Source organism: Phoca vitulina, unplaced genomic scaffold (genome assembly GCF_004348235.1).
Source record: "Phoca vitulina isolate PV1807 unplaced genomic scaffold, GSC_HSeal_1.0 scaffold52, whole genome shotgun sequence".
NCBI lineage: Eukaryota > Metazoa > Chordata > Mammalia > Carnivora > Phocidae > Phoca > Phoca vitulina.
The window spans coordinates 11420614-11489112 of NW_022589755.1; the positions used below are offsets into that span (position 1 = coordinate 11420614).

The 68499-nt window shown below is 56.6% G+C and overlaps 4 protein-coding genes across 6 annotated transcripts in view; 1 reads left to right on the plus strand and 3 right to left on the minus strand.

Annotated features, from left to right (window-relative positions):
• Positions 1 to 22480: 22480 nt before the first annotated feature.
• DEDD2 (death effector domain containing 2) lies at positions 22481 to 39303 on the minus strand. Its single transcript, XM_032388520.1, has 5 exons — positions 39168 to 39303; positions 38187 to 38554; positions 36564 to 36686; positions 33184 to 33324; positions 22481 to 24887 (listed from the first exon to the last, which is right to left on the minus strand). Exons 2-5 carry the CDS (start codon positions 38512 to 38514, stop codon positions 24496 to 24498), a joined length of 984 nt encoding a protein of 327 aa, XP_032244411.1. The 5' UTR covers positions 38515 to 38554; positions 39168 to 39303; the 3' UTR covers positions 22481 to 24495.
• Positions 39304 to 40961: 1658 nt separating this feature from the next.
• Positions 40962 to 47909, plus strand: ZNF526 (zinc finger protein 526). 2 transcript variants are annotated; one of them, XM_032388419.1, is made up of 3 exons: positions 40962 to 41046; positions 42932 to 43031; positions 43127 to 47909. In XM_032388419.1, exon 3 carries the CDS (start codon positions 43144 to 43146, stop codon positions 45154 to 45156), a length of 2013 nt encoding a protein of 670 aa, XP_032244310.1. In that variant the 5' UTR covers positions 40962 to 41046; positions 42932 to 43031; positions 43127 to 43143; the 3' UTR covers positions 45157 to 47909. The 2 variants fall into 2 exon arrangements, with proteins under 2 accessions (XP_032244310.1, XP_032244311.1); XM_032388420.1 differs by lacking the exon at positions 42932 to 43031 and having other exon boundaries at positions 40976 to 41046.
• A 102-nt stretch (positions 47910 to 48011) lies between these two features.
• GSK3A (glycogen synthase kinase 3 alpha) lies at positions 48012 to 57564 on the minus strand. Its single transcript, XM_032388421.1, has 11 exons — positions 57163 to 57564; positions 55119 to 55306; positions 53636 to 53719; positions 53368 to 53478; positions 51656 to 51786; positions 51452 to 51558; positions 50391 to 50488; positions 50208 to 50303; positions 49671 to 49857; positions 49255 to 49347; positions 48012 to 48704 (listed from the first exon to the last, which is right to left on the minus strand). Exons 1-11 carry the CDS (start codon positions 57443 to 57445, stop codon positions 48631 to 48633), a joined length of 1452 nt encoding a protein of 483 aa, XP_032244312.1. The 5' UTR covers positions 57446 to 57564; the 3' UTR covers positions 48012 to 48630.
• Positions 57565 to 62373: 4809 nt separating this feature from the next.
• Positions 62374 to 68499, minus strand: part of ERF (ETS2 repressor factor) — a 6735-nt gene continuing 609 nt past the window's right edge. Inside the window, exons 1-4 of one of the 2 annotated variants that reach the window (XM_032388862.1) lie at positions 66143 to 66372; positions 64321 to 64555; positions 63823 to 63938; positions 62374 to 63715 (exon numbers count right to left, since the gene is read on the minus strand). In XM_032388862.1, the coding sequence (XP_032244753.1) occupies positions 62433 to 63715; positions 63823 to 63938; positions 64321 to 64352 (1431 nt within the window). In that variant the 5' untranslated portion in view covers positions 64353 to 64555; positions 66143 to 66372 and the 3' untranslated portion in view covers positions 62374 to 62432. Of the gene's footprint in view, positions 63716 to 63822; positions 63939 to 64320; positions 64556 to 66142; positions 66373 to 68499 lie in introns of those variants that run through there. The other variant, XM_032388861.1, reaches the window with a different exon arrangement.

Genomic DNA, 68499 nt, shown 5'->3' on the forward strand with positions numbered 1-68499 from the left:
CCCTCACACCCATCCACGCTCATGTGTGCGGTGCGGATGGGGAGGGGGCCGGGGTGTCGGCGAGCTCCTGTGTCACAAGGTTAATTTCTCCGCAGCCAGGCAGGCTGGGCCCTGAGGGGAGTGGTGGGGGAGGGGCTGGTCCCCACAGCCCCTCTGATAAATATGTATTTGGGGCTGCTGTGCTCAAAGGTCATGGGGGGGAGAAGGAGGAGGAGGGGTGGTCCGCACTGTGCCGTGCTGCTGGGTCCCGGCCCAGGCCCAGGGTGGGTTGTGCGTGATCACCTCCAGAGGGATGATGAGATTCAGGGAGATGCCCCCCTCATCCTGATCTGGCCTACCCCACCCACAGCCATGCTCAGTGGGAGATGCTGTTGTGGACACACAGATATTCCAACTCTGGAGCAGGCAAGCACACAAGCCCACGCCCGCCCATACCCAGACAGAGACTCAAGCGGATGCACAAAGACAGCCTCGTGAGCTACCAGATACACAGATAGCTGGGAGCCCAGAGCCAGACCCACAGCCTTTCTTCCTCACCAACCCTTCACCTCAACGCCAAAAAAATACAAGCCCACAAGAGTGCAGAGCATCTCACAATAAGAAAGGTCCCTATGCACTCAACCAACACACGCACACTTGAACACAAAGGCGCACAGGGCCCAACGAGAAAGGTGCCCGGACACTTTGTGGGTGTGCATGTACACACACAAGCAGGTGGACACACAAAGGTGCGCACACAAATGCATACCAAGAGTCCTGAAGACGCGAAGTTCTACGCAGGTAGATGCACACTGACAATCGCAGATAAACGCGCGTGCACACACACACACATCCACAAGCACACACGCACGTGCGCGCACACACACATACAAAGACCCCAAAACCCACACACCAGGCAGGACGCGTGGTGAAGCCAGGCTGGGAAACCCACCCTGCTGCGGCACAGCCCGCACTGGCCCTTTCCCCACTGAGGTGAGAATGGCCGCCTGGTCTCGGGTCTCTGGCCCCCTGGCCAGCTCCAGCCAAATGCGCCGTCATTTGTCCAGCCCCGATCACATCAATTGTCGAGCGTCCCCTCCTCGCTGACCAGCCATCTCGGCCATCAGCGGCCTCGGCCATTAGCCGGCTCCCGCCTCTGGCCTGAATGTGTTGAATCTCCCTTACCTGGCAGACCCGTCCAGACCAATGGAGCCCTTCCAGGGTGGTCTCCCTGACCCTTTCCTCAAGGGAGGCTGAGGTCCCTGTTGTGTGACCCACGGCCCCTGGCTCAGCGCGACCCCCCCCTCGGCACACTGCTCAGGCTGTCATTCTTCAATGACCGCTGGCCACGGTGGTTCTGGTGGATCGGGAGGCTGTGTGTTTGAGTGTGTGTGTGAGAGTCCGCTTGCAGGCATGTGTGTATGGGTGATGGGATGGCTACAGCTGTGCTTTAAGTCAAAAGGAGTGTGTGCGTGCATGCGTGAGTGTGTGAGTGTGTGTGTGTGAGTGTGTGAGTAAGGGGTTAGGATACCAGCAGCTGTGCTTAAAGTCAAAGAGTATCTGAGTGTGGTTGTGCATATGGGGAGTTGGGACGTCAGGGGCCAGGCTTCACATGTGTGTACACGCATGTGTGCACAGGTGTGTGCTTTAATGCAGGGAGTGACTCCGTGGATAGGACTAGCCTTGGCATGGGGGGCCAAGAGGGGCTGTCTTGGGCATGGGGGGCAGCGCAGCACAGGGGTCTGCTTCTCAAGTGCTTGGGAGCAAGTGGAGTATGTCTCTCCCAGACTCCGTTGCCTGTGTTTGTGAAAGTGACAGATGCTGTCTCCCTGGCCTCACTGCGGCGGATTAAGTCTGTGAATGCCACATGAGTCCGCACCCCAGTGGGGGAGGGTCCCCAGCCTGCTCTTCCGCGCAAATGTGTGGCCACAGCCCTGGACAGTATAGGATCCTGGGGAAAAGGGCTAAAGTTGGTTGCTGCAAGGAGACTGTGCCTCCATGGATGCCAGGGCGAAGGGCTCTGCGTGTGTGTGCAGGCGCCTGCGCTCATGCTCACATACTAGTCCACGTTGTCCAAGGCACATTGTCGTGAGGCACACACGTGTGCCCGTGATCGCACTAGTGCTAGCTCTTCACGGCTGGCCAGATCAAGTCCAAACTTCCCAGAGCCTCCAGAGAGGGGCCCTGCAACGCTTGTGTCAACCTCTGGTCCTTGGGCCACACACCCAACCTGGGCTGCGTCCTCCCAGGTCCCTCAGCCAGCGTTCTGTCCTCCCACCTTTCCCACTTCCTTCGTGCCTGAGCATCCCTCAAAGACCCAACTCCCTGTTTAAACCTATGCCTCCCTCCTTGTCCAGATTCCCAGTGACCTGGAAACTCCCTCTGATCTCACAATCCAGGCACCAGAATCTTGTCTGAGGCTGGGATGGGGTCCACTTCGGAGTCTATGGTTGGTGTCCAATAATTGTTTGCAGGGAAGGAATGATGGTGCCACCATCACCTGAATACCCCAGGGAACTGTACTTCATTTTCTCAGTGACTCACACTGCTCAATAAATACCCATCGAATGAGGGGACCTAGTATGTGGGGCCACCACCTCCAGCCTCCTTCGGACTGTGTCAGAGCTGGAAAAGCTGCCTGCTCCAAGCCTCTAATGAAAGTGGGGCTGTGGGCAAGTGAGGGAAGGTGCACCTGCCTTGCAAGGCCACCATGTGCACCGGGAAGGAAACTGTGCAGCCTGGGGCTCACCAGAGGGGGTTCAGGGGGCAGGTAAGCTCATCTGTACCCAGGCCCAGCCCCAAACTGTCACCAAGAGAATGGGCTCTTGACCTCGCTCATTTGCCAACTTTCCCTTCAGGATACAAAGCAAGAGCCAGGTCCTCGACGCCCTCACTGAGCCACGTAAGGCATCTATCCACCTGACAGGTCCTGGGAGACAGGTCTGTGGATGGATGTCTCAGGGGGCAGGGAGTAAGCGGGGGAGGGGCTGAGCCCAAGAAAGGACATGGTGCTGGGACAGCTAAAGGGAGGGGGACAGACCTCTAAAGACAGACCAAGTTTGGTACCAGGAGTCCAAAGGCCTCAGTGCTAGCATTCTTGGTAGCTTACAGACTAGGAGGATGGTATGGACCTCAAACCCTCACCTGTGAAAGGGGCACCACCAAGGCTGCTATAAGAGCTAGGTGGATGTAAGAGGCATATCATCATCATCATCATCATCATCATCATTATTAGATCAGAAGGTGTTGAGCCCAAGGGGAAAATGATGAGTGATATATATATTTAGAAGAAAGAACAGACCCCAGTCTGAGGAGACCCCACACTCACTCTCTCTTTGAATAATTCTCCATACCCGGGTTTCTCAAGCATTTCAATCCTGAAAAGAAATCCTGGAAATTAACCAACACATCAGACACGGAAACTGATCCCTTTCCCCCATCGAGGTCCAAGCAGCCCCTGGCGTGGCCATCTGTCCCCCCAGGCCTGCATCATGCCCCCCACATTAGGATTATAAGCCTGGGCTCTGACAAGCCCTAGCCAGTGGGGAGCTGAATTTGAGGCCCCTAGCTTGGCTGTCACACTAGTAGGAGAAGGGGTTCTGGCCTGTGGCCCCTACGCATAAGGAGCTACTGTGTATGAGCCCGAATGGAGGTGGCCTGGGGTGGCCACTGATGGATCCGCTGGAAAATAAATCTGGCCAGCATGCTGTCTAGGATATATAGGTAACCTCTATGACACACACAGCATGGGTGTGGGCATGCACGCACACCACACACACACACACACACACACACACACTGTGGCCAAGTTCTTTCCCTACCACGGTCCCTGTTGCAGACACCCTCCATTTTCCCTGCAAAGACTGACAGAGGGTAGTGAGGGTAACCAAGGCCCTCAAGAACAGCACTGCAACCAACCAGAGGGTTGCCAGTGGCTCAGGGGAAATGAGGATGGGGATCTGGACCTCTCGATAGGCACAAATGGGCCTCTGTCCAGCATCACCCAGAAATCAGGAAGTAGACACAGAACTGCATTAGCAGCAACTAGAGATGCAGACTGCAGCCCTGATCTGCTTCCCTCCTGGCCTGCCTGCCACCCCCTGACACGGGACGCTTTGTTACCAGGGAAGAGCCAGGGAAGATTTCTGTGGGCTGGCTGACTTCGGGGAGGGGGCATCTTTTCTTGTTTTGTTTTCTTGAACCCAGCTTCAAGGTTGCTGTGCAAGCATGCCAAGCCCACCCATACGCCTGTGACCTCTGCGCGCATCTTTCATCACTGTACCCAGACCCTGCTTCGTAAGCCCACCCTCTCCCTGACCCAGGACCCACAGAGACACCTAACAAAAACAACAGTAATAATAACAACAATAATAACAGCTCTGTCCAGCAACGGTACTTTCACATGTGACTTTATTTAACACAGATCCTCGTGTGCACGCACCACCTTCAGACCTAGTACACACACGCAGAACCTCTACTCCAACCACGCTGCACGTACGCGCTGACGCACCCACTGCCAATGGCAGACTTGGCACACAGAGCTGCACACGCGTGGATGGCTGCCATGCACAGAGCCAGCGAGTGCCTCCCAAGTGCACACTCAGCGAGGGGCCCCTGAATGTCCAGACAAGGGAAGAACTAGGATAAATGCATGTAATGCCCACAATGGGACCCCCGGTACCCAGCCCCCTGCTGAACACACATGTCGTGATTCTACACCTTTGGCTCCTCGCTCTGCGCAGGCTCCCGAGCCCTGCACATAGTCAGTCCATCCTGAACACCTCTTGCAACGCACACGGGCCTTGTACACACACACACACACACAGCCACCATGGTCTGAGTCCATACACACCAGCCCCCCACGCGCAATGACGCTATAGTCTCATGCCCTGGGGGAGGGGGGCAAATTCACCAGACAAGATGGCAAGAGACTAAAATCTATGGAGTTAAGCAGCTCATGGGGTTTTTCTCTAAATCTAAGACTTGCTCCCCAACTCCGCAGGCCCCAGGAGCTAGGGAGAAAGTGGGGAGTGGTCAGCAGGCCAGAGGCTTTCTCTTAGGACCTTTTACTTGGGACTCAGAAGCTCTAAGGACCCTCTCAGATGGACCACCCCCCCTCAATTTTCTCCCCTTTTCACTTCCCACTAGCCATCCGTGTCATTTTCTTCTCTGTCCACACCCTTCTCTCTCAGTGGGGCTGAGTCCACAGCCATGAGCCCTCACTTAAGGTATTCCCCTCCCCCTCCGATGGCCCCAGTGAGCATCCAGTGGGACTTCTCTAGGAAGCCAGAGGAAATAGGGGGTGGCGCTAGAACCCCAGGGCAGACCCAGGCCCCCAGCAGGGAAAAAAGACAGGAGAAATACTTGGGGGGTATGGAATGGGGTTAGACTGTGGTGGGAACGCGGGGGATTGTCTTTGCACAGAGCCCCTCTCCCTGGCACCCTGCTCAAGGCCAATGCTACCAAAGTGATGCATAAATGAAACTGAGGGAGGGGATAGAAAGGACAGGGCAGCAGGGAAAATGAGTGGCAGGGAGGAAGAATGAAAGAAAAGGGGAAAGGGGGAAGGGAAAAAGGAGAGAAAAAGAAAGGAAGGGGTGGAGAGAAAGAAGATAGGGAAAAAAGAAAAACTGAATGGGGAGGAGAAAGCTTTTATTGAGAGAAGGAAGAGACAAACTGGAAAACAGGGAGAAAGAGAACCGGCAAGGGGATGGAGGAAAAGCAGGCAGAGAGAGGACAGGAGAGGAAGAAAAGAGAAGGGGGCACAGAGGCAGGAGGAGGCCGCCAGAGGGGTTCCCCAAGTTACAGACTTTGCCCAGAGAGCTGAGGGGTGCACCCTAGCTCCCCAACATCACTCCCCGGCCCTGGAGCTCCGCTCCCACCTCTCCTCCTACCAGAAATGCCGCCGCCTCTCCGCGCCCCATCCCAGCTGCTCCCTCTCCCATCTTCTACCCTGCCGGCAGTCCAGAGCACCCCGTTTCTTTCTCTTGCCCCTCATTTACACCCCCAGCCCGTTCTGGTCCCCCATGCCCTCTTACCTCTCCCCCCCATGCACCCTGCTTGCTTCGGAGCTTCAGACAGCATCAGCAACCAATATCCTCACCATCATCACACTAAACCGGCCCCCACACCCCCAGGAAAGGAAAAAAAAAAAAAAAGAAAAGAAAAAAAAAGCAGGCGGCACCACCACCAGCCCTGACCCCCTCTCGCCTCATTTTCTCCACAGTCGCCCCTTCCCCAAATGCAGGGTCAAAAATGGGGATCCCGCCCAGCCCGGGGAGCCTCTCCAAAGCGCCCAAGCCAGCCGGGAGCGGATGCCACCTCGCCTCTCTTCTCTGCACTCGCTCCTTTTTGTATACGATGGCCCCAGCTGCGATGTGTTTTATTTTCATCGGCTTTTTATTGGTATTAGTGTTTTTCTCTTTTTCTTTATTTTTTGCCTGGAGGGGGCAGCGACGAAGCGCCCACCGCCTGGTCTCCGTCGCCAGCTCCCGGCCGTCGGCTCTTTCTCTCTCTCGGCGCTGCTCTCGCCTCCCTCCTTTCTCTTCTCTATCTCCGCTCGCTCCTCCGTCCTCTCGGCTCCGTCCTCAGTCACTGGGCTCTCTCCTCTCTACGGCCTCCCGCCCCACGCCTCTCCTTTCCCCATCCTTCTTGCCCCTTCTCCCCATTTTCTCTCCCTCTTCACCTCCTCTCCGTCCCCATTTCTTCCCATCCCTCCCCCCCACCACCAACCACGCACATCTCCTTTGGATCCCTCGCCGCCACCGACAGCAAGCCACCCCCCTCGCCCCCAAATAATAAAAATATCCAGCCGGGGGCAAAGCCCCGACGCCGGGCGCCCGGAGGGAGGCGAGAGGGCCGGGGCCGCAGCGGCGGCGGGCAGCCCGAGCGCGGTGCGGAGCGAGCGGCGCCCGCCCGGCTCCCGCCCGGAGAGCTCTCTGCAATAGGCCGAGCCGGCTGCATTAAGCTTCTTGCAATCAATAAAGCGCGGGTCAGATTATGCAAAGCGCAGATATTAATATGCAAAGTTTTAAAGATTTTTAAATGGAAGGGCGAGCGCGGCGCGGGCGGGCGGGCAGGGGCTGCGAGGGGAGAGGGAGGAAGGGAGGGCGGGCGGGCGGGCGCGCAGGCGAGCTGGGGAGAGGAGGAGGCTGCCCGCCGCCCGCCCGCCCGCCCGCCCGCCCGCCCGGCTGCGCCGCGCCGTCTTGCCTTACCGCTGCTCCCATCGGTAGGCGCCGCTGTCTTCGCCATGCGCGTCAGCTGCACGGCTCCGAGGGGATGGCCGAGGAGGAGCCGCCGCCGCCAACGCTACCCCCGCTCCCGCTCCCGCTCCCGCGCCCGCTCGCTGCCTGCTGCTGGCGCTGCTCTGGCCGCTGCTCCTCGCCTGAGCTGCCGGCGCGAGCCCAGGCGCGCGCCATCCCCGGCTCCCACCTTGTCCCCATGGCAACCCCGGGCCCAAGGATGCTCAGAGAGAGAGCGCGAGCGAGAGAGCGAGGGGGGAGAGAGGGAGAGGGAGAGGGCGGGGAGCGCAGGGGACACGGAGGCAGGGAGAGGCCCGAGACCCGCAGAGACACAGAGACACGCAGAGACGGAGCGACTCAGAGATACGCAGAGATGGGCTGAGACAGACAGAGACGCAGCGACAGAGAGAGGGGAGACGGGCGGGGAGTAGAGGGGGACACCGAGACAAGGAGAAGCCCAGAGACGCACAGAGATACACAGAGACACAAAGAGACACAGAGACACAGAAAGAGACAGAGTGGAAAGGGAGAAGGCGGGGAGCAGAGGGGGACTCAAAGGCAGAGAGAGACCCTGAGGCACAGAGATACCCACGGATAGAGAGACATCCAGAGACAGAGAGAAAAGGGAGAGGGGAGAGGGCCAGGAGCACAGAGGACACAGAGGTAGGGAAAGACTCATAGAGACAAAGAGATGCCCAGAGACAGAGACACAGAGATACACAGAGACACACAGAAACATATAGACCCAGGGACAGAGAGAGAGGGGTGCGGAACAGAGAGAGACTCAAAGGCAGGGAGAGACCTCAAAGAGACCCCAAAGAGACACAGGAGACACAGAGACAGGGAGGAAAGCGAGAGGGGAGAGACAGTGGTACAGGAGACACGGAGGCAGGGAGAGACTAACAGAGGCAGAGAGATGTCAGAGACACACGGAAACATAAACACAGGCTCGGTGCAGGGGGTGAGAAAGAGAGGTGGGGAGCAGCAAATGGGGGCACAAAAGCAGAGAGGCACCAAGAATTACAGAGACACTCAGAGACAAAGAGATAAGGAGAAGAGGTCCATGCAGAGAGAAAAGAGATGAAGGACCAGAAAGACAGCCACAGAGAAGCAGACACACAGACAGGTGATAGAGTTATATATCTATATCTACAGATACAGACATATAAAGAAAGAGAGAGTCAAAGAGATAGATGCAGGAATAAGAGACATAGACATGCAAGAATCAGAGATAGGAGAAAGAGCTACATTCAGAGTTGGAGAGATACAGAGACAGGAAGACAGAGACAGAGAGACAGGCACAGAGAGATAGACATGGAGATAAGAGAGACATGCAGAATCAGGGAGTATGAAAAAAGAGCCGTTGGGGGGGGGGAGCAAAGCCAGAAAGACATGGGCAGAGACCAAAAGATACGGGGATAGAGGCAGGGAAGAAGGCACAGAGAGAGAGAGAGAGCGAGAGACAGAGAGACAGAGGCAGACAAGGAGATATATTAGTGAGAGGTAGACAGAAACACAGAGAAATAGGGATTTTGAAAGAGAAACTAAGAAACAGAAAGAAAGAAGGAAATGTGCAAAAAGAGACACAGAGAGACACAGAGGCCAAGACAGAAAAAGAGACAGAGACAGTGAGAGACAGAAAGCAAAGACAGAGATTTTGAGAGTCAAAGCGCTGAGCAGAGAAACACAGAGACAGGGACAGAGACTGCAGGAGACAGGGAAGGAGACACCAAAGGAGACAGAGAAATGGTGAGACGGAGACAGACAGACACCAGAAGAGGCTCTCTGGTGGACAGAGATCCATGGGGAGATACAAGACAGAGACAGCAAGAGACAAATGAAGAATCAGAAATTGAAACTAAGACTTGTAAGAGGAGGGGGGACAAAGAGACAGAGCCTAGGGAAGGCAGAACGGGGCAGACTGGGGGCAGAGCAGACCAGGAGAGTGACAACTGGGTCTAGGGGAGCACCCACAGGGAGAGAGCAGGTGAGGGGGAAAAAAAACCCACGAGAACACCAGGGATAAGGAGGGGAGGGGAGGAAGAAGGGGAGTATCCGCTCAGTGAGCACCAGCCCTGTGCCAGGCACAGTAAGGCCCAGAGGGAGAGGAAGGAAAGCGGGACTGAGGGGGAAGGAACCCTGGGCAAGGGAAGGTCAGCTCCGGGTCTGGGGAGGGCACGTGGCTCCCGCCCCAAGTCAGAGGGGGGCGCTGCGCTGCGGGGAGGAGGATGGGGCTGCAAGTGGTACCCAGACCTGACGGGGCTTGGGGGAGGGAGGAGGAGGAGCATCGCGGAGTCTCGGCTCCGCGGCCGCAGCTGCCCGACGCCGCTTTGTTACCCACCCCGCTGCTGCCCCGCAAGGACTGCGGGGGCACGCGGGACCCTGGTGACATGTGTGTGAGAGAAACACGAGAATCACCGACTGCCCACGTGTACAGAGAAGGCTCCAGGGACCTACACTGCAAGCGCGGAACAGAAATAAATACAGGAAACACCTACCCCGCGGGCGTACAAAGTAAGTACACGGGACATGTGCGGCGCAGAACAGACTCGGAACTACCTCCTAATCCCTGTACTCCGCAGCCTCTTGGGACCCACACTGTGTGCACAACACAGGTAAATGCAAGAAATACCTATCCCGTGTGCATACAAAGTAGGTACGGGGATTTAGGCAGCACATGCATGAGCTGTGGAACCACTTAATAATACCCCCATACAGAGCAGGGCCCCAGACTCCACATGCTTGTGCACAACACAAATCAATACAGGAAACGCCTGTCCCGCCTGCACACAAACTAGGCACATAGGACCTATAGGGCATGAACATAAGGGACACGGAACCACATAACAAGCAGCTGCCCGGGACCCACACTATGTGTGCACCATGTAAATAAACGCAGGAAGTACCCTATGGCTCGTGCCTAGAAAGTAGGCGCACACCTAAATATTAGGACCTCCCTGGTGTGAACATGACAGACACCATGAGCAGGTTCTGGAGACCCACAGAGTGCACAGTACACAAATAAATATAACAAATACCCACCCTGTTTGCCTACAAAGGCACAGGGGTCCCAATAATGAGGAGGGAACTCAAAAGGGGTGTGTGTAATGATAACACAGGAGCAGCCCGCCATGGAAGGACCAAGAAGGACCAGTGGAGCCTGCGATGAGTATACCCAACAGAGTCCGGAGCACCCCATTGTGTGTGCACCAACACCCTGAAGCCTGTTAGAAGGGAAGCTCCGGGCCGGGACTAAGGCCAAGAAGATCCCATTCTCTAGCTCACCCCCAGCACCTAAAAGGACCCGAACATGGTGGGAGCTTCTCCCCTCCAAGAATGAGCAAGTAGGAAATAATTATATATATGATGAGTTCACATTAAGCACTCAAGTACTGAGGTTAATGATCCAAAAACGTTGACTGGATACATGCGAAGTCCTTATCAGACGCTGGTGGTCTGCTGCTGATATATGAAAGGCGCCTTTTAATTATCCAGAATACCCCTGTGAAGCAGCGGCTTACGCCGCTGACACAGCACAGGCAGATCCAGAAGGAGTCTCAAGCGAGCCGTGGGGGCAGGTTGCCCTAACTGCTCTCAAGGGCTCCACACGCAGCCCTGAGTCAGGACCCCACAAGGCTTGAGGCAGCCACCAAGCACACACAAAGATGTACACGGTACACTGCACACAACACGGGGAGAACGTGCGTGTTCCCCCTGCTTCTGAAGGAGCCCCAATTCCAGAAGTACTGGATTCCTGTGAGGAGCGTGCAGGCATGCGGATCTAGGTGAGGCCATATCTGGGGATGGGTGTGCAGCAGGTGTACAAATAACAGTACCTGGTGTATACTAAGTGCAATATATTGTAAGCTATCGGGGCGCCTGGGTGGCTCCATCCGTTAAGCGTCTGCCTTTGGCTCAGGTCATGATCGTGGGGTCCTGGGATCGAGACCCACGTTGGGCTCCCTGCTCAGTGGGGAGCTTGCTTCTCCCTCTCCCTCTGCAGCTGTTCCTTCCTTCTCTCACTCTCAAATAAAATCTTAAAAAATATATTGTAAGCTATGGATACTCTTAATCGTGTGTGTACATCTGAATGCACGTCTAGATGGATGCACATGTTCACTCATGCAATGTGTCTGTCCATGCATCTGTGGCCACCTCTCTGTGTGAGTTTGCGTGTGTAGACATCTTTGTGTCTGGGTCCCCAGTCTTGCATCTCCCTTACAACCTGAGGATAAAGGGGGTAAGGTAAGAGAAATTGAGGCACACAGAGGGGGAGGAGCACACTGGGAGAAGGAGGAGGGAAGTGGACAAGAAGAGGGAAAGAAAAAAAGACTCAGCACTGGAATGGGGCCTAGGGAATGAGGAAAGGGGCCCCAAGGATGGAAGCAGTGGGAGAGGGTATGTGAGGAAGGAGGAGAATGGGTTGGGAGGAAGAGGGAGGCTGGCAGGAGAAAGGGAGGCGAGTAGGACCCACTGGAGAAAGAAGAATACGGAGGAAGGTGCCAAGAAAAGGAAGGGGCCCAGGGATGGAGGGAGGGAGGCAAGGGAAGGAAATAAGAGAGAGAGAGAGAGAGAGGTTTTTCTGGTCTGTACAAAATTTAGAGATTCCCCCAAGGGTCTCTCAGGGAAGGTGTCTGAGTGGGGGATGAAGGGGAATGGCAGGAAACAGAGGAGAAAAGGGAAGAGAAACCATAATGTAGCTCCCCAGAATGGGACAGCCAGCTGCCACCAGCATCCTAAAAGGCGCTCAGGAGAGAGGGGCCCCTGAGGCCCAGAGAAAGAGGTACACAGAACACGTCAGGCCGAGGCTTAGAGGCATCTGAAGGGGGTGGGTCCCACAGGAGGTGGGAGGAGAGCTGAGGGACTGGCAGACTCAGGGAGGCCAGGGCTCAATGGTGGGGACTTCCAAAGGCCAGAAGAAAGCTGGGGTGGGCAGGAGAGGGGGACAGAGGACCAGGTGGAGGCACGAAGCAAGGGGCAGAGGAGCAAGGACTTATAGACTAGAAAAGTCCAGGGCAAGTGGAGGAGCAGCTGGAGGGCGACTTGAAGACGTGAAGGCCACGGGCACCTGGCAGATGAGCCCTGCCTTATGCGCATCCAAGGTCCAGAGGCTCTCCTAGGTGGTCTCTCCCAGAACATTCAATTCAGTTCCATTTAAGAAAACATCTACCGAGTGCTAGTGTGTCCTAGTACTTTGCTGTGAGTTGAAGACACAAAGATGACCGAGGCACAACTCTGCCCTCACAGAGACCTGGTCTGGGGGGAGATAGACAACAGAGGCAGCAACACAGATAAATCCCAGAGCAAAGGGAGAGAAGCTGGACACATAAGACTACATACTGTAGGATCCCATTTACAGGAAATTCTACCCAGAGCAAAACTATAGCAACCAAAAAGCAGATCAGTGGTTGGAAATGCTGCGAGTAGGAGGGGACTTGTGGGGTAATGGGCAGTTTTGCGTCATGATTGTGGTGGTGGTTACATGAGTCTGTGTGTCTGTGTGTGTGTGTGTGTGTGTGTGTGTGTGTGTGTGTGTTGGGCGGCGGGGGGGGCGCTCATCATACACTCAGAACTAGTAAATGCTGTATTTAAATTATACCGCAATAAAACTGACCAAAAATAAGTAAATAAATAAGCAATTATAAGCCAGAACATTAAGACTCAAGATAGGGAACACTCAGTACTCTGTAGGAACCAAGAGAAGGTAGAGGGGACAGAGAGAGAGGGCTTCCAGGAGGAGGTGATGCCTGAGATACGACCTGAAGGATAGCAGTGAGTGGCGAGACATTTCCATGGAGGAGGGACTTTCACATGGAAGCAGGTGAGAACTGGAAAAAGTTCAGTATGTCTTTTTTTTTTTTAAGATTTTATTTTTAAGTAATCTCTATACCCGACGTGGGGCTCAAACTCACAACCCGGCGTTCGAGAATCACGCGCTCCACCGACTGAGCCAGCCAGGAGCTCCAAAAGTTCAGTGTGTCTTCAAGCCCAGAATGCAAAGTGGAACTAATGAGAGTAGAGAAAATCGAGGTCCAAAATACAAACCCCACGACTGCTGGGAGTACCTTGTTGAATAAGACCCCTGCAGCCCCAAAGGCCCACAAGAGGGAAACTGCAACACAGGACTGGGGATTGTGAATCTGCCGGTCTACCTCACAAAAAGGACTTCCTTCCTCTGCCCTTCTAGAACTTCTTCCCTACACCCTTCACATCAGGACCTCCCTCCCCCTAGGAAACAGCCTCTGCAATGGGTCAACCCCCTAATCTCTGCCACAGCCCACAACAACCCCACAAGCTGGCTGGTCACAGTAAATCGCTCCAACCGGGATTCCGTGTGGCCACTGCCCCCTGGTGGCTAGAGCCATGCATTACTGAGGATGAAGGGACAGTCCCAAAGCCAGGCCTAGTCTCTGCCCCTCCAGGGCCCATCCAGCCCACTCCCATCCACTGCCTTCACTGTCCCCTTCCCTGACTGCCTCCTTAGTAAATCCAACAGGCGCTTCTCAGTCCTATGTGACTTGCCTTGTCCACAGCACATGGGCACAACCATCTTTTAAAAATCCTCTTTGCATCTAAGAAAGCTCACTCTCTTGGTTCTCCTGCTCTGTCTCAGCTGCTCTCTCAGGGTGAATTTTCCCCTTCCACAAATGCCTTCTCTAAGCTGGTAAACCCAGATATTTCTCCATCTTATCCCTCTCGCCTAAGCTTCAGACCCAGATATCCAGCCACCTCCTGGAGGTCTCAAAGGCACCTCAAAATCAAAATGTCCAACCTGAACACACAGCCTTCCCCACCATGCCCCACCCCCAACCTCATGTGGGTTTCCTCTCCCCATACTTGCACCTCCATCCGATCCAGCAATCAAGTCAGAAAAATGGTCCCCAGCCTTGACAGCCTCTTTGTCACATTCACCTCCAAGTCAGACTCAAAGTCCCATCCAGTTCATTTACCTCCTTAATATTAAGATGAGCCATATAAAAATTGCCAGTAGTCAACACCGGCTTTTTCTTACAAAACAGCAATTTCATAGGTTTCAACGTATTTCTCAAATCTATCCCCTCTTCTCTTCCAGTGACTCCTGCCTTCAGGTCCTCATTCAGGCCTCCACGCCTCCTCCTCAGCCTGATGCACCTGCTTCCCACCTGGCCTCCCAGCCTCCAGTCCTGCCCTTTCTAGTCCATCTTCCACAACTGGCCACTGGGGCGATCTTTCTACAACATGGCTTTGATGAAATCACTCCCTGCTTCAAACTCTTTCAGGGCTCCCTGTTGCCAACAGGATGAAAGCCGAAACCTTCCTTAGCCAGTTTTTCAGGGCTCCCCTCCTGCTCCAGTCAGCACCCACTACGCACTGTATACGCCAACCAAACCAGACCAGCACCACTTCCTTGAATTGGCTTCCTCCAACTTCCTACCCTTTGCACATTCAGTTCTCTATAACTGGAATGTCCTTCCCCCTCTTCTCCCCCTGGCTAACTTCAATTTGACTTCAAGAACCATTTCATAGGGGGCGCCTGGCTGGCTCAGTCGGTAGAGCATGCAACTCTTGATCTCCGAGTTCAAGCCTCACGTTGGGTGTACAGATTACTTAAAAAAAATAAAGCTTTTTTTTTTTTTTTTTTAGAAAGAACCATTTCATAAATCCTAGGCTATCATAAATCTCCCGTTTATACATTCATGCATTTAATATGCACAGCTGGAGTACCAATATAAGTACGACCTCCATGGAAGGTGCTAGGGATGCCAAGAGGGAGAGAATACAGTTCCTGCCCTCAAGAGTTCATGGTCCAGTAGGAGAGACCAAGCACATCAATAAATCAAAACAATGTGGTGTGCTGGGACACAATACCAGCCTGGGAAATTTTTCTTGAGTCTTAAAGGGGAAATAGTTCTCCTGAAGTTGGAGGGGCATTAAAATCAGAGAGGACAGTATGAGCAAAAGCATGCATGTGAGGAAGAGCAGGTGGTATGCAGGCAGGCAGTGGGTTTGCTACCGTATAAACTGTGACAGAAAGATGCTGCTGGAAAGGCTGGATGGGGCCCTATCATTAAGAATCTTTTGATCTCAGAGGCCATGGGGGTTTTCATCAAGGGCAGCTCTGTGTTTTTTGAGAGGGCAAGAGTAGAGGCAAGAAAAACCAGGAAGCTGTTGCAATAACCCAAGCAAGAGGAGCTAAAGGCTGATATTGTGACATTATTATTAGCCATACAGAGCAGGTGACTGGTTTGAAAAACCTTGAGGTAAATCAAGTCAGCAAGGCTTTATGTTTGGATGTGAGGGGGAGGGAGAGGGTGGTGCCAAGCGTGACGGCCGTGTTTCTCCCCTGAAGGACTGGGTGGATGGAGGTGCCATTCATTGAGACAGGAGAAAATACGAGGAGGCACAGAGCTTATTCAAAGAGGTTCTTTTCGGAACCTCTGATGTCTGAGGTGCCCACGGGACATGTGCTGGATCCAGCAGTCTATATTGGCTCTGCGGTCAATATTAGGATATATTCATGTGCAGTATCACGGAGAGGGTCTGGGCTGAAGTTTTGGACATCATCAGCATACTGGTGATAGCCAAAATCATGTGGCTGGATGAGGTCTCTCAGGAAGACCATGCAGAATGAGAAGAGCTATGGGCCAAGAAAGGAGCCTGGGGAAGAGCCACATTTCAAAGATGTGCAGAGGAAGAGGAGTCCCTACATGGACCAGAGAAGAAGCAGTCAGGGAGGAAGAAGAACAATGAATATGCTAGGTCATGGAAGCTGTGGTAGGCAGCCTCTAAGAGGCACCCAGTGACCCCTGCCTCCTGCCTTGTGTTATGCCCTCCCTGTGAGTGAGGCCTGGACTTAGCGACTCACTTCTCATGAACAGACTATAGCAGAAGTGATGGGTTGTAACTTCCAAGATTAGGTTATAAAAAGACCACAACTTCTGTGCATGCTTGCACATCTTTTTTCCCTTCTCTCCTCTCTCTCCTTCCCTTCCCTGATCCCTTTGTTGGATCACCCACGCTGGGGAAACTATGGCATGCTATATCCCCCACACACACAACCCGAGCCTTCAGACAAGATCACAACCCCTCCGCTAAGCCGCTCATGGATTCCGGACTCATAGAAACTATTAGATAATAAATGTCTGTCATTCTGAAACACTAAGTTTTGCAGATCGATTTGTTATGCTGAAGCCAAGGGAGGAAAGATTTTCCAAGAGAGAGGTACTGGTCAATGGAGTCAGATAAAGACTGAAAAATGTCCTTGGATTTGGCAAGAGAAGGTCACCCACAAGCTCAGTGCAAATGGTTTCAGTGAGTTGAGGCTCAGATAGGAGATGAAGGCTGGGCTGGTGAGCAGGAGTGCTCCTCGTCGCAGACATCCATTGTTTCTGCCTGCCCAGCATCCATTTCCCCCTCGTCTATAACAGCTCCCGGATTTTTCTCTGAGTAACCACCCTTGGCCTACCAGATACGATTCCATGAGACTGTCCGTCAGGATGCCCAGCTGTCCACAGGCCAAGAGGAGGCCACGTGACTCAAGCCGCACCAATCAGAGGCTCTCCCTGGAATTTGAATCGTGAGCTTACGTGACCTGCTGCTGGAACCTGGTTGGAGCTGATTCATGCGGCAGCCAGAGCCCTGAGGAAACTGTTATTCCTTCCTGCTGTCTCCATCCCTGCCACTGCCCTGGTTCAAGTCCTTTCAGAAGCGGGGCTCTTCAGTCTCTCCCTCCATCTTGCGTGCCACCCTCATTTCCTTCTAATCAATTTCTTTCTTGCTTAAGCTCACAAGTCAGTCTCTGTTGCTTGCAGCCAAAGAACCCTAACTCATACATATCTTTTCAAGAATTTTGGATGGGATGAGGAGGAGAAAAAGGACAAGCACTAGAGGTAGAAGGAGGTAGAGGCTCTTTGTTAGTTTTTAAGGCAGTAGAAACTTGGACATGTGTATAGGCTAAGAGGGAAGAGAGAGCAGGAAGGACTGTCGAAACAAAGAAGGGAAGGATGACGGAGTGATGCTCTGGGAGTCATGATGGGCTGGGTAATGCACGGGTGGAGAGGCTGCCTGCAACACAGCCTGGAGAAGTGAAGGAAATCTGGGTGTGGATACCTACAGGTTTGAATAGGAAGCTGAAAGAAATCACAACTGATTCGCCTTAACTGTATTTGTTGAGACTGAAAGGGTAGTGTCAGGGGTTACTTGTGGGAGAGTGGTGACAGAGAGAGGCTGGCCAAGAAGTTGGACTACTTTGCCACCATCCTTCTCCGAACAGGTCACAACCACCTGGACTGAGGCTAGGGATATGCTGCTAGATGAGGCAGAAGGCCCCCAGCATAAAGCAATCAAGAGTGTGCTGGTCATTTTCCCTTTGCCCTTCCAGGTCCACTCTCCACCCTTCTCTACCCATATGGACAACATACCCTGGGCTCCCTTGCCCTCTGACATCTAGCTGGGACCTCCACAGAGGCACCAGCAGGATGTTAGAGTGGGAGAAGAAAGCACCGTTCTGGATATTTCTTCTCCTACTCCCAGCTCTGTGTCAGTACCGTGGTTCTGGCCATGGCTGTACCTTTCACTTCAGCGCCTCTCAGGCATGTCCCATGGCTCTTGCTGGGCTCCAGTAGTACCATTTCCTTTCCTCACCCCTGCAGACCTAAGGGTGGTCATAGCTTCCTGTTGCTTTCACCTCCCTTGTTGGTTCCCTCAACCCTGCCCACACTTCTGCAAATAGTTCCTTCATTAAATTATCTTTGAAATCCCAGCTGTGATGCCCTCTGTTTCCTGCTGGGACCCTAACTATTAGAGAGCTAGCGAGAAAGATCAGATAGTCTAATATGAAGCTCTGGCTGGGCAGGGAAGGGAGAGAAGCCAGGAGGGGTCTGGCCAACTGGCCCCAAACAGAGAGATCAGGGGAGTGGAGCTCTCTGTGCGTTAATCTACAGGTGTGATGGCAGTGGGGACCTGGGGGCCTGGAAGGCAGGTGCTGGGATCAGAGCGCAAGATACTGGATTTCAGGCATGGAAATAGTATGGGTTGTGGTTAAAACAAGGGCTTTTTTTGTTTTGTTTTAAAGATTTTATTTGTTTTTAAGTAATCTCCACACCCAACCGTGGGGCTTGAACTTACAACCCCAAGATCAAGAGTCACATGTTCTACCAACTGAGCCAGCCAGGCGCCCCTAAAACCAGGGCTTTTTAATGTGAGACCCAGAGAATCCTGTGTAGCATCCTAGCCCTGCCACTTCACTATGCATCAGCCAGGGAAGTGACGTCACCTTCCTTAGTGTGCATCCTCACCTTTAAAATGAGGCTACTAATACCAACCTTGCAGGTTTCTGTGAGGGTAAACACATGTAAACCATTTGCACTATGCCTGACATGTGGTATGAATGCTCAGCAAATGTTTGCTATGTGTGCTGCACTTCCAAGTAATGACTAAGTCCAAGGTGTGGTCACGGGAATGAATGGCTGGAGTGGGATGAAGGTCAGCAGAGATGAGGTGGAAGGAGACCAAGAGGCTAGATAATTGGAAGATTGAGTCATCAACCTCCCTCCAACCAGGGAGGTTAAGTATTCCAGTAGGACCGTGGCATGGGGTAGAGATACAGTCTGTGAGGAGGTGCTAGAGTCTTCAGGAATGCGGGCAAGTGACCAGAGAGTCAACAGATGTCAATGAGGAAGTGGCATTGAGGGTGGGAGAACCTGAAGACATAAGCCTCAAGGAAGCCCGAGTTCCATGAAGCCAGATTAGAGTCAGTGTGTGCCCCTTCTGAGCTTCCACAGCTCCTTGTATGTCCCTTTGAGATGCCCCCAGTGATCATGTCCCCCACTAAGCCAGAGCCTGTCAAGGGAGGGGTTGGATCTGACCCATCCTGTAGTAGCCAGAACAGACGATGGGCAAATGATTGTTGAATGACTTGGGGGGTCAGGAAAGGAGCACAGTTCTGGGTGACATTTAGTAAAGTGGTAGGGCCAGGATGCTAATGCAGGACTCTCTGGGTCCCAAATCAAAAAGCCCTGGTTTTAACCACAACCCATTACTGTTTTGCGAGCTCAAAATCCAGTATCTTGAGCTCTGATCCCAGCACCTGCCTTCCAGGCCCCCAGGTCCCCACTGCCATCACACCTGTAGATTAACGCACAGAGAGCTCCACTCCCCTGATCTCTCTGTTTGGGGCCAGTTGGCCAGACCCCTCCTGGCTTCTCTCCCTTCCCTGCCCAGCCAGAGCCTCATATTGGACCATCTTATTTAAGTTTGACTTTGTCCCATTTATCTCTCTGCATTCTCTTTTAATAACCTAGTGCCTTAAAAAAGACCTCTTATTCAATTTAAACAAATGTTCCCTGAGGGGCACCTGGGTGGCTCAGTCGGTTGAGCATCCAACTCTTGATTTCGGCTCAGGTCATGATCTCAGGGTCAAGATCGAGCCCCACATCGGGCTCCACACTGGGTGTCTCCCCTCTCCCTTTGCCTCCACCCCTCACTCGCTCTCTCAAAAAAGAAAAGAAAAGAAACAAAAAGAAAAGAAGACAAGGGGTGCCTGGGTGGCTCAGTCATTAAGCGTCTGCCTTCGGCTCAGGTCATGGTCCCAGGGTCCTGGGATTGAGCCCCACATTGGGCTCCCTGCTCAGTGGGGAGTCTGCTTCTCCCTCTCCCACTCCCCCTACTTGTGCTCTCTCTCTCGCTGTGTCTCTCTCTATCAAATAAATAAATAAATAAAATCTTTAAAAAAAAGAAGACAAATGTTCCCTGAGATCTCATACATTCTATTCCACCTATCTGTAATACCCTTGCCCATTCTATCCACCAAAGACTTCCTACTTGTCATTCAAGAATGAGCAGAAATTAATCATCAGGGAGAAGAAAAATAAACCACAATGATACCACACGTTCATTAGATTGGCAAAATTAAAGTATCTGACAATACCAAGTGTTGATGACGATGTGTAAAGAGAGGATGCAAAAAGAATTCTCATTCAGTACTGGTGGGAGAGTAACCTGGTACACTTCAGAAAAATAGTTTGGCAATGTGGCAGTCCGCAAAATGTCCCCCAAAAGGTGTCTACGGCTTAATCCCTGGAATCTGTGAATGTGATCATGGATGGCAAAAAAAACTCTGCAGATGTGATTAAAGTAAGGATTTTGAGATGAGGAGATTATCCTGATTATTCGGGTGGTCCCTAAATGCCATCACAGGCATCCTTATAAGAGGGAGGTCGAGGGAGATGTGACTCAGACAGAAGAGGAGGCAATGTGATCACAGAGGCAGAGATTGGAGGGATGTGGCCGCAAGCCAAGGGATGCTGGCAGCCACCAGAAGTTGGAAGAGGCAAAAAGCAAATTCTTCCCTAGAGCCTCTGGAGGGAGTATGGGTCTGCTGACACCTTGATTCTAGCCCAGTGAACATTTTAGACTTCTGGCCTTCAGAAGTACAGAGAATACGTTTCTTTTGTATTAAGCCATCAGATTTGTGGTAATTTATTACATCAGCCATAGGAAACTAACATAGGCAGTATCTACCTGAACATATGCATGTCCACCAGTTTCATTTCCAGGTATATCCCAACAGAAATGTAGGCATTCATTCACCAAAAACCGTGCACAACAATGTTCGCAGCAGCCTTATTTATAACAGCCCCAAACTGGAAACAACCTAAATGTCCACCAACAGTGCAATGCATGAAGTACTTGGGGGATGTTCATAAAAATGAGTTAACTACTAACAGACACGTGGAGGAACCTGACAAACACACCACCGAGCAAAAGAAAGCAGACACAACAGAAGATATATTGTACGATTCCATTTATATCAAGTGCAAGAAGAGATAAAATGAACTACATCATCGAGGAACATAAAACTAGCAAAAAAAAAAAAAGGGCAAGGAATTATTACTGTGAAAGGTGGGATAGTGTTCCCAGCTAGGGGAAGTGGTGGTGGGGGCGGGGGGGATGTGGTCAAGAGGGAGCACATGACAGCCAGGTGTGGGGTGGTGAGGGGCTTCTGGGGTGTGGTAAGGTATTCCTTTTTTTTTTTAAAGATTTTATTTATTTATTTGACAGAGACAGCGAGAGAGGGAACACAAGCAGGGGGAGTGCGAGAGGGAGAAGCAGGCTTCCCGCTGAGCAGGGAGCCCGATGCGGGGCTGGATTCCAGGACCCCGAGATCACGACCCGAGCCAAAGGCAGACGCTTAACGACTGAGCCACCCAGGCGCCCCTGGGGGTAAGGTATTTCTTAATGTGGGAGGCACAGGTGTTTTACAACGCACTAACACCATCTATCCGTTGTCCGAACTTTTCGGAATGTTCTATTTCGCAGTTGAAACGTATGATGGTGGTGTTGATTCTAAACAGAATGAACAGGGGTCCGATCCACGAGGCCTTCCTGGGGACCTCCACTCATGTCCTCTGGGCTCCCCCAGCCTCTGCTGCTTGTTCAGTCACCGCCCACCCTGGGCTGTGACCCGCGGGGGCCCGGGGGCCTGGCGTGGCTCGCCCGCCGGCACAGGAGCTGCGGAGCCCACGGGGCCCACCTCATCTACCACCTTCTAGCGTAATCGTACTGTCGCTGTCATCGTGGCCAGCCCGAGGGGGCAGATGGCCGCTGTGCCAACGAGGGGGTGGCTGACTCCGCACCGCACTTACCTCTGACTCTGCCTGTCCGTCCGTCTCTCTGCACCCCGTTCGGGCACGTTCCCTAAGGCCTTCCCGGGAGCTGTTCTCTCTGCTGGAAGGCCCCTCTCTGTCACTCTGTTGAACTCCTACTCATCCTTCAAGAGCCAGCTCGGGGCTCCTCTCCTCTGTGAAACCTGCCTTCCTCTGAGCTCCCACAGGCCCCTAGTTCGCCTGGCCGCAGCCTGTCCTCCATGCCCTGCCCCACAGAATCCTTCATCGACTCCTGAAGCTCTTGGATCTCCCTGGCTTGTCCTCATGGCCTGGGTCTGACCCACTTCTGGGCCTCAGGGGTGTGCCGGTCACCCCGGTGTCCGGCGCGGGCTCTGGCAAGTCCAGGCCAGGTCCACAGCGCACGCGCTCAGAAGCTCTGGAGGCGAGAGACATCTCCTCAAGGTTCCCGCCACCGCCGACTCCTGGCACGCACTGCGCCTGCGCGGCCTCCCGCGGCCTCGCGGTTAGGCGTCTCTACTTCCGGCACGCGCGTGCCGGCGAGAGAGGCGGACCCCCGGCTGAAGAGGGCGGGGTGGGCGGGGTGGGCGGGGCCTCGAGAATGGGGGAGGGAGGGAGGGCCATGGGCGGGGCCCATGTCACGGAACTGACGCGTGGACAGGGCCTGAATCTCTCCCCGCAAGGGGGCTGGGCCCCTCATTCATAAGGGGCGGAGAGACAAGCCTCAAAGCTCAATGATGAGGCCGACTCCGCAATTCAGCCCAGCAGAGGCAGGACCAGCAGCAGCTCCCACCCCCAAGTACGGAAAGCCCCAAACCTTGAAGAGAAAACCTACTCCCGCCCAGACCAAGGACAGTCCCCCAACCGGAGAGAAGGGGCGTGGAAACCCCCCACCTGCCTCCCCAACCTGCGTCCACTAGGGGGGAGAGCCTCTGGAGCTCAGTGCTTCTCTATCCCCCAGGCAAGTCACCTCCCCCGCTCTGAAGCCCATTTCCTGTCAAAAATGGAGGTAGAATCCCTACTTCACACAAGCTAAGCATTAAATAGATCTTGAGGAGGTGCCCAGCAGACCTTAGCTCCCTTCCAGAGAGTAAAGGTATAGTCTAAAGTCAAAAGCAACTAGCTAGACCAGGTCTTGACTCCAGGACAGGACTCAACCCCTAGACTTGCCACAGTGTCCCTCTACACCAACACAGGCCGGGGGTCTAGGTTCCCAGATGTGGGCAGGAGCACCTCTTCCCCAGAAAGGCCAGCAGTCCCTGCCCACCCCCTCTCACCCACCCCCATTCCCCAGCCCGGTTCCCTTCCCCCACAGGAAGGAAAACCTTGGTTATTGTGTAAGAAACCTGAGTTCCTAAGCCCTTAAACAAGGGGTGGGGAAAGGGGCCACAACCTCCGGTAGCCACAAGGCAGCAGGAAGCAGTGTTGGGCTCGGGAGGAAGAATGTAGGTCCAGATTTAAGAAGTGACTGTCCAGAAGGCATGAGGAGCCATCTGGGGAGGGATTCCAGGCAGAGAACTGTAGCTCATGACCAGTTTGGTTTCCAAAGCTTTGGGCTAGATAGCTGGCACCTCAGGGAATAAAATAAAAACACTAGTACTCCCAAGAACCTAACGAGCAAAGCATGTGCAAATAGGGTTGGGACAGGTTATGACTCCAAGGCAGTATTTCCTTTGACAGATGAGGAAACTGAGGCCCAGAGAGGAGAGCAGGCCTGTGGTAGCAGCGGCAGATGATGCTCCAGCATCCTGCCCTTCCTCTAGCCAGATACTGGGCCAGGAACCCCAGGACTGGTAATGGGCCCAGGTCCTCATCAGCTCCTTCCTCCAGCCCATAAAGAAAGAGTCCTAGGGAGCCTTGATGCCCACCCTAAGCCCCAATCCAGGGCCGTTTTATTGGCGCCATTTATAAAAGGCCTTTCTCATCAGCCCCAAGCCTTTGCCTTCCCTTTCGGAGAAGGAAGTTGGTTTCTGATCCTGGCCCCATGGGCAACAACACACTTCTGATGCTGCTGCAATGCACGTGTGACACTCCGGGTGCAGGTCCTTGTGCAAGTCTGCGTCCAACTGTGGAGAGCAGGAGAATGTGGAGAGCCAGGTCTGTGTATGGAAGCTGGGCAGAGAGCCCTGGCTGGCTAGAGAGATGTGTGGGCAAGGTGAGCAGGCCCCGTGTGCACCCTAGCCCCAGTGCCCAGCGTGGCTGAGGTCCAGGGTTGGGGGAAGTAAAATCAGAGATCCTGAGAGAGAAGCCCTTAGGCCAAAGACATGTGTGGAGCAGGCCAGGGCAGGAGCCCAGGGGAGATTCCAGAGGGGGCCGTGTGCATGCGTGCACGCAGCCCACAGTCAGGAACACGGTGTGCAGGGGGCCTTTGGTGAATGTGTAGCTATGCCTCCCTCCCGTTCTGATCTGCATGCCTGAGTCCCTGGCCTCCTGAAGCTGAGGGAACACACCAGAGGGTAGGGTTGGGAGGAGGCTGGGAAGGAAACTCAGGTGGAAGTGGTTTGGGCCTCAGAGCCCACATCCTGTGGGAGAGTCTGTCAAGGGGCCAGGCCATCTGTCCCAGTCCTCAGGGCTGCTGGAGTGACAGTCCTCTAGGGGCAGAGATGGATGTCCTCCGGGGGAGAAAGTGGCCTGGAGGCTAGGAGGTGGGTTCAGTCCTGCCAGGTCCAGGATCAGGAGGCCTCAGTCGGGCGCCGTCCTCCCTCCTCCTCCATCAGCAGCAGGCGGCGCCGGCCAGCCTCGTAGTCGGCCTCGTCCACACTGACCAGCAGGCGGACAGCCTCCCGGCCCACGGCCTCGCGAAGGGCCTCAGTCAGGAACACGCCCCGCAGGGCCTGCAGCAGGGCGCCACTCAGGTAGTCGCCCCAGAAGGCGTCCAGGTAGGAGAGCTCGGAGAACTTGATGTCGCACACCACGGAGCCCAGGTCCCGGGAGCGCAGCACCGCCGTGGCCTGCCCAAACACGTCCAGCTGCCGGGCCAGCGCCTGGGGCCGCCGGGAGGCCACACCCTGCTCCAAGGCAGGCCCGTGCTCACAGTACTCTGCTCGCACCCTGAGCCGGATGTCTGCGGAGAAGGAGGGACCGGTCAGGGAGGGGCCAACGCTCCACACTGGCGGCGCAAGGGACCAGCTCAAAGGACCAGGCCCCGCAACCCCTTCCTCCCACCCCGAGCCTCCTCCCACAGGCTCCTCCCACTGCCCCATGGGTTGCACTGCACCTACCCACATCCTTCCCCCTTGTGGTAACCACACCCAAGTACAGTGACACCCTCCCCTGGCTTCTCTCCTGGGGCCTGGCCTCTGTTACCTCCTGACCCGGCGACCTCCTCTCCCCTCACGTGCCGCACTCCAGCCTCAGCACCCTGCTGCACCCCTCCCCACCAGGCAAGTTCTGCTCAGCCCTGCCTCTCCTTCAGCTGGGGATGCTCTGGCCCGCCCCGCAGCACTTGCTCCCTCACTTCCTCCAAATGCCACCTTCCTAATGAGGCCTCCCCTAACCTCCCGATTTAAAACTTCACCACCACCACCCCGGCCCCCGGCACTCCCAGTCCCCCAGACCCTGCTCCCTTTCTTCCTAAGGCACTTACCACCTTCTAATCTCGGTGCTTTCCCTTATACTGTCAGGCTTATCACCTGTCTCCCTGGGTGAGCCCCCTGAAGGGACTGTTTTATTCACTGGTGTAGCCCTGTGGCACGCAGTAGGCGCTCGATATATATTTGTGCAAGAACCCATGCCTGGACTGATGGACTTGCCCGGCAACCAGGCTCACCCCGTCCTGCCCTCAGTGAGACTCCTGTGGGGCCACCACACCCAGCACGCGAGCACCGCCCAGGGGTCTCAAGGCTGGGACCGGGCCAGCTCTGCTGGCAGCAGGCGCCCTCTTCCCTCAGAGGCCGCTAAGATGATGGGCCCTAAGCCCGGAGCTGCTGGGGGCCCTGGGCCCCCAGCAGCGGAGAGCGTGAGGCCTACCCGGGGTCACGACAGAGAGGAAAAAAACGGAGTTCTTCATGCGAGCCCTGGAACTCCCAGATTCTCAGCCAAGATCAATTCCCTTTTTGCTCAGACCAGTCTGAGCTGAGTTTCTGCTACTTACGACCCTGCCCACACTTGCCCAAATGAGGGGGCAGCTCTGTGCAGGGCACAGGACCCAGGACTTCCTAGACTGTCCCTGTAAGTGTGACCTCAGGCGGATCACGTCCGTGTGGGATTACTAAAGCTCCACCCGTGACTCAGGCTCCTAACAGAACCCCCTCTCGACACCACACCGGCTGCGAGGGTCAGCTACAAGCTAGAAAGGACAACAGGCACTACCCACACACGAACTTGTTTAATCCACGACCGCCCCGTCAGACAGGCCCTACTGTCACCCCAATTTACAGGTGAGCAAACGGAGGCAAAGAGAAGGGAAGGGATCTGCCCAAGGTCGTGCGGCCAGGGCGTGGAGGGGCTCCACAGACGTCACTGAGCGTCCTGTGCCCCAGAGGGCAGCTTCGGGCCAGTGGAGACGATTCTAACCCAGGAGCCTTCGGGCACTGCTGTGTGACCTGGCACAAGTCAGCACCTCTCTGAGCCCAGGTTCTTGCTGGAACCTGGGAATTCCACTCTGAAAGGCTGTTGAAAGGATTAAAGCGAGAGCAATGGATGGAAAAGTGGCTAGCACTGCAAACAGTGCCCAACGGGTGCTCCAAGAAGGGCAGCCGCCAACAGCTCCGATGTGCCAAATGCTTCACCCCCGCCATTCAGCCGGACCGGCCCTGCGGGGGCAGGGGCCACAAGCAACCCAGCGGACAGATGAGGAAACAAGCTCGGGAAAGGGAAGTGCCAAGTGCCTGACTTCCTTCGCCTTCCACACACGGTGTCAGCAGCAGAGCACAAGGTGGAAGGCAGGTCCCCACTCCCCCAGATGACTTCTCAGTACCACCCACTTCCTCCTCCCACCCCAAACCCTTCCTCTTTCTGCGAGGGAACCTCACCCTCTCCGCTCGAGGCCCAGGGAACCCAACCTGGCCTTGGTGCCCAGGACTTCCCACGGCACTCAGGCCTGGCTCCCTCCATGTTAGGAACTACACAAGACCTTCAGGCCCACAGCCTAGACTCCCCTGAGTGTCTGACCATGCCCTCAAGTGGTGTAGACCAGGGAGCAGGGGATTGGGAGGGGCAGCACCTGTCCAAGGCCACACGGGGCAGCTCAGTGGCAGAGGCACAGAGCCAGGTGGCGGAGTCCGACAGACCTTGAGGAGAGTCCCGGCTCTGCCACTCTCTAGCTGTGGGGCCTTGGGCATGTGACCTCACCTCTCTGAGCCTCAGTTTCCCCATCTGAAAAACATAAACAGACAAACAAGAGGTCCCTGCTGCATGGTGCAGTCATGAGAATTCAAAAAAGCAACTCATGAAGCACTCGCCAAGTCCTAGGACACAGAAGGCACCCAGAAACAGGAACTGCGATTTAGACAGCCATCTCTCTACCCCATGACCCCTGCCCAGGCCTGACCCTCTCTCACTTGGGCCCCTGAGTCAACCTCCTCCCTCAGTCCCGGCTGCGTTCTCCCCTGCCCTGCCTCCAGTCACAAGGGCAGTGCCCCCAGCACAAGCCTTACTCACACGATGACCTGTCCACCTCTTCTGTCCAGAACAGCCCCACTCACTCACCAAGGCCCAGCTCACAGGACCACACATCCCGAGCGGGTGAAACCCTCCCAGATGGCCTTTCTCCTCAGCACAGGTCGGTACTCAACCTGTGGCAGAAACTGTTCAGAGCCTACCCCCCAACATGGGGGGTGGAAGGACGGAAGGACCAGGACAGACTAGTGTGTGTCCCATCCATTCTTCCATCCAACAGATCTATTGACGAAGTGCCAGGAATGTGGGGTGACATGCATGCCCCACCACCAGTGGGCCTGCAATATATGGAACCCCAGTTGGGGAACACCTCTCATGGGCCAGGCCCTACCCAAGGGCTCTCCCGATCTCCGGCCCTAAATCCCCACAGCACTTTCCTTTTCCCCATTGACAAATGAGGAACACCTTCCCCAGACCACAGTCCAACCTCAGGTCTGGAACACAACAGTGTGGCATACACAGAAAGAGGACAAAGAGACTCCATGAAGGAAGAGAATAAGACCTGTGTTACTTGAAGCCACCCCGCCACCCCTGGCGAGGAATCAGGGGCACCAAGCCCCATCTCTCCTTTAGTCCTCAACAAAATGACCAAAGAACAATAGGTGACATGTATAGAGTGTTTACTGCAGACTGGCAACACGTCACATTTACTGACCCCTTGATTCTCCCTGCAACCTTCTGAGGCAATGCTATTACCTCCTTTCTGCAGATGGGGAAACTGAGGCACAGAGGATGCGTCACCTGCCCAAGGGCACAGAGGCAGGAAATGGCAGAGCTGGAATTCCAACCGGGGTGCCTGGCTCCAGAGCCTGAGCTCGTAACTCCCCCTGTCCTGTTTGCTGCCTCTCACACAATGACACACAGAAACCTATAATTAAAAGACACCCCAAGGGCCACAAGAGAAAATTAGAGAGAGCGAGGTGTAATTTAGATTACAATGATCAGACGGGACCTCTCTAGGAATGACACTGGAAGTAAAATGTGAAGAAGTAGGTCGAGAGAGAAAAACAAGGAGAAGGAAGAGCAGCTTTCCCAGAAAAGAGAACAGCCTGCATCAGCCCAGAAGCAGAAAATGAACTTGAGGCATTCACAGGCTAGGGGCCGGGGTGGCTGGACCACGTGGAGGAGAAGGGCATCAGGGGATGACTGGAGGGACGGGGCCTCACGAGGCAACCACACCCCCCCCCCACACCTCAACGGCCTCCCTCGTAAAACCTCACCCCAGCACCTGCGCTCGCGGGGTCACTCTGGGGATCACACCGCTGGCCGCAAGCGAAGAGCACAGGCCGGTGCCTGGCATATAAGGAGCCCTCCGAGGGCCTCAGGAAGGACGTGAGCTCACGCCGAGATGACTCGGGCTGCGCTGCGGAAGCGGCAAGGCGGCAGGAACAGAGCCAGGGCAGGGGTCAGGGAAGGCTAAGGGGCCAGGACAGATGCAGCAGACATGGAGACAAGTGGACGGACTGGGCCACGTGTGTCCGTGAGGAGCAAGGTGGGAAGAGCGTCTGGCCCCCGTGTGACCTGGGCTGGGGGCTGGCTGAACTGCTTCCTCTGGCCAGGAACACCAAGCATTTAGCAACAGTCCCTCCTCCACTTGGGCAGCTGTGCAGAAAGGCTCCCTGTCCCCAGGACACAGGGTTTGGCGATGCCTTCCCCTAGTAAAGACAGCTGCTCTTGTTCCTGCACGCAGTTCAGCCCCAGCATCCTCTTGTCCCCCAACCCCACACCTCATCCCTCTCTCTTCTAGGGCAGAATGAGATGCAGAGGGAAATGGGCAGGGATTCCCAGTGGGGGGTCAGGGAAGGGACAGGGACAGGCACAAGGGGGAGAGAGGCAGCCAGAGTGCTCTGATGGAAAGACCCCTGCCTCCAGGGCCAGCACCACCCTCCTCTGGACAACAGCGGCACCCATCCCCTGCTTTAGTCTCTTCCCCGGGACGCGGCCAGCGTCGTCATGTCAGATACAAGGTTTGACTGAACTAAAAGATCGAGGCAAAGAGGAGACGCTGCCACCAACGTCAGAGAAAGATAAGCAGCCACTCACTACCTGCTTCCTGATGGAAGGCCACAATACCACCTGGGAAATGAGCTTGAAAAGAAAACATCATACCAGAATCTGATCAAGCCTCTCCAGACCAACCACCGATTTTCAGGAAACACGGACAATAGGGGACCATATCAATCAACTCGACTGCAGGATGCAATTGGCAAAATTCAGTCTTTAGGAAACACTACATGGGGCGCCTGGGTGGCTCAGTTGTTAAGCGTCTGCCTTCGGCTCAGGTCATGATCCTGGAGTCTGGGATCGAGTCTCGCATGGGGCTCCCTGCTCCACGGGAAGCCTGCTTCCCCCTCTCCCACTCCCCCTGCTTGTGTTCCCGCTCTTGCTGTGTCTCCCTCTGTCAAATAAATAAATAAAATCTTAAAAAAAAAAAAAAAACTACAGGACAACTACTTTCAACAAATACAAAGCTAGAAGAATGGGGGGAAAGAGAGCCGACATGGCGGGGGAAATCTCAGAGATCAGGAGACTTACGAGAGCCAGCACTAGGGCGCCTGGGTGGCTCAGTCAGTTAAGCGTCAGACTTCCGCTCAGGTCATGATCCCAGGACCCCGGGATCAAGCCCAGCATTGAGCTCCTTACTCAGCGGAGAGTCTGCTTGTTCCTTTGCCCCTCCCCTGCTCGTGCACTTTCTCTCTCCCTCTCAAATAAATTAAATTTAAAAAGAGAGAGCCAGCGCTTTTTTTTTTAAGTTAACTTCTTTTTTATTCTTTTTAAGATTTTATTTATTTGACACAGAGAGAAAGAGAGAGCGCGCACAAGCAGGAGGAGCGGCAGGCAGAGGGAGAGGGAGAACCAGGCTCCCCAAGGAGCAGAGAGCCTGACCGATCCCAGGACCCAGGGATCATGCCCTGAGCCGAAGGCAGATGCTTAACTGACTGAGCCACCCAGGCGCCCCATAGAGAGTCAGCACTTCTAAGACAATGGGACAACATAAGAGCATTGATTGGACATTTAACAGTACGGAACTTAATGTTTTCGGCGCGGTAATTTTTCCAAGAATTCTGATCTTTTAGAGGTACACAGTGAAAAATCCACAGACGACATAACAGGACCCCTGAAAGTGACTCCAAGACACCGTGGATGGTCCAACAGGATCACCCATGAGCTGCCAAGGGCTGAGGCACAGTAAAGGGGGTACCGGGTCATCACGCTGGTGTGCCTACCTGTCCCTCCTCCAGACAAACAGGGAGAAAAGCAAAGCTCATCCTGTCACTCAAATCCTCTGGCTGCTTTCCGTCATGTAAAGCAGTGAAAGCCCTGGCCCCCCCGGCCTGCAAGACGGGCCCCCCACCTCTCCTGCGCTCACCTCCCAGCAGCCCCCTTGCTCGGCCAGCTTCCTCACCAGCCCTTCATCACCACTGGCTCACTCCTACTTGACTTTGGCAGCTGCTGTCCCCAGATCTAGAACACTCTTCCCCAGCCATCCACACACTCGCTGTCTCTTCCAAGAGAGCTTCTGAGACCACTCTACCTTGAAGATACATCTAAAACTGCATTTTCCATCACTCCCTCCCCCCTTGCCCTGCCTTCTCTTCTCAGCTGCCCTCTGAAGTTTCTGTCCACTTTCTCCTCCCACCAAAACACGTGCTCCATGAGGACAAGCGCCTCCCATCCCTGCTGTGCCTAGAGCATAGTAAGCGCTCTAAGAACACGCGTGGAGTAACAGCATGAAGCAAGCCTGCCACTCTGCACAGTGGGGGCTGTCACCCCTACCTCAGGGCTGTCTTGAAAACTCTGGGCCAGGCGAGTAGCGTGCCCAGCACAGGGCCTGGTGGATGGCCCTAAAAGGGGTGTGGAAACTCAAGAGGCCCTGTGTCCAGACCCGGGATACTCCGGACACCCTTCCCCTTCAGAAACCCAGAGTTTGGTCCAATTCTTCCTCTCTTGGGAGGGCAGTTGACTAGGGGTTAAGCCCCACAGCTATCACACACTAGGGGGCAAGAATGGCAGGTCACTCCGGTCTGAAGGAGCCTCCTTCCACCCCTGGTCTTGGGCCTCATTAAAGGTGAGGCATCCTGGCTTTCAGGGGGAACCACCAGGGCCCTACTGGGGAGAGCCTCCCTCCAGCCCCACCCTGCCTAGTGAGTCAGCAGTCAGACCTGCTTACAGTCCTCCCAGCAAGACCCAGCCACACCCTGCGTAACAACCTCCCTGCCACAGCCCTGCCCTCGGGGAAGAGACCTGAAGCCTCCACAGGCAACAAGACCCCTCCCCAGCCTCAGCTCAGCAGGCTCCCTAGGGAGGCAGGGATTCCGCCCAGCCAGCCCCGTGGCTCTGCTCAGGACTGCCTGCCTCGGGGGAGAGTCACACCGGGCAGCTGAGGGTTGTCAGAGGACATCGGCTGGCTCTATTGGTCTGTTCCTCCCGGCAGCACCGAGCACGGCTATCTGCAGCCTCATCGGTGGAGTGGATGGGACACTCAGAGGAGAGGGAGCCAAAGAGGTGTGGGCTGAGTGAGAGTGCACCCACCCGTGCCCGTCTACGACCCTCAGGGCCACGTGGAATTTCCCGAAGGCAAGGTCAAAGCACGAATCTCTAAAGCAGAGCCCACAACCCACCTGGCCTACCACACACGCAGGCCCAGGCAGCCCTGTTAGTCCCCGCCTTCCCCCCAACAGAACTTTCCCGGGCCAGACCTCCAGCCTCTCCTGCTCAGGCTGTCCAGCCTCTTCACTCTGTTCCCTGCTTCCTTTGTGTTTAATTTAAACACACACCAGGCACGGCACCATATATATATATATATATATATATATATATATATATATACACATACATATATATATATATATACACATAAATATATGTGCCTAGCGCAGTTCTACGTACTTTATAAATCATCATTCGTTAACTAATTTTCCAGATAAAGTCAGAGTTCCATCAAAAACAGGTGTCAGATCAACCTCGCTCCCCTGCTGAAAATCCGAGGTAACACTTGCCGTATGGAATAAAATCCACACTCCCATCCACTCCAAGGTCTGCCAGGCCCAGTAGCTTGGCTCCTGCCGGGCTCCTCCACCCACTCCCCACCCTCTGTTCATGGCACTATCTAAAGCGAGCTTCAGTTTCACTGATCTGTCACCGTACTAGAAGGTCGCCTCCCCAAGGGCAGGGCCCCCACTGCTATTCCCGTCCCAAGCACACTGCACAGTAACAGCAAGAAGATGCACCAACCGGTACGCAGCGCCTAGCACGGGCCCCAGGCCAGGCACTGGGGCAAACACATTATCAGGCTAATTCACTTTCTCTCTCAACAACCCCAGGTGGGAAGCACCCTATCAGCCTCCTTTTACACAGAAGGGTTCAGTCACCTGCCCAAGGTCAGACAACCTATCTAAATGCCAAGGCTAAGGGGTGAATCTGGCAGCCTGCCCCAGGATCCTCAATTTTTACCCACACGTTACTCCACTACAGAATAAGTAAACCTATAAAAACGTTTACTAAAAAAACAGACAAAATTGAGAGCAAGGGGTCATCAGGAAAAGCTTCCTGGAGGAGGTCGCACACATGATCCTTCCACGACGCAGGACGGAGACAAGCAAGAGAGGATGATGAACGGAAGCCGCCGCCTCCCCACTGGGTGTGCCACACTCTGCACGAGTGTCTGCGTGTGCCCCCCTCGGGCTCAGCAGCCGGCCGCGGGCACCATCCAGCATTCGCCGAGGCTCACAGACACCTACCACAGGTCACTTTGCCTTCTGAGGCAGGTCTGGCTGGCTCCTGCGGCTGCTGGGGGGCGGCAGGAGCCCCTCTCCGCCGCCGTCGGGCACCACCACTGGGCCGGCCCCGACTCCGCCGCTGCCGCTTGGTCGGTGGGGAGCCTGAGGAGAGAAAGATGGGACACACTGAGGACCGGGATACCAGGTAGAGCACGGAGGCAGGGGCCTGCAGAAGAGCTCAAGGCTGGTCTCCATGCCATGAGACCCTGGGTGAGCCCCTCTGCTTCCTGGGCCTCAGTGGCCCGGTCCATAGGATGAGCAGTGAGTAGAACCTAGCGTCATCTAGAAGAGCACACCCCACCACCCAGCAGCCCCACTCCCAGGTCTGACCCTGAAGAAAGCCCTGCAAGCCACGCCAGGAAACAAGCGTGACAACAGACCACTGGGGCATTGCTCATAACTGTCTAAATGTGAACACAATGTAAATATCTAGCAAGCAGTACACAGGGTAATTCCCTCCATAGACTGTTCAGTGAAGTAAAAGCAAGGTGCAAAACAAGTGTCTACAATTTGTTACATGTTGCATTAAAAAAAGCAAGAATATATACAAGCTTGCTATTTTTGCAAGACAAAACACTGTGAAGACAAATAGGAAATGAATGAAATTAGTTACCTACTCACTAGGGGTTGGGGACCAGTGGAAATGATTCTTCTAAGAACATCCTTCTTACATATGGTAGTTTTGACTTTTGAGTCATAAAACTGCTTTACATACTCAAAAAATTAGAGACAAAAAAACACACCAACCATAAAATTAAACAGAAAGAAATGAACCTAGCTGTATATAAAATTGGTAACGCGAACTAGAGAAGAATTATTTCAAGTAACTTGGAAGATCATTTTGACTAAATTCTCGGTGGGATATACTCCTAGGACAGGAAGAACCACAAATAAACGGTACGCTTCATTCAGTAGATACAGTCGGCAGCAGTACTGACGTACTTTCAAAGCTACAACTGTCATAACACGAAGCAAATAAATGTGTTATCTCAGAACTTTTAATAAACAAAATTTTTAGTGTACAAGAAGCAAGTCTTTGTATATTAATTTTGAAAACATTAAGACGAATTTTTTTGGGGGGGTGGGAGAGAGCATGTGCGCGCAAGAGCAGGAAGGACAGAGGGAGAAGGAGCGAGAGAATCTCAAGCAAGCTCCACGCCCAGCACAGAGCCCGACACGGGGCTTGATCTGAGATCATGAGATGAGAAAGATGGGGCACAATGAGATTACAACCTAAGCTGAAATCAAGAGTTGGACACTTAACCGACTGAGCCACCCAGGGGCCCCAAAAAACTAATATGAATTTTTTTAAAGCAATTTCTAGCTCTGTTCACTAAAAGAGCCCGGAAACAACACACACACTCAGCACCCAGATCTTGGCCTCTAATGCCAGTGCCTCTAAAAGAAACCAGGCTTCTTCTGGAAATAGCTGATTCCAGGGCTGGGGAAGGAAAAGTACAAGTTGAGTGCAGGACATCTTGCAGTGCCCCAGAGCAGGAAGTCCAAGGAATGATGGAGCCACATCAAAAAGACAGTAGGAGCTAGTCAATTTGAACCTCAGGAAGAGTAACTAATGGATTCTAACACAGTAAATAAATAATTGTACAGAAATCCATAGTGCTGCTCCCCCTCCTCCCAAGAAAAGAGAGAAAAAAGGAAAAGTCTCGAAAGAATGCCAGCTAACAGACATTGGAAAAGAATAAGAAAATCACCATTTTGTGATCACCAGTGTCATCACTGGTTCGGGAAGAGATGACCGATGCCTGCTAGACCCACTGGGGATGCTTGGGGAACAGGATGTGCCAAAGTGTCACCCCACAGATTGACTAACCATTCAAGGGGCAGATGTCCCTTTACGGAGAACAAATATGGCAGACACCACCTTAACCAAGTGTTCAAACTTGCCCACTCACAGCAAGAAAACGAGACCGTCAGCCTCTTGACGCGCTCCAATGCGAAGCACGCAGCATCAACCAAGGAACATTCCTGCCGAAACATGTAACCTGAATCTCATCAAACCTCCTGACCCACTTTTTATTGCACCTTACTTTACTTCACTCAACTCTCAGTCCTGGAAATTACCCTCTACTCTTCTGGCCACACGTTTACAGGGTTTTCGAGTTTCAAGTCATAAATTAGAAACAATGCCCAGTGGCTGCTACCGTGCTTGTCTCCTAGGGTGAGGGTGTGGGGGCTCCCTACTTCACGGGAGATACACCAGTTCCGGGACCCCACGAGGAAATGATCGGACACTTCCAAAACAATCGTGACATTCTACAAAACAAGTGGCCCGACAAAGTCAATAAGTCAACGTCACAGGAAGAAAATAAACAAATCTGGGGCAGGGGAGGAGTTTGGGTTCTCAAGTAAGAGATTAAGGAGACATAATAAATGAACACAGGAATGCCTGAGTGGCTCAGTCGGTTAAGCATCTGCCTTCGGCTCAGGTCATGATCCCAGGATCCTGGGATCGAGTCCCACGTTGGACTCCTTGCTAGGCGGGGAGCCCGCTTCTCCCTCTCCCTCTGCCTGCCACTTTCCCTGCTTGTGCTCTCTCTCTCAAATAAATAAATAAAATCTTTTAAAAAACCAAGATGCAGAGAAACTCAACTATGAGTGGGTCCTGAGAGTGGAGACCATCTTGGGGAGACATGAAAATGAAACATTAGGATATGAGAGGATTAGTATTTATTTTCTTAGGTATGATAATGGTCTGGAGGTGATCTAGGAAAATGTCCTCATTCTCAGGAAATGCCTGCTGATTTAGAAATAAAGTATCCTGATGGGTGTAACTTACTTTCAAAGAGTTCAAACGAAAATCCATTGTTACATATATACACACACGTAACAACCAAAAATCCATCCTTAGGTATATACACAGTAAAGCAAAAGTGGCAAATGTTAAAATTACTGAATCGAGATGGAAAATAGGAGCATGCTCACTGCACTCATCTTTCAACTGCTCTGTATGTTTGAAATTATGCTTGATTAATTTAGGAACTAGGGAAGAGGAAACAGCCTAAATGAACTGGCAGGGCAATTAAAAGAAACAAATTAAAGGTACCTAACGTGAATAAATCTCAGAAATGTGTCCAGCAAAGCCAGCCACGTGAAGACTACCCACCGTGTGATGTCATTCAGATGCCCTATAAAACCACCACAAACAATTGCATTCGTTGCTTCCGGACACATGCTTTTGTAGAATAAACACCACACATAAAGGAACGTGGAGACAGAAGGACCCCTCAGGCCCCTTCCTTGATGGGCCGGGATGGAGAGGGTTCATCAGGGCTCAGGAGGAAGAAAGTGACGCTGCCATCACGCCCACCAGCGAGGCTCACCTGTCTCCCACTGACCCTGCTGGGCGTCTGAAGTACCGCTTGACTGGCGGCGGCGGCGGCGACTGCCTTCAGTCCTTTTGGAAGAAGAGCTGGAGGTGCCGTAGTTGTAGCGTTCCGGAGACACTTCAGAAGGAGAAAAACGAAAGAAGTGTTCCCAGCCTCCAGCCCCTCCCCAGCCCAGCCTCAATTCCCAGCTGGAGATGGCCTCCTGCCCCACTAGGTGCTCGAGTCCCCCAGAGCCCAGATAGCTGCTCCCTCTCAAACGCTTCCTGCCCAGTGGCTGTTGTATGCCTACGGAGACAGGGGAACTCGTGACCTCCTGGGGTTGTCCAAACCATGTCTACAGCAGCTCCAACTGTCAGGGTTGGATTCTGTAAGCCGAGTCATGGTCAGGATCCCTGCAATGTTGCCCGCCCCCCACCCCCGGCCGCCTCGAACTGCCCCCAACGCTCCCTGAGCCCCCAAGGAGTAAGCAGGCTCCCCAAAACCTCTCTTCCATAGCCTAACCTCCACATATATTCTTCCAAAAACACGGTCGGTTCTTCTCTAGTGATGCCCTTCTCCTGGTTATCCAATTCCCAAGGGCTTCCTCTGGGCCAGGGAAGTTCGGAATCCCCCTCCGGAACTAGCCACTGCACCCCTAATGACCGAGCCAAGGCCTCAACAGCTCGAGGCCTTCGCACACAGGACTCCTGTCCCTTAAACCCTTGGGTTCCTCACCTCAGAACTGCTCCTCCAGGAGTACTTCCCTCACAGGACTAGGGGCATCAACTCGGAGCCAAACTTTCTACCTGTGTCATCCGCAAGCCCCTGTGTGAAGTGGCTTATCTCCCTCTCTGCTCTTGCTTTGTCGGTCTCCCCTGCTCCTGCCATGCTGGTCTCAATACCAAACTCATTACCGACTCAGGGCTTGAAAAGCTTGTCTTTCCCTCTGCCTGGCATTTTCTCCTCTGAGATCTACGCACAGCAGGAGTAGAACCTCCATTTAAACATCGCTTTTTCAGAAAGGTTTTGACTGGTTATCCAATCTGGGGGAGGGGGGCTCCCTTCACTATGAAGCACTCCCTACTCTCTGTATTCTCTTAACTTTGCTTTAGTCTTTCTATAACCCTATACACAAATAAACTATCTGCCTTAATGGCTACTTCCCCCCCCCACTAAACATAAGCTTCATGGAATGAACACTCTGTCAGTCCCAACACCTTGTACTTCCTGGGCTCAACACGCAGGATTCAATTCTTATATGTGAGCAAGCTGCTTAACTTCTCTTAACCCTGTTCTTTTCCCTGTAAGACGAGGACACTAACAGGACTTCCTCATGGGATTACTGGCAGGATATAAGGCGAGAGTTCACACGAAGGGCTTACCACTGTGCCTCGCATGAAATAAGCCCTCCATAAACAGTGGCCACAAACATCACCCAAGTGGCCAAATTCCACAAACTCACCTCTCCCAAAGCCATGCCTCCTCCCTGCTGTGTTCCTCATTGATACTGAGAGAAGGGGAGGAGCGAGTTGGGACACAGGCTGATACGGTGCTGTCCGTATCAGGCCACCATGGAGGCCCAGCCAGGACAAGGCCCCGTCCCCACCGGAAGTCTGTCACTGTCCCATTCAACCATACCTGGCCGGCGCCTCTTGCGCGCCAGGTGCGGCAGCAGGTCGTGGCGTGCCAGCACGCGCAGGAGTTGCCCCAGCAGCCGAAGGTTGCTCTCGTCGCACTGCCCGCGGCGCTCCAGCTCCAGCAGCAGCTCCAGGCCGCTTCGCGCGCGAGCCAGACCGCCCGCCGCGCCGGGGGCCTCGTCGAGCAGGAAGGCCAGCAGCTCCAGCTCGCACTCGGTCAGCTGCCCGCCCACCACCTCGAACATACGGTGAAGCGACAGCATCCCGTAGTAGTCCAGGCATTCATCCTCCTCCCAGCTCGGGGCCGGGGTCAACCCGGACAGCGCCATACCCGGGGGAGGGGGGGCGGCACAAGCTCTGAACCAGGGCCTAGAACCCACACAGCGGGGAGGGGGCACTGGTCAGCGACGCGGGCACCCGGACCCCGCCCCCGCCGGTGCGTCTCCCCCGCCCCGTCCTGCCGGGCAGGGCCACCTTCGCACCCGTCTTCTCTGCCGCTCCCCTTCCCTCAGAAAGGAATGGTACCGCCCGAGGTCCCCTAGTAACAGGTCGAGACGCTAGACCCCGCTCGTCCTCCCACCAGTTGGGCCGGCCCAGCCCGAACGCCCCTCCCCAGGTGGTACGCCCCGAACCAGCCTCCGGACCCGACCAAGTGATTCGGTCCAAACCAGCGTGGGGGCCCATCCCGGGGAACCCTGCCAACTGCCCTTTGACTCTGGGCAGCACTGCCCGGACGTGCCCCTTGGCTCCGTCCACTGGTACTGTCCGATCAGCGCCGCGGCTCCACCCAAATGGTAGCGTCCGAAAGTAACCCTCTGCCCCCCACAAGTGGAACCGACCAAAGCAGCCCGTCGCCCCACACAGGTGGTGCTCTCCGATCCCGACCCCCTCGCCCTGTTAGGGCGGTACCGCCCTCCCCCCAACACACAAGTGGTTCCGTCTACCCGCCACTAGCCGCCCTCAGGCCTCTCTGGATCCTCACCGGATTCCGGCGTCCGACGACTCCTGGGCGACGGCCGCAGCCACTTGTTTTGGATCTTTCTGGCACCTTCTCTATTATTACGCCTGCGTCACCTCGCCCCTCCTCCTTCCCCCAACTCGCGCAGGTGCGACCGCCACGCCCCTTAGGCGCAAGCGCAGAGTGAAGCTTCCAAGCCCCACCCCTCCGGGCCCGCCCCCATCCGTAGCGTCTTGCCCGCCAGTGCTGCGCCTGCGCAAAGCGAGAGTGATTTCCGCGTCTGAGTTGGATCTGGTACCTGGTTGCATGCAGGGTTGCTTCTGTCCGCCCGTGACTTAAGCCGGTGGGTCCTTGTTGCCCCACGTCAAGCCCTGTTGGAAATACTCATCTCATGGACTACAGCCCCATCCTAAACATGATTTAGACGCCCACATTACCACTGCTCCCAGCTGCCCAAGGCAAAGGACCACAATAGCAACCGTCCTGGCTTCAAATAGCTCCCAGACCCCTTATGATCTGGACTTGGACGCTCCTCCATCAGCCTGCCCCTTACTCCTAATGGCAACCAGGAACCTACGTCACAACCGTGCCATCTCATGACCCCAAATGGAATCTCCTTTCACCCAACAGAAGCCCCATCTCTAAGTTCCTTCCCCTGATCAAGACCAGGAAGCTCCCCCATTCTCATGTTAGGAACCAATACCTCCTTCCCGATTGCAACAGGCCCCTTCATCCTGACTGTTCACTTCCTGATGGCATCCATCACAGTCCCCTATTACAGACAGCCTCTTCCTGTCTCAAATGCCCCCCACCCACCCAACAACCCTTTCCAATCTCTGCCCTCCAAGGTCAAGGAGCCTCCCAATACCCCCTCTCTAACCTGCACCTACAAGTTGCACTCTTGCGAGGGCAGGTCCCTATCAAGAGAACTGGACTCCAGCCTGCATGTCTGAGCAGCTCCCCTGAGGCGGAGCCTTGGGCATGGTGGCCACCCCCCCAACACACACACACTTAGGTGACTCAAGGTCAGGGCTCGCACATACTTTGAAACAAGTCTCCCCGGAGTGGTTCCCACCCCTGAATTATCTCCCCTTGAAAGGCAGGGTCCTAGGTCCTGCCTGGCACTGCCTCAGCACTGGCTCTGCTTGGGCTGCAGCAGTGACCTTGGAAGAGTCCCTCTCTCTAATGTCAACTGTCACCTATTGAGGCCTACTCCTGGGCCAGACACACAGTAGGCGCCCGATAAGTGACTATTGTTAAATCAAGTGAAGAGTGGGAGGGAAGGGAAAGCAATTTTACAAACTGGGAAGGACTACGTCCATGTTAGATGGGTTATAGTGAGCATCCACAGTGTATCAGTGCTGAGCGCTTTTACGTGTCTGATTTCATTCAATCCCCTCAACAGCCTTTGAGGTGGATGTGATCCAAGCCCATTTTACACTGGAGTGAAAGAGAGGCCCTGAGAGAAGTACCCCAAGTGTGTCTGGCTCCAAAGCTATGCTCTCAGAGATGCTCAGCCTCTTCAGCTACAAAATAACACCTCTGTCAAGGTATCCGGCCACCCAGTTCACTCCTCGCTTTCCAATGATGCCCACTTCTCTCACCACTTAACTGATTTTTGGCAGGGCAGCCCAGAAGAACTGCGCAGGCGCTTGCCTGAGCCGCCCCCCCCCCAAGCTCCGCCCACAGGGAACAGTTGTGTGCGTGGAGAAACTCGCCGAGCCCCGCCTGAACGTCAACACGCAGGCGCAAGGGCGCGTGCCCTTCGCTGACGGCTCTGATTGGCTGCCACGGGTAAGGGCACCTCCCAATGGGAGGCGTGGATAGTGAGGGGTCCCGCACGCCTGGAGCAGAGAGGGTCTGTGTCAAGAGCGGCGGGGGCTGCAGGAGGCGAGAGAGACGGGTGAGGGCGCCGCGGGGCGGGCGGGGGAAGAGTTCGCTGGGCGTAGGGAGAGGGCGGAGGTAGAACGAAGGGGACACCGGGGGACGAAGAGCCTTGGGGCCTGCGCTAGGGCGGGAGCGGCGTGGAGTGGAAGGAGAGCGCTCCTTCCTATGTGCCCTAGAGCATTGATTCCACTCTTGCGGCGTGCAGGACCCTCCCCTGGAGCCCGCCGCCCCCACCCCTGCAGGGCGCTCTCATGCAGCGGAGTTGATAAGTCTGGTCGGTGAAAAGGGACGTGTAGCGGAAAAGTTGAACTTCCAGGCCCCTGGTGGGTTCTTTCCTGGAAGGACTTACTGGTCTACCGTGTAAAAAGCCCCTATCTCCTCCCCACCAATAGTACACAATCCCGCAATTGGGAAAGGAGGAATATAGACAAAAAGTCCAAATTTTAGGTTGCTTGGGCCACCTTCCAGAGGGACATGTACTGGGTGCCTACTTTGTGTGTAAGCCTTACACCAGGCCTTGGGCCTCGCCCGATGGGAGTTCTGTTTGGAGTGCGGCTGTAAACAAGGAAAAACTGAACTCTGGGGATCCGGGCTGACTCCTTCCAGGCAGATCCTTTATTGGGTGGCTGTTGTGTGCAGGGCTGTGGTAATTCAAATATTAGTGAGGGAGTTGGAATAGGTAGTTAGGAAAAAGTAAGTCCTGGGCTTTTAGTGAATCATTTATTCAGGTAGCATGTATTGGGCATCAACTGAAAACAGGGTCATGTGCTCGGCTGTGTTATTGTGGGAGTTCATGGTCCATGGGGAAAGTTGGTCTGTTGGGAGAAGTGGGATGGGCACAGGGAGAGTTAGACTCTCATGGCCTCACTTCCTGGAGGGAGCATTTTTCATTCACAGAATATCTACTGAGTACCTGTTGTGGGCTAATCATTGTTCTTGGTGCTGAAAATATATCAGTGATGAAAAAACTAACTTCCCTGCTCTCTGGGAGCTTAATATGAGCATCTTTGCCTGTCTGGCTGTAAGCTGAGCTCCACCTGCCTCTGGCACTAATAGATGAGTTAAAGAAGAGATGGAGACAGTGGAGGTTGGATTCAGAAACTAGGTTGTAAGGGGCACAGTCATTTGCTCAAGTGGCTCAGAGGCCTGGGTTGTGTTGAGCCCACACATGTAGAAAGGGAGATGGGGGCATGTAGAGGGAAGTTCAGAAGTTAAAGATCCCCGTCCCGGGTCCGTGGTTTTGTTGGTAACATCAGCACCTACAGTGAATCAGACCTGCCATGCCTGCATGCTCAGTCTGAAGAGGAGCACAGACTTCATCCCGGGCTCGTGATATTGGCTTTGCTAGAGGTGGCACAGATTACCACAGGAACCCCAAGGAGGCAGGAGTAGACATCCCCCTGAGGATGTAGAGATGTCAGAAAAGGCTTCACAAAGGAAATGCTGGGCACGGTTTTGCTAGACCAGAAAAGGAGAGAACTTTCTCGGCAGAGGGAATAGCAGCAGGAAAGACTTCAGGTTCCGGAACAACAGTTCTGGAGAACCACAAGTCATGGTTCTGTCTGACCTTTCTCGGGCACCAGGGCCTTTGTGGTCAGCACTACTTTTACCCCCTTTCACAGGTGACAGAACAGCATCAGAGAGAGGAAGTTAATAACGTGCTGGAGCTCAGATTCAAGCCAAGGGCAGTCTGGTCCAGAAGCCTGTGCTCTTGAACTCTTTGCTGCTCTGTATGTGTCCATATGGTAGGAGGAAAGGTGGTGCCCAGTGAGGAAACCATCCAGGCAAAGGACAAGAGGCGTAAAGAGACACGTGTTCTTAGAAAGGGTGCGGGTGGCCCTCCGGGTAAGGAGGGATGGTAGCATCGGGCCAGACGGAAGGGGGCTGTCGCTGTCTTACAGATGTCTGGCACCATGGGGCGTGCATCCGCTTCGGAGTCACATGTTTATTGAAAACTGAGGTACCAGCACTGGATCCAGGCTTGCTGATTGATAGAGGCTGGTGAGTGAGGGGACGAGCGGGGAAGCTCCTGAGCCGCCCCCCCTCAACCGCCCCTGGGTTCCTGATGTCTCACCAGCTCCCCCTGCTTTCTCCAGGCACTGCCCCCCCCACCATGGCAGAGGTGGCAGCTGAGGTGGCTGAGCTGCCCACACAGATGTCGCCAGGGGCGGTGGAGACGTCAACACCGATGTTCGGGGAGATGTCAGCAGAGGTGACCGAGATGACACCTGGGGAGGCGCTGGCCTCGTCCCTTTTCTTCCAGCATCACCAGTTCATGTGCTCTGAGTGTGGCAGTCTCTACAACACGCTGGAGGAGGTCCTCTCGCACCAGGAACAGCATGTGCCCACTGTCACCGAGGACGAGGCACTGGCCGCCCAGGATCCTGGCCTGGAGCCCGAGCTCATGGCAGGGCCTGAGGAAGGGCCCTTCCAGTGCGGGGAGTGCAACCAGCTCATCCTGTCCCCCGGCGAGCTCCTGGCCCACCAGGACGTCCACCTCCGGGAGTCTGCAAGCCAGATCCAGTACCAGTGCGGGGACTGCCAGGAGCTCTTCCCCTCGCCTGAGCTGTGGGTGGCTCATCGCAAGGCCCGGCACCTTTCTGCTGCAGCCACCGAGCCACCAGGGCCGCCCCCGCCGCCCCCCGCTCCACCCGAAGTTAAGATGGAGCCCTACGAGTGTCCCGAGTGCTCTACCCTCTGTGCCACTCCCGAGGAGTTCTTGGAGCATCAGGGCACCCACTTTGACTCCCTAGAGAAAGAAGAGCGCAACGGGCTAGAGGAGGAGGAGGAAGAGGAGGAGGAGGAAGACACAGAGGAAGACACAGAGGAGGAAGAGGAGGTGGCGGCAGAGGTCGGTGAGGATGCTACGGGAGGCGACAGGTCCACAGCCAGCCGGGCCCAGGGCTGTGCGGATTGTCCCCAACCCTGGGCGGCCGCGGAGGCGCGCCGGCGACACCGGCGGGCCTCCCGCGGCCCGGCATCGGCGGCCCACCCCTTCCACTGCACCCAGTGCCAGCGCAGCTTCAGCTCGGCCAACCGGCTGCTGGCGCACGGGCGGGCCCACATCGGGGGCACGCACGAGTGTACCACCTGCTCCAAGGTCTTCAAGAAGGCCGCGTCCCTGGAGCAGCACCTGCGGCTGCACCGCGGCGAAGCGCGCTACCTGTGCGTGGACTGCGGCCGCGGCTTCGGCACCGAGCTCACATTGGTGGCTCACCGGCGGGCTCACACCGCCAACCCGCTGCATCGCTGCCGCTGCGGCAAGACGTTCAGCAACATGACCAAGTTTCTCTACCACCGGCGCACGCACGCCGGCAAGAGCGGGGCGCCCCCCGCGGCGGCGGCGGCGGCGGCCTCCCCGGTGCCCGCCGAGCCCGCGCCCCCGCCGCCGCCGCCGCCCGCCCCGCCCGCCCAGCTGCCCTGCCCGCAGTGCTCCAAGTCCTTCGCCTCGGCCTCCCGGCTCTCGCGGCACCGGCGCGCCGTCCACGGGCCCCCCGAGCGGCGGCACCGCTGCGGCGTGTGCGGCAAGGGCTTCAAGAAGCTGGTCCACGTGCGCAACCACCTGCGGACGCACACGGGCGAGCGGCCCTTCCAGTGCCACTCGTGTGGCAAGACGTTCGCTTCCCTGGCCAACCTCAGCCGCCACCAGCTGACGCACACGGGCGTGCGGCCCTACCAGTGCCTGGACTGCGGCAAGCGCTTCACGCAGAGCTCCAACCTGCAGCAGCACCGGCGGCTGCACCTGCGGCCCGTGGCCTTCGCGCGCGCGCCCCGCCTGCCCGTGCCCGGCCTGTACGGCAAGAGCCCCTACTACTGCGGGACCTGCGGCCGCTGGTTCCACGCCCTGGCCGGCCTGCGGCTGCACCAGCGCGTCCACGCCCGCGCCCGGCCCGGGCCCCCGCCACCGCCAACGCCGCCGCCGCGATCCCCGCCCCCCGCCCCCCCGCCGCCGCCGCCGCCGCCCGAGCCTCAGCAGACTATCATGTGCACCGAGCTCGGGGAGACCATCGCCATCATCGAGACGTCGCAGCCGCTGGCGCTGGAGGACACGCTGCAGCTGTGCCAGGCGGCACTGGGGGCCAGCGAGGCGGGCGGGCTCCTGCAGCTGGACACGGCCTTCGTGTGACGCGGCTGGGGAGCAGCAGTGAGACGGCCGTTGTGGGCCCCTCGGGGGGGCACGAGGGGGGCCCACCCTGGCCTCTTACCCCCGGACTCCTCACAACGGCCCTGCCCTGGTGTCTCTTGCCACTTTTCTCTGCCTGTGGGGAAACTGAAGCTCTGAGGCCTGATGGCGATCCATCCCAGGTCACCCCACTGCGTTGCAAAACAGGGCTCGCCAAGACTCTTGGCTCTGCATCCATCACCCTGGTGCCCGGCAACGTCAGGTAACCTTTCCTGAGCCCTGACCACGCGCCACATCGGTGCTGGGCACCGTCGTATACCTCTTCAGGCTCTCGCTCGTCCCCAAGCCCTCCCCTCCCCTGGACCCCGGGGCACCCGGGACTTGGCTCTGCCTGGTAAAGAAAGGTACTTGAGTTCTCTGGGCTCCCTTAAGCTCCCTTTTGACAATGTCGAAGGAAATCTATAGGTACCCAGGTACTCCACTGCGCGCCGAGCGATGCCGGAGCCCCAGGGATGATGACTCAGAGCCAGGCGCTGCCCCAGGAGGCACACGGCGGGGCAGGAGGAGCACCCAAGTACAGATGGCCTTGCTCTCTTGAGTGTGTCTTGTTGATTCATTCAGCCTGGGAGTCCTCAGGCCCCCCTCGCACATGCTGGGCGATGCTGGGGGCCGGAGAGGAGTCAGGCCTCTGCCCTGCCCCTGGGGAGCAGGCCGATCTCAGCCCCGCCGTCCTCAGGGCTGTGATGGGGATGTGCAGGGACAGTGGGATCCCAGAGCAGGGAGCAACCCCTCCTCCCCCCCGCCCCTCCCCCCGTCCCAAAGGAGGTAGTCCTTGAGGGAACACTAGGAATCTGGTAGCGAAAGAGGAAGAGAACACAGGCAGACAGCACCGCAGAGGAGGGTGAGTTCTTGGTCTGCTTGGAGACCGTCCAGTTATTCACAGCTACAGTAACAGCGAATGCGGCTGCCTAGCCGTGGCAGGCACGCGGTCAGCGCCGTACACGGAGTGTGACCCAGCGGGCCTGTGAGGTGATCTCAGCGTTAGCCCTGTTGTACGGATGAGAAACCAGGGACAGAGACTCACCCAAGGTCTCAGAGTAGGCAGCAGTGTCGCGGAGATTTGAAGCCAGGGGGTCCGTTCAGCCCATGTCTCTAAGCAGTACTGTTGAGTGAGTGTGACCTGAGACTGGGGGGAGGGGGGCGGCGCCCAGAGGAGGGTTTGCTACAGCTGGAGGAAAAGTGAGCTGGTGTCACAGAGCAGTTGGGGTTTGTTGGGGCCCCCGAAAGGTCAAAGGTTTTAGGAACAGGAAGGGATCCCCAACCTTTTCAAAGGTTACCTAAGGTGGCAGTCCTTCCTTCTCTAAACAGCAGCAGATGATTTATGGCAGGTCCCTGGGGCAAGCTCCTGCCGGGCCTCTACAGAGCGAGGTGTTCAGGCAGGGGAGGCTATGGCTGAGAGTTGTCTGGGAGGGAGGCAGGCCCGGACCTGGGAAGGCAGGGAAAGCCTGCCCCAGAAGTTGGGGCAAGGTGGGATAGGGGGGAAGAGAGGGTCAAAAGTGGGGCTTAGGGCTCCCTGGCATGAAGGTGGAGCCAGGGGGAGGCCGAAGATGGTCGAGAAGGGAAAGGATGGGACCAGACTAGGGCAGAAGCCACAGGAGTGGGAGGGAGGGTGAGGGACCACCTCAGTGACCTCGTGGCTGAACAGTTGTGAGCAGCAGGGAGGCAGGGGGACCAGCCCTGCTGCTGTCTCTGGTCTGCTTGCTGTATGTATTCATCTTACAAACAAGGTGGTATCCAGAGGGTATCGAGCAGGGAAGGCCAGGGATTGTTCTGGGCAGTATACAGTTACCCCTGGGGCTGGCCTAAGCAGACTGGAGAGTCCAGGTGCCACAGGAACAGTCCCTGAACTCTTGGGACATGTTCAGAATTCCCCTTTTGGGGCACCTGTCTGACTGTCAGTAGAGCATGCAACTCTTGACCTCGGGGTCGTGAGTTCAAGCTGAGTGCGCCCCCCACCCCCCGCAATGGACGTAGAGCTTACTTAAAACGACGACAAACTCATTCCCTTTTTCTTCACAATTGAAGTCCAGTGGAGGACCTATCAGTTGCTCCTCCCCAGGCCTCCTTCCACTTCCGGGGCCTCCTGCCCTCACATACCATCGGCACCACATGTAAGAGATGCCGTTGCCCTCTGCCCGTGGCCCCACCATCTGGCCCCAGCATGTTTTCAAAGCAAGGGAAGAAGCCAAGTTCTCTGCACCAACCTTCCCAGGCTTGTCGCTTCCCAGCATCCCGAGATGGGGGCCAGGTATGTGCCCTGTTTGAAACAGAAATGAAAGCTTGGACATCTGTTAGGGTTTAAGGACCGCTCCTCTGCCCATGTCTGTGCCCACTACGAGTCTACATCCAGGCTGTTTTGGCCTGAGTGACTACGTGTCATCTGGTGTCGCGCGAAGCAGCAGGTAGCTCGGGCTGTGGGACACAGAGCCCTCTGTTCAAGTCTTGACTCTGCCACTTTCTGTCTATGGCCTTGACCCCTGATCCCCAGTTCTCAACTGTCACCTGGGGAGGACAGTGCCTGCCTCCCTCCTGAGGCAGAAGAGGACGATGGCGGGGTCCATGAGGCCGGCTCCCCCGAGGCCTCTGCAGCGGATGAGCCAGACTCTGTTCATCACATGTGTGAAGGAGAGCGGAGGCCTGGGGAGGCTGGGCACGTGAGCCAGGGCCGGCAGTCAGGCCTCCGGCAGCGCAGCCCGGCGTCACTGTCCACGGTGCCCCTGCCTGAGAGGTCCTGTCCCAGCACAGCCCCTCAGGACACCTCCCTCACCTCCATGGAGACAAGGCAGCCAGACAGGAAGCAGGTTTTCATGCCAATAATTTATTGAACGGAGGTCTGTACACAGGCAAACCTTACTGTGGAGACTAAGACACGGGGAGCTCCCCCACACCCACCCCTCAGCCCTCCAGGGTGGGGAGAGGAGGGAGGAGATCTCAGGGGCCGAGGACAGGAGGGGGGACACAGCTGTAGAAGGGGGACGGGCCAGGTTGGACGGTGTGAATCGACGTTTTCTTTAAGAAAAAAATTATAACAATCTATTTACACCCGAGGGGGGTGGCGGGAAGGGAAGAGGAGCAGACGGGCTGGTCTGGTTCTATTTACAAGGGACACAGGAAGGGAGGAGGGGTTGGAGGAGTATAGGCCCAGGAGGAGGGGAGGGGGCCAAGGGGGTAGGAGGTCCTCATGCCTCCCAACCCCCTGTCCTTCCTTCTCTTCCCTCCCCACAACCAGTTAAAATCCTCTTAAAAAGCCCACCACAGGGTGAGGCTGGTGAGGGAGGGACTGGAGGTAGGGACAGGGACTCATTTACCTCTGCCCTCTAGTCTAGGGGCCCAGCCAGGTCAGGAGCTTGATGGGCTATGGTCCCCCTTCCCAGCCCCACTGGGGGCTCCCAGATGGAAGAGCTGTTGGTGGGGCCCTCAGGAAGAGTTAGTGAGGGGAGCTGTGGCGTCGGGTGACTGCCAGTCCGAGCCGGTCTGAGCCTCACTTAAAGCTGAGGGGGAGGAAAAAGCAGACAGTTACCCTTTGCCTCTCAGACCTCCCCCAAGAGCAGGAACCCGGTGGGGGATGCTACATCAGAAACGGACAGCTGCCGCTCTAGGTCCAGCGCTGCTTACTCGGACGCCAAAGGGCCAGGCTGCTCACTGAGTGACTCACCAGACAGCCGGGCCCCACAGAAGAGAGGGCGGCTAGAACTTGGCCCCAACTCACAGCACTGCCCTGAGGAAAGGCAGGCCCACTGCTGCCCAGTCGGATTTTCTTCCCCAAGAGACATAGGAAATCTGGATTTGTAACATGCAGTGGCCTCAATTTTTAAATGTGGGCAACAAATTTAACATTTTGTTTGTTTATGCAAGCCAGACGTAGGTCTTTGGTTTTCCAGTTGGCACTTAAACACAAATACAGGCAATGAGACCCGATGAAGCTGGCTGTTCACGTGTATGCTATCAGATGTCAACAATTTCCACACCCGTGCGGGGAACTCCGGGGCTGTAGGCACAGGCTGGCCTCCCAGGCTGAGAAGCAGAGGGCCCCCGACCTACCTTGTGAGGATGGAGTGAGGGAGGCAGTGCCCGCTGGGGACCTCAAGTGAGGAGGGATGAGAATGGCGTTGAGAGATGGTTGGATGGAGAGTTCTAGAGACAGGATTGGACATGCCCAGTCAGGAGGCGGGGTGTTGGGAGACGGGGTCGGGGTTAGAAAGGGGCACCAGGTAGCGACCCAGCTCTTGGCAAGGCCAGCTGACACGTGTAGCTACTGAACGCTTTAAATGACAAACCAGAAGGGGCCCAGCACAGGTGACCGCAGAGCACGGGTGCAGCAGCTTCGGGGCTCCAGCATCGGGGGCATCTCCCGAGCGCCCCTCCCTCACCAGCCCGCTCCTCTCTCTAACACCAAGCCCTCCTCCACAACCTTTGCCTGCCCTTCCGGCTCCCTGCATCCCAAGCCGTGCCCTCACCTCCAGGACTGAAATTGAAGAGCGGGGGAAGCGGGCGGTTGTTGGGGAGCTGGGTTCCGTGACATCGCAGTTCATCAAAGAAGCTGTGGGCGCAGGCTTCCAGAGGGGAGAGCCTTGAGGACGGTGTGTACTCCAGCAGGCTCGAGCAGAGTGCGATGGCCTCCGGCGGCGTTCGAGATTTGAACACCTTAGGGGGTGGTCAGGAGGGTGAGCCGCCCAGGCACTGTGGACTCCCGCACCCCCACTTCCCATACGAGGCACAACCACTGAGGGGAAACCACGTTCTTTGGGGTGAGCAGCTCGCGGGGGTCCCGTCATGGGACAGGCCCTGCAGGGAGCCTGTTTCCCCAGCACAGAAATGGCACTCAAACTTACCGTGGACCCTCAACTTCCGGAGGATGGGAGATGCCATAAACTTTGAAACCTGATGAGTTACGGCCCCATTCCCAAGCCCTGACTCTATAGCCAGGTCCCAAGACCAGCTGGCCTCCAAAGGGGACCTCGGCCATGCTGCCTGAGCCCCTAGCCCCGTCCCACCTTTGTCCAGGGGTGAGCTTTAATCTGGGGAAACTTGAACTCCGTGTAGTTGGGGTTCATCTCTCGGATCTGTTCCCGGGTTGGTGTTCCCAGCACCTGGAGAGGAAGGGACGGGTCTAAGCCAAAGCCCCTATCCCTCAGCCCCATCCCTGCCCACCCCTGCCCACCCTGCCGTGCCCTCACCTTGATGATCTCCACCAGCTGGTCTACCCCACTGTCCCCGGGGAAGATGGGCTGGCCCAGGAGGAGCTCGGCCAGTACGCAGCCAGCTGACCACACATCTGAGGGGGAATGCGGGGAGGGTCAGGGCTGCCCCACCCAGCCCCTCGCCAACGCTTCTCTCCCCCCACAGTCATCCTGAGGGTGCCAGGAAGGAGCCCCATTTTCACTCGGCCCCGAGAAGAAGCACCCTGCTCGAGGTCCTGCAGGGTTTAGGGACACGAGAGCCCGCTGTTGAACCTCCAGGTCTGCCTGACAGCGCCGCACTCTGCGATCCAAGTGTTTGCCACCTTCGTTGCCCCTCTCCCGGCAGCGAGCCCAGGAAGCCCCTGCTCTACCTCCGGCCTCCAGACAGCCCGATGTACCTAGCACAGGCCTCTGTGTTCTTGGGCCTCGGGCAGGTCCAGCCTGAAGTCCTGGGCCCAGGCTCTATCCTGCCCACGGGAACGGCTACAGGCTGGTACTCTCGCCCCCTCCCTGCTCTGTACCTTGACCCCCCGAGGCACAAGTTCACCCCTAAGAACCACAGTGTGTTCACACTGCTGATGAGTGTTCTCTCCCAACCCCCTCACGCCCTCTCCTCAAGCCTGGAAGGTAGCACTGTCATCCCCACCAACGGGGACAGCCCCCGGAGGCCTGGTGAGATGAGCATGTCACACCCTTGGGCTGGCAAGGTCACCGGCAGCCCCTCCTCCGGGGCTCAGCCCGTCCCCCCCCAGGCCGAGAGGAGAGGGCAGACTGGGAGGTTCCAGAGCCCGAGTGGACTCTGAAGTCAGGTCAGCTTGCCCAGCCCAGCCCTGCCCAGCCCCAGCGGTGCAAATGCAGGCAGGCGGCCTCCCCGCTCTCCGCCTCAGCCTGCTCGTCTGTGAAGCGAGCAGACGCCAGCGTCGCCCCCCGAAGTTCGGGAGGACTGGATAAAAGAACACAGGTTAGGCTTGTATCACCGAGCGCGGCCCACAGCCCACAGAAAACGCAAGAGCTGCCGCGCCCGCCGCTGCCCACCCCCGCCCTCCCGTAAGTCTGACCAATGGATGAGGTGTAATCAGTGGCTCCAAAGATCAGCTCCGGGGCCCGGTAGTAGCGAGAACAGATGTACGAGACGTTGGGCTCCCCCCGGACCAACTGCTTTGCGCTGTGGGAAGAGAGGGGCAGGAGTGAACAGAAGGCGAGGGTTGGGGTGTCCCCCCCCCGCCCCTTCGGCCAACCCGCGCACTCCAGGTCAGGCCCACCTGCCAAAATCGCAGAGCTTGAGGACAGCAGTGTCGGGGTCCACCAGCAGGTTCTGGGGCTTGATGTCGCGGTGACACACCCCCTGGGAGTGGATGTAGGCCAAGCTCCGGAAGAGCTGGTACATGTACACCTGGGAGGGGCAGGGGACGGCACAGCTGCAGCCCAGCTCTGCCCGCCTGGCCTCCAGGGCCCTCCCGCGCTCCTCTCCCTGGCTCAAAACCTCTCCTGCTGCCCCCGGGACCTCAAGCTTTAGTATGTGCCAGAATCACTGCAAGGGCTTGTTAAAACAGGGACCCCTGGGTCCTGCTCCCAGAGTTTCCGATTCCGTAAGTTCAGGATGGGGCATCTGCAACATCCGGGCCACTGCCGCTCCCCACTTCGAGAATGCTACCTTGGCCACACACCTCAGCAGAAGCCCGACGTCAGGAAGGCCTTGTGGGAGCCAGTCACTCAGCTCCAAAACCACCGGCTATAGGAAGGGCTCAGCCTCCTTCGTCTGCCAGTCAAAACCACCCACGGACTAGCCTCTCTCCGGCTGGATTTTCCTGCCACTCTCCCTCCCACTGATTACAACATAAGTGCCAAGAGAGCAGGGATCTTGGTGTGTTCATCTCCGCCGCCGCATCCCCCAGGGCCTAGACCAGTGCCCAGCACACAGAACTGCTCAGGCCAGCTTCCCGGGCCCCCCTCCTCCTCTGTTTCTGCTGCCCTTGGCTAGAGATGCCGCTTCCTCACCCTGCACCTGATGAGCTCCGGGAAGCCTTCCTTGATCCTTCTTATCCCCCAAAGCAGGCAGGCCTGGGGGCCTGTTTCCAGAATTCCCTGTGCTCCTTCTAATATGGCAGTTGCTAGTCGTTTTATAGTTCTTTGTGACAACAGCTGTCCGCTTGGCTAAACAGAGCTCTCCCGGAACAAAGTCTGGGTCTTAGTCAACTGGGCTTCTGGAATTGCTCGGTGCTGGGTTCAGCACCAGGCAGCCATGGTAGGGATTCACCAAACCAGAGGACTCCCCTCCCGGGAAGCAGGGTCCCCCAACACCAACCACCGGTAGAGCTCTGTGGCCCACCTGGGCCCAGGGTTCTTAAGGCCGGCAGGAGGAGCAACCTTCATCAAACCTGAACCCACCCACTTCCTCCCGATGCTGAAGGCAGCTGCAGCCTCCACTCTCCACATCAGCCCTCGGCTCCCTGATCCATTCACCCATTCATTCAAACACCAGCTAGGAGAGTAACACCCGGGCCACAGCACCAGGCCCTGGGGGATGAGCCTGCACAGATGATGGAGAGGCAGGCTTTCCTCCAGCCCTGCCTCCTTCCCGCCTCCTTCCCACCCCCTTCTGCCAAGGCTCCGAAGGCCAGGACTCGGACCTCAGTGTCTCTCCCTTGGCATTCTCAGGCCCCAGCCCAATTCCGAGCTAACTCCACCAACACCACTGGTGCCACCGGGCTCCCAGGTGGACCCGAGCAGGTCCCTTGCAGTCTCCCCAGACCCCAGTCAGCCTGCCTCCCTGATTCAGTCAGGCCTCAGGGTGCCCTGCCCAGCACTGGGCAAGCTCCGTCTATGGCGGTTATGGAGACAAGGACAGGCAACGCAAAGTCTGCAGACAGCAACATAAATCTGGAGGATGAGGGAACCCACAGAAGACAGGAGGATCCAGGGTCCCTGGCTTTGTAGGCCTGGGTCCCAACAGCCTGCCTGCCTGCCTGCCCACCTTGACATAGATGATAGGGATGGTCAACTTGGCCTTGGTGAAATGGCGGGCCACCCGGTACACTGTCTCGGGCACGTATTCCAGCACCAGATTTAGATAAAGCTCGTCTTTCTGCAGAGTGCAAAGGAGAGGTGTGAGGCACTGTGAGGAACGGGGTGGGGAAGGGGAGGGAAGGCTCGTGGGGGTAACGGGGGAAGGACTGGCAGTCACAGGGAAAAGGCAGGCAGGAACACGGGTGGAGGACTCCCCCGCACACCCAAGGTCTCACCTTCTCCCCACTAGAGTAGAAGAAGTATCTCAGCCTCACGATATTGCAGTGGTCCAGCTTACGCATAATCTGCAGCTCTCGGTTCTTGGAAGCAAAGGGAAAGCGCCTCAGACAACAGCCGACTCTCCCTGCCTCCCCTCCCTCGCCCCTTGCCACAGCCCTGCTCCTCCACTCCTGCCAACGGAGCCAGGCGCTGACTCCTCGCATCCCAGCTCCAGGGCCCCTCTGGGGCAGCCCCTAATTCCTCACCCCAACCCATTCCCCTTACACACAAGCTGGAGGCCTATGGGCTAAACCCAACCTACAGATGGGTTTTTTTTTCAGCCCACCATTCAAAAGTGTCCGATTTATTGCTGACCTTTGAAAATCAAATGTCTTCACATATAAATTCAGTTTTCCAGCTTGTCTTGAATAATCAGATGACATGGCCACACAAGGCCTGAGTGACAAAAGACAAGTACTGGCCACCCAATTCACCCTGGTCCCCACTCCTCTCTATTGCTTCTCCTAGAGGCATCTGGGCCCTTGAACCGTGACTTGGATCCTGAGTCCCAGGCTCCAGACTTCCATCTTCCCATAGGGGGTCCAGCCTCAGCCTCTTCTCCGAGACACGGTCCTGGTCTCTTCCCTATTCTCTGTTCCCCTGAGTTCTGGCCTCGGGAACTCCTGCCCTCAGATCCCTCTCACTTCTGGGACTCAACACTAATCAAATTCTGACCCACACTCTGGAGTTCCTCCTGCCCGAGGGTTCTCACTGCCAAGACCCAGGCCCTGACCTGGTTCCCTCCCAGCTTAGGCTCGGGTCCTTTATATCCAGACTAGCCTACGCTCCAAAACGCCAGTCCTTACGACGCCAAGTAGCCCTCAACCTCCACCTTTTCCATCTTCTCCTTGTTCCCTGGGCTTCCACTAGGTTCCAGGGCACAGCTGTATGAAGGAGGAAAGGGCACCCCTTCCTCAGGGAGATACAGCCCCACACCAAGGCACAATGGTTTGGTGGGCACAGGGCAGGCTGGATTTCACCCTGCACTTGCCAAGCACCTGGGTCAGAGCATGACCTTCACAAACACACTCATCACCTCTACCAGCGTCCTTCCCTCTCTGTGCAGAAGGGTAACTTAGTGGGTAAGGTGGGAGGCTTCGGGATCAGACAAGCCAGAGTCTAGTCTTGCCCTCAAGTTAATTCTCTTATCCGAGTCTCAGTCTTAGCAACACACCAATACCTACCCTCAAAGAATCTTCACGTGAATTAAATATGAACTTGCCTACAAAGCACTTCACACCAACCCAAAGCCCAATAAACATCAGCTCTGGGCTCTCGTGGAACCCGCACCCCCATCTTCCACACAATTCACTCCCTTCTTCTTCCCTTCTCTGGCCCATGTTCAGATCCCTGTGGAAACCCAAGTCCAGCACTCTCACTAGGGCCCTCTCGCCCATCCTGCCTGGTCACACTTCCTTGTCCCCATTTGCCCCAAGCTACCTTGAACCTCTTGTCCTGGAGAACCTTCTTGATGGCCACCAGTTCCCTGGTCTCAGCCAGCCGTGCCTGGTACACGACCCCAAAGGAGCCATTGCCAATCACTTTGATGTCTGTGTAAGCCACCTCCTGGGAGCGCTCCGGGCCTTGGCCTAGAGTGGCTACCACTGTGGTCACCTTCCCGCTGTCACCTGGGGAACAAAGGGGACACACGATCCACTGACCTTCCCCTTCTTGCCGCCACCCGATCACACAGGGCTGTGGGAGGGAGGGAAATCACTACAGGATGCTCACTGGGGGCCTCCTTATCCCTTCCTTGTCTTTGAGCAAAGGTGGGTGTTGGATACCTCCAGGCGCCCTTTCTCCTCTTCCCTTCAGGGAACCCTAAATCCTGCCATTTCTCATGTGGGGGGACAATGACAAATAAACCTCTTGCTGTTCAAGTGTTGATAAGCCGTAATTTCTATCGCTAGTAAGCAGTAAATCACTGGTCCCTCTTGGTTTGAGGGCATCCTCACACTCTATCCACTCTTGAGCTTATTGCCTGCTGGGGCCCCCTCCTGACTGGGGAAAGCCTGACCCAGTCTCTTCCACTTTCCGGAGCAGTAACCCTGAGGTACTTTTGCTTTTTTACTTTTGCTTCTGACAGCTTGGGGGATAGTGACCTCTAAGTCCTACTTGGTAGAGCTGGTAACTGCCACTGGGTTTTGGTGGCAGAAAGGACTCCTCCAGGTGTGAGTGCCCAGTGCCATGGCTCTCACTTTTGGGGGACAGTTAGCCCTTCCCCAAATACTTTGGGGTTCGAAAAGGTGCTGACCTGACCTCATCTGTGTGGTCCAGAGCCCCAGACCCCTTCATGTATTTGGGTGGCCCCCACTGGACAAGTGGTGGGAATGGTGAACCTGACCTCCGTTAACAAGGAGCTATCCAGGCCTCAGGCATTTGAAGGAAAGCTGTAATTCCCAGTTCCATTCTCTAGACAGCAGCAAACCTTTATGGCGTTCTTGGGGAAGAGTGATCCCTTTTCTTTGGGGAACCTTTCATCAGTTCCCCAAAGAAAACGGGTCACTGATAAATCAAATCTGTTTTGAGGGGTCAGTGTCACCGTCTTTTGGAAGAAGATTATCCTATAGCTATTCTTCCAGAGCCAGTGACACCATATCTCCGGATAATGAAGGGGATTTAACCTCAGATCCATCTTCTATGGGGAACTGTGACCCTTCCTGATTCTGTTCCATTTTTGTGGAAAAACACCCACCATGACAAGTTTTTTTGTTTGTTTGTTTGTTTTTTAATAAATTCTACCCCAAACGTGGGGCTCGAACTCATGACCCCAAGATCAAGAGTTGCATACTCTACCGACTGAACCAGCCAGGTGCCCCAAGCCAAAGAAAAGTGACTATGGACTTGATCTGCAGGATGCACTGATTCCTAGTTTGTCCTTATTTCTAAGAAGCAGCAACCATTAATTCCTACCATTGGGGATACAGTTCTGTTATAGATGGGTGCAGGTCTTGCGTTTTAAAAATCACAGATTGCCTGGATACCAGGTTTGGGAAGCCGTGACCCTATCTTTTGGGGACAGAGTAAGCCCAAATCCGTTTCTATGTGATATTCATTCCAAATCCCCATCCTCTAAAGGGAAGCAAATTCAGATCCCCCTCCTTTTGGGGTGATGGTGATCTTATTCTTTTTGGGAACAATAACTCTCTAGCCCCATTTGCAAGCGACGATGACTCCTGATCCTGCTGTCTAATGGATGGCAACATCAGATTCCTGTTTTTGAGGCTCAAGGATCCAAGACCTCGGTACTGGAAGAACAGGAATCTGTGACCTCTGTTTTTTGAGAATTACTAATTCTAATCCTAAACTCCAATTGATGGTAACCCCTCAATCCCTTTCTCTGCGAGGGGGAGAGCTCAGATCCCATCTTTGGGAAGCCCAGTGAGCTGGAGCTCCTATCTGGGCATATGGAAGAACCTGATCGACGTCTGAAGGGCTTCAGGAACCCTGATCTCCACCCCCCACGGACGCCGCTAATACTCACGGCCCAGCTTCACTCCGGGCGGCGGGAAGCTAGTGCCCGCACCGGGGCCGCCGCTGCCGCCTCCGCCGCTGCCGCTGGGTCCGCCCCCGGAACTCGAGGCCCCCACGCCCCCACCCATGGCTCCGACCGACGCCTTCCCACCGCCGCTGCCGCCGGGGCCGGAGGCCGAGCCCCCGGGGCCGCCGCCGCCGCCGCCTCCGCCGCCGCCTGGCTCCGCGAACGAGCTGGTCCGCGCCCGGCCCGAGCCCCCAGGGCCGCCCCCTGAAGGCGCGCCACCGCTCATGGCGCCGAGCGCAGGCCCAGGCCGCGGGGCTCGGGCTGCCCGGGCTGCCCCCGCCGCCGCCGCTGCCGCCGCCTACCCCGGGCTCCGGCCTCTTCCAGGCCGCGCCGCTCGGGCTCCGGCTCCGGCCCAGCGCCCGCCGCGGGGCACGCCGGGAGATGCAGTCCGCCTGCCCTACGCGCCGCCGTCGCCGCCCTCGGTCCGCACAGGGAACCGCGTGGCACGCCGGGAAATGGAGTCTGCAAAGGCTTCAGAGCCCACCGCGGGGGATGACGGGTCGCGCTGCACATCAGGAAATAGAGTCCTGGGCAATAAATCAGGGGAATGTGTCGACGGCGGACTCTGAAGCACTTTAGGAAGTGGAGTCAGAGTCACACACTCACTCCACTGCAGCAACTACAAGCCCTAGGTGTGTTTCAGAAATGTAGTTGCAGCCACTCTTTCGGTGAGCTTTGTAGGCCTGATGCACGCCGGGAAACAGAGTCCAGACGCTCATTTAGTCTATTGGCTGTGTATGCCGATCGGCGCCAAGTGCACTGTGGGAAATTGAGTCGGCGCCGGTGCATCCGCAGACATCGGGCCGTGAGGCAAGCCGGGAAATGGAGTCGTCACCACGCCCTCACCGCATTGCAGGTGTAACGCGACTTCCAAAGCACGCCGGGAAATGGAGTCCCATGTGCTCCCCAAGCCCCAAGTAGAGACTGCAATTACGGAGATAGGCTAGAAAATAGAATAGGTAGGTACGGCGTTCTTCTGCCTTCCTATGCTAGGCCGCAGTCCCTGCCGGGAAATGTAGTCAACACCAAGGCTTCAGAGTAGTTGCTACAGAGAGCCTTTGTGTCTTCTGGGAAATGGAGTTCAAGGCAGCCTCTCCGTTTGAGGGGGAGGGAGCTACCAGGAGCCCGGAGCATGCTGGGTAATAGTCCAGACCGGATCCTGACCCTTTATGAGACGAGGCTGCAGAGGCTTGCTGGGAAGTGAAGTCCAATCGGTACTTTTGGAAAAGCGAGAGCCAAAGGTGAGAAAGACATCAGTCCCTTGCGGGAGACTGCAGAGTGTTCAACGCCTCCTTCCCCTCCCCAGGCCCCAAGAAAGAGCTGAAGTTGGTCAGGGGCTGCAGGAAAATGGGAGTCCAAACATTCCAAATTCCAAGTTTCCACAAATCAGGAAGGAAAAATCCCCCTCAAACAATTTGGGGAACAAAGTTACCGGTGGTCTCTCAGAACAATAGTCTTCAAATACATTTTAGTTTTTTCTACCAACGTGGGTTGCACCAAGAAACTGAGACGAGCATTAAAACATGTGAAAACAGAATTTCTGTTTTCAGCTTTTTGCGTCCTCCCGCTTCCTAAGTTTACAGGATCCAGGAGAGCCCCAAACGAGGAAGCCGGCTATTAGGAGTAGCCTCGGGTTTTGTGCACGGACTAGGTCGCTCTATTTATCGATTAATACCCGGAAAGACACTATCCCCAAAGGACGCTGGGAAACGGAGTTCGTGTGAGCGAGCGTGCGCGCGCGCGCGCGCGCGCGCGTGTGTGTGTGTGTGTGTGTGTGTGTGTGCGCGCGCGGGCGCGTGTGTGTCCCGGAACTACTTGGAACTAGAATGAAATCATCCTCAGCCCCTCCTGCCTCGTAGAATAATGGGAAATGGAGTCTCTAGACTTTCCCTTAATTTGAGTCTATGTTCATACTAACTGTCCTGCCCTTTCTGAAGCCTCAAGAAATCTGACTGCAATTCCCAAACGGACCCACAGACCCCTGGGGCCGGACAGTCTCGCTTAAGCCTTCTCGGACTACAATAACCAAAAGGCAAAGCGCGGACATACTTCCGCTCCCTTTTCAGTGAATGCTGCTGCATTGTGAGCAGTCCATAGCGGGTGTTTCTGGGAGCTGTAGTTTTTCAGCCAAATGGTCGTTGCTGCCCTCTGACGGCAGCTCAGAGATGAAAAGCAAAAATCTGAGTCAATCCCCAAGGCTGGGAAATCCTACACTGGACCAACAAGGCCCAAAAGGGCAGCGGAGCGGGGGCGGTATGGGGGCGGTTACTTAACGGACAGAACTCATGGGACACGCGCCGTGGACGGCTCGTGGGCAACCGCCAAAAGGGGATTGGGGTCCGTGGGAGTCAGAGGGCTACCGTCTGAGGGAATCTTACCAGGATGTTTGCAGGGGTGAGAACGTTTGTTGAGGGGTGCTAGGGCAGATTATAAGTATCTATGAGGGGCCTGTGGGTGTCTGGAGGTGCTCAGGGGAGTCCGTGGAGAGGTAAGGGGTCTTACTGCAGTGGAGAAGGGACTGGGGATTTGGAGCGTTTTTAAAAGGTCTGTGGGATACCAAGAAATTACTGCTGACTGAGGGGATCTCTGAGGGACCCGAAGGGGTGAGCGATGTTTAAGAAGCCTCAGGAAGGAGTTTCGGAGGCCTGGGGGGCTGGGGGAGGGGAGTGCTGGGGGTTATAGGCATGAAGAGAGTCTCTGAAAGGATGAATTAATTGATGAAGTGTTGTGAGCTCTATAAAGGACTTTCTGTTTGGAATCCAAGATCCTGGGATGTAGAAGGGAGCAAGGGTGTGGTCTTGCAGAAACTGAATACGCTTAGGTGAGTCATTAAAGATTAGAAGAGCCGCTGGGGTTTTCAAGACGAGATGCCACCTGTGACACCCCACTGGGTCGGAATTGGGGGCAACAAGTCTGGCTGGGCTGTGGTCTAACCTGGAGAGCAGTTCTGGAGCTGAGCACTTTTTAATCCACATTAGACCTGGTTAGAGGTGCTCTGAAAGCACTGGAATCGGGCTGAGACTCCTAGTCTGGGTCCTCCCTCCTCCCCCCAGTGATAACATCCCCCTTTCTCCATCACACCACCAACTCCGTCGCATCTATGTTGCCAGGAGACATGCCTCATCCCAACTTCCAGAAATAGCCCAGTGGCCCCCACCCCAGGGAGTGACTTACATCACCCAGGAGAGGGAGCAGTTGCCCGCAGCCTGCCAAGGGAGCCTCGGTTTCCTGCCAGTACCCCAGCCCTGGATCCTCTCTTCACTGCCAATCGACATCATCTGGGACCACCCACCCTGGGCTGGCAGGAAATGAGGGTGAAGCCTGAGTAGATAGGAGCTGCCAGTTCCTTCCCCCTCAGAGTTGTGCAGGGTGGAGTTTCTCCGTGAAGCCAGTCCAACAGGCCTGAGTCCTCAATTCCCACTCCATTTCTTCACTGTGTGGCCTTAGGGAAACTCCTTCCTCTCTCTGGGCCTCCGGCACCTCACCTGCACTGAAGGAGTTGGGCTGTCCCTAAGGACCCTTTCGGCTTGAATTCCTCCTCCTGATTCTTTCATCCCTGAATCAAGCTGTCCAACCTGAGCGGCTAGCTTTAGGAGCTCACCTTTCAGAGCCTGTGATCTGGAGACCTTTGTCTAGATCCAACCATCCTGGGCTTAGGAAGAACATGGGCTTTAGAAACAGACCTCATTTCAAGTCCTGCCTGGGCTTAGGGCCTTGGGCAAGTCATTTAACTGAGCCACTTGCCCCCGCCTTGCTGGATGTGGGAGATAAGGCACTGCAGCTAACTAGGTATCACGTACTTGGCACACAGCAAGTCAATCAGTAGCAACTAGGATTAAGCCTGTCCCTTCTCAGTTTGCTGGTGGACGACGTTCCCTCAGTTTGACAGAAAGACGAATAAGGAACGTGGAAGCTCTACATTTCAAGAGACCCTGCAGGCCTGTTGCCAAAGTCCCGCTCCAGGCCACGGGGTCACAGACAGGAATACACAGAAGCAGAAAGCAAAGGCAGTTCAGGTGATCAGAAGAGCAAGGGCAATAGCGCGGTTTCAAGGACCAGCGGATCCCCACAGTATAAGGGAGCGACCGGTCAGAGGGCCAGAGGATGCCTGAGACCTTTATCATCAGGCGCTGGGGGTTATGTGCCTCTGGGGTCAGATCATTTCCCAGGCTTGGATTGGACCCATTCAGATGGGGTTAGACCCTCTGGCCATAGATCCCCTGGAGGGCCAGTCTAGGCTCCTGTCTCTGAATCAAAGGCTGCGACCTCGTGGTGATTGTACCCAGCACCCAGGACAGATCACCGCATCCAAAGGTCCAAAGTTTTATTGTTTTGAATACATTCTCCAGCAGCCCCCCAACTTCCCTCCCCCCCACCCTCCATCCCCAATACAGAATAAGGCTTGACCACAGACCCCCACCCCAGGGGCCCCAGCTAGGAGGCAGAGGGGGCTTCCAGTTTGGTTTCAGGGCACCCCCTTCTCACCCCCCCCACCCGCCTGCCTGTGGGCTAGTCCTAGGAGCAGCTGGGGGTGAAGGGGTTGGACCAGTGCTGGGGTAGGGGGTAGGAGAGGAATAGCAGGCACTTGTAGAGATTTGTGGCCTATGGGCGGCACCCCTCCCCCTCCTCTGCCCCCTACCCCCCAACATGGAATTTTTGGTTCATCATAAAATGTCCCTCCCTCCCCTGCTGCAACTCTGTGGGGTATGAGAAACCCAGGCACTCAGGGCCCCTGGAGGGGCAGGGAAGGCAGGATCGGGGCTGAGGATGGCCGGGAGTGGAGAGGGACAGGGACAGGGACAGGGACAGGGACAGGAGGCAGAGAATAGGGAGGGAGACAAGGCTTTTACTTCCTAAGCGATTGTAATAAAAAACGTTCCTGGGCATTGAGGCCAGCGCCTCAGTTCAAATATAAATTCCCCAGAATGGAGGTGGCCCCCTCAACTCCCCCCCCAACCCCCCACCACCACTTTGCCTGGAGCTTCGAAACCCACAGATAGGGGAAAGCCCCCAGCCCTGGGCACCCACCCACCCTCACCATTAAAAAAAAGAAAATTAAAAGTTTTATACAAAACATGGGGGCAGGAAAGGGGAGGAGGCAGGGAAGACACCAGAGAGCTGTCCTCACCTCCAGGGCTTGGGGGGGGGGGGGGGGTAAGGGCAGCAAAAGAAGCAGGGGGGGGGGGGGGACCAGGGCCCCCTGCCCACAGCCCTCAGGAATCTCGATGCTCCAGAGAGAGCTGGGCTGTAGCGTGCTGGAGGTCAGAGCTCACTCGCCTCGGGGTGAGGGGTCCCCCGGCCTCCCCGGGTCCCTCCCCACGCACCTTCTTGTCCTCACCCTCATCCTCCAGGCCCCCAGCGGGGCCCCCACCCCCCTCCAGGCGACAGTCTTCGCTCCAGCGCCGCTTAAAGCGCAGCTTAAGGGGCATGCACTGTGCCGCCCCGGGTGCCTCGCCGGGCTCGGGCTTGGGGGGCGCAGGGGGGGCACGGGGGGTCTTGAACACCTCCCCGTCTTCCTCATCTTCATCGCTTATGTCAGTCACCTCCACTTCCTCCGACTCGCCTTCCGAGATGGGCTCCACCTTGATCTGCGGTGGCGGCGGGGCCAGCGCCCCCGCCCCGGCGCCCTCGGCCAGCCCGCCCGCGCCGCCGCCGCCGCCCATGCTCTTGTCAGCACCCACCGGAGCCTTCTCCCCGGCCGCCCGCTGCCGCCGTCCCAGCGGGGGCGGCTGGAGCTTGAACTTGAATGGGGAGGAAGAGGAGGAAGAGGAGGACGAGGCCGAGGAGGGGACCGGTGGGGTCTCGGGCGCCAGGGGCGGCAGCGGGCACTTGTCAGGGCGCTGGGGCTGGGGCACCACCAGCCCGGGGTAGTGCAGGAAGGCGCGGGGACTGAGGTGGTAGTTGTAGACGCTTTGGGTGTGGGCCTGCAGGTACCGTTTCATGTCCTCAGGGCTAAAGGAGAAGTGGGAGCCTCCCCCTGAGCCGCTGGGGCCCCCGCCACCACTGGGGTACATAGGGCTCAGCGTGGGGGAGGGAGTGTAGGCCAGGTGAGTGGGTGTCATGGGCAGGGCCGGTGACAGCTGAGGGGGAAGCAGGGAGCCAGGCCCAGCCAGAGGCGACACAGGGAAGGGGCTCAGGGGCTCGGGGCCACCCCGGGGCCGGGGGTAGACGCGGAAGACGCCAGGGTCATGGGGCAGGCGTGCCAGTGGGGGCCCGCGGAAGGCCCCCAGCTCCGGAGGGCCTGGCGGTCGGGCCCGGGGGTCCTCTCCCAGCGGCTCTTCCAGCTCTGACGTGCCATCGCTACAGTCACTGACTGAGCCCCGACCCAGGCGTCGGGCCACCACAGCCGAGAAGAGGGAGGATGAGGAGGAAGAGCAGGCCGGTGGTGAGCGGGGGTCCTCGGTGGGGGACAGCACCTCGGAGGGCGTTGAGGGAGGGAAGCGGAAGTGGCTGCCACCCGACGGCACTGGCGGGGCGCTCTGGGGCACCGCCCCCCCTGCAGGAGAGGGGAGACGTCATTGTCAAGGCCCGCAGCCCAGCCTGGACCCAGAGGCAGATCCCCTCCTCCCTCTGAGGCCCAGCACACCAGCCCTAGTAACTCACCAGCCAACCCCACATCGATGAAAGGGTAATTAACCAGCACCAGTTTGTTGAAGTTGAACTTGTAGGTGAACCGTTTCCCCTTGGTCTTGTGCAGAATGCGTTTGTTGTAATAATAGCTGTGGGCACAGAAACACATCGGATGACCGCTCACACCGGACCCCAGTCTAGACCCCATTCCTTGACCCAAGTCAGGTGCTGCTCACAGAGAGGGACCAAGAAACCTGGGCCACGCAAGAGAAACCAAGGACCCGGAGGAACGGACCTAGCTCTCCCCTCAGGTCTGGGGCCAGACTAGAGGCCACACCCAGGACTGCAGTCTCTCCTCAGGACACCTCTATGGGACAGAGGCGCTCAGAGGGGCCTTAGGACTTGCCCATCCAGGGTCACACAGCTATGATTTGGCAGAGGATCAAACCCAGAGCCTATTCCCGTGGGTTACAGGCTCCCCAACCAGTGGGGGCTACCCACATCTGCCCTGGGGCTTCAGCCCCTCCTCACCGCAGGGCCCGGCTCAGCTTGTCGTAATTCATCTGAGGCTTGCACTTGCGGACGCCCCAGAGCCGAGCCACTTCATCGGGGTCCTTGATGACGAATTCCCCGTAGTCCCCCTGCCAGGCGATGACCCCCTGGTACTCCTCCTTCCTCAGCAGCTCCAGGATAAAGTGCCACAGCTGGATCTGCCTGGAGCCAGGGGACGACTCCGGCTTGTAGGCCCAATCCGGGAAGGCAAACCCTGGGGACAGGAGGCAGGGGAGTGGCCCCGGGTCAGGACGCCAAATCCAAGGCTCCGGGTCCCCTCCCAGGGTCCACCCTCCTACCCCGCCCTCCACATGGGGAAATCCGTCTCCCCTCCGCCAAGTCAGGACCTGAGTTTGAGGGAGACAGTGTGTGTCTGTGTGTGAGGGGGCTAGACAGGAGCTGGGGGGGAAGGGAAGCTGGAGCCTGCTCCAGCGACACCGGGAGAAACAGGAAACCGTCGGCGGCGGGTCCCGGGGCCAGTGCCAGGGGGCCAGGCACCAAGCCAGGCCGGCGGGCAGGGCTGCCAGTGGGGGAGGGGCAGGAAGGGGCACACGTGGCCAGCCGGGTTGGGGCGCACCCCCCCAACCCCCCCAACGCCCATTCAGGGCCAGTTATACCCCTCCCCCAACTCACCCCACAGCTCCAGTCCCCTCCTGGGAACATAACACTGTCTCCCTCCCAAAACCTACCAGAGCCCTACTCCCACCCCAGGACCCGATGATTTTTTTTTTTTTTTTTTTCTTAAAAGGACCAGGAGGGGTGGGGTGGTTGGTTGACGATGAGGTCAGCGCTTGCACACACAGAGGCTTCTGTCTTCCCTGGAGAGTGAAACCCAGACTGTCTGAGAGAGAGCCCCCCCCCCCCCAAGCCCTAGACCCTCTGTGCAGCACTGCCCTCCCCGGACCCAGGCACATGGACACAACCTGGCTGGAAGGCCCCAGCCCAGGCCTGGAGACTGAGAAGGCAAATGCTGCAGCCTGTTCCCCCCTTCCGCCTTCTCATCCTCAGCTTCTTCCCTGCCCACCTGCCTACCCGCCCCCAGCATTAACCTTGGGTAGAGGTTGGTGGTGGGCTGGCTGGTCCCTGGAGGGGGTGGGCAGCCTGTTGGGGGGGGGGGCTGCGGTTGTCATTTCCCAAACCCCGGGGTAATCAGGGGCCATCAATAATTCAGCACTAGGCAGCCGGTAATGGAGGGGTGGGAGGAGGGAAGGGGAGGAAGAGAAGGAGGGGGAGGCAGGGCAGGGGCCCTGGTGCCACCAGAAGGAGAAGGCCAAGGTGGACAGCTAAGGATGGGCGGGGTCCCTAGTCCCAGTCAGGCTGCACGGTGAGCCTCTGGCCCCTGGCCCTGGCTCAAGCCCCAGCTCAAGCAGGTACCAACCAGGCCTGGGGCGATGCTGAGCCTCCCTCAAAGACTCCACCGCAGTCTGGACTCCCAACAGGGGATCCTTCCCCTTGGGGACACGGGTTCAGCAGTTCATACTGCCACAGGGACCACTCCTTCTAAATCCAGAGCTGACTCTGTCCCCTACAGTGACCCAGCTTCCTGAGCCCTGGCCTTGGGTAGAATGGGATGGCCAGCATTCCCCACGTAGTCCCTGCCCAATTCAGAAATCCCAGCCTCAAACCAGCCCCTTAGGGCTCCGAGGATACGACCTCCAGCTGGTCACAGACCCAGAGTCCTACACCAGCAGGCCCTGTTCCATTCAGAAGTGACAGCCCCCAACAATGCCTTTCATAGATCCCAGCATCCGTAGCCCCATCCCTCTCACAGGAATCCAGGTGTTCACCCCATTATCCTCACCCTGCTCGAGAATCCAGGTCCCAGGGTCTTCCTCAGAGCTCAGAGGCCCTTGGGAATCCAAGTTACCAAGTCACTAGCTCCATGTACCCTCTGAACCCTCCAAAAAGCTCCTACCCCCCACTGAGGGCACCAAGCTCTGTGCTTCTCCCACCTAAGCCCCAATTTGGCTTTCAGACCCAGGAGTGTATGTGTTGCAGGGGGGGGGGAGGCGAAGCCCCTGAGACAGCAGTCTGGAGGTGGGGGGGGTATACTGACTTCCATCCTCCCCCCCAAAATTAAAGCCACCCTTCCCAGCCCACCCGCCCCAGCCTCCTTGTCCCGGTAACCAGGCAACGTGTGTGCAGCGACAGTCCTGGGAGCGGGGGAGCAGGAGGCTAAAAATAAACTTTGCAGAAGAGAAGGAGTGAGAGAGACTACATGCAACACAAAGGGAACTCGAAAGGGAGGTGGGGGGCTCTGGAAAGGCCGCACGCCGCATTCCGGGGGCTGTCCCAGGCCACCTTGTTAACCCCCCCTCCCTGAGGAAGCCCCCCTCCAGGCCTACGACCCTGGATCCCACTCCAGGCAGGGACCCTCGCCACTCCCAGGTCCACCCCAATCCAGCTTTCCTCATCGGACATGGCATACATGAGGGCCTGTTCCTGGCTTTGGGGGGAGAAGAAGAGCGGGGGTGACGTCAGGGTGTCTCAATGGGGCTCTGTTCCCCAGGCCTTGGAGCCAGGAGCCAGGCACGGGCAAGGGGAGCATGTGTGAGTGTGTTGTGTATGGGTCCACGTGCTTAAACAGGGAACCACCGGGCCTGCACCAAGAAAGCTTGGGGGAGCAGGACCTCTGGAGCATGGGGGGCCGGTGAAACAGGGAGCAGGCAGCTGACACAGAGGGGTGCTCAGGGCATTTTGAGACAGGGTGGAGAGGTGGCAGCAGACAGGAAGGGTTGGGATGGCAGGGTCCCAGAAGGCACACCTGGGTCCCACAGAGGCGGGGTAGGGATTCTCCCAGACAGACTGGAAATGCGGGGGGGGGGGGGGCAGAACTCCTGGGCACCCCCCAAATTCACATGACTGGCCAAACTTTTTTTAAAGAGACTATGGGGGTCGGAAGGGAGGGGTGGTAGTAGAGGAAGAACACGCCGACCTCCTGGGGGGCCCTACCACCTCCCCCACTCCAGGCAGCCCTCGGTGGCGCCAGAGCCGGGAAGAAAACAGGAAGTGGGAAACAGCCGCGGCAGAGAGGAGAGGGGCCGGGATGGAGGATCGGATGGAGGGGCGTGCGGACGGACAGACGCACCGATGGGCCGATCGGGAAGCCATTCCAGGCCCCCGCCCCTTCCCCCAGCCGGAGAACCTACACGCGGCTCGGGCCCAAGACAGGGTTAGGGGAGCGGCCCAGCCGGTCCCACCAGGCGAAGGCCCGTAGCAGGGAGGGAAGACGAGGCGGGGTTGTCTGAGCGCCTAGGCCCCCTCCCCGGGCGAGGGGAGGCTCCTGCTGCCCCCAAGGCCCAGGGGCCCTGGAGCCTGTGGGAGCCAGAGAGTATGTGGGACGCACGTGACTGACCCTACAGCACTCCGCACCCCTGCCCCACCCCCCTGCCCCCCTCCTCGGCCCCAATCCCCAGGCGCCGGAGCACGGCTCCCAGCCCTTTAAGAGCCGCCCCCACCCGCCGAGCGGGGGGGGGCGGGGTGGGTGGGCCGGTCGGGGCACACACCCGCACACAGGAGCCCTAGCCGCGGCCGCCGCCGGGGGAAGGAAACAAGTTTGAACAGCGGCGCCCGGCCCCCTTCCCCCTCCCCCGTCCCCGCCCCGGGCCGGATTCCGACGGGGTAGACGGGCAGGGGGCGGCTGGGACCCCTCCCCCCAGCGCGCTCGGGCGCAAAGTCCAGCCCGCGCGAGCCCGGGGGCGGCGGGGGAGGGGTGGGGGGGAAAGTCCGAGTGGGAGGGGGGTTAATCCCGCTGCCCCCCGCCCGCCGACGGATGGGGGGAGGGGAACCTTGGCCCCTTAAGGAGGAGCAAGTTGGCGGGGAAGAGGGGGGCGGAGGGAAAAGACGGCCGGTTGAAAGAGAAGCGCTGGATGAGGGAGGGGGGGTGAAGGGGGAGCCTCCGCGTCCCCCCCACCTTCCCCACCCTCCTCAACCCCGGGGCCCCGGCGGCGCGGGAGAAGGGTACCCAGGTCTCCCCGGAGCCACCTTAAAGCCGCGCGTTCTAAGGTCGGAAACAAAAAGTTCCTTTTTCGAACGTTCGGGCTGCGCTTTGGAACTTTGCGACTCGGCGCGGGCGGGGGAGCGAGGAGCCGGCGGAGACGGGCGGGGGAGGGGCGGCGCAGCCCGGACCCCGAGTCTTGGGCTCCCCAATCACGCCCT

Coding starts and splice junctions, on each gene's coding strand:
- ZNF526 (XM_032388419.1), top strand. CDS start 43,144: ATGGCAGAGGTGGCAGCTGAGGTGGCTGAGCTGCCCACACAGATGTCG.
- GSK3A (XM_032388421.1), bottom strand. CDS start 57,445: ATGAGCGGTGGCGCGCCTTCAGGGGGCGGCCCTGGGGGCTCGGGCCGG. Junction 53,720..55,118: donor TCCAGGACAAGAGGTTCAAG/GTAGCTTGGGGC, acceptor TTTGCTTCCAAG/AACCGAGAGCTGCAGATTAT. Junction 50,304..50,390: donor AGCTGGTGGAGATCATCAAG/GTGAGGGCACGG, acceptor CTTCCTCTCCAG/GTGCTGGGAACACCAACCCG.
- DEDD2 (XM_032388520.1), bottom strand. CDS start 38,514: ATGGCGCTGTCCGGGTTGACCCCGGCCCCGAGCTGGGAGGAGGATGAA. Junction 36,687..38,186: donor GCGCAAGAGGCGCCGGCCAG/GTATGGTTGAAT, acceptor CTCCTTCTGAAG/TGTCTCCGGAACGCTACAAC. Junction 33,325..36,563: donor GCAGGGTCAGTGGGAGACAG/GTGAGCCTCGCT, acceptor TTCTCTCCTCAG/GCTCCCCACCGACCAAGCGG.